Genomic DNA, 53,285 nt, shown 5'->3' with positions numbered 1-53,285 from the left:
GCCAGTTGCGCTCTCTGGGCCAGGGCAGTTTGTCTGGCCACAAGCAGGCGTCAGATGGCACCTATAGCCAGAGCAGCCGTCTGGAGCTGGACTCAACCAAGCTGGGTCTGGGTCGTGGAGGGGAGGTGACCTGTGTGGCCATTCACATGGGTGGCACAAGGAAGGTCAAAGTGACCCTCAACGTGATTGGTAGGTTATGTTAATGCAGTGGTTCCCAACCTTTTCAATATTTTATCAGTTATTTTAGTTTTTTTTTTTTAAAAGGTTTTATGATTGGCTGTGTATCATTCCATTCTTTGGATTTGTTCATGTTCAAGCACTGCCCCACTTAATGTGACCAGTAGTTGGTTGTTTAAGGTTCCCATTCTGTTTTTTCACCCTCAACCTGCGCCCCCCTTCCTTAACCCCCTGCCCCACACTTTGGGAACCACTGTGTTCATGTGTTTTCTGTTCAGTACTGGTAATGAACCACTGTGTTATTGTGTTTGCTGTTCAGTACTGATAATGAACCACTGTGTTAATGTGTTTGCTGTTCAGTACTGGTAATGAAGGAGCTTTTTTTATCTGGTTTTAGAAAAACTTGGACTGAAACCTTTAAGTGAATCCATGTCAATACACAATGAAATCAGAATATATACCTATGTAATGAACAGCCCACATAACATAATTAGTACATGTTGCCTTTGATTTTAAAGCCTAAAGATCCAATTTGTTGGTCAATTTCTATTGTGTTTGTCATTCACTTGTATTCATTATAATCTTTCCATTTGCTATAAGAACTGTCTTTAAGAGAGTTTGGAGATCAAGAAAGGAAATGGCCATAAGTCGAAGCAATACTCAAATTACGTTTTCTTTTCTCCTCTGTTAGGTGTCAGTGCTCCTTCTATTGAGGACTCCATGATGATGGTTGTTGTTGCTTTGGGCCTTTACGGTCTGATAAAGGTGTTTAGTCGGACAGTCAGCCCTACAGGTATTTCAGTTTCCGCATTAACACGTCAGTCATGAGTCAGTTCTAGCACCAAACAATAAAGGAGAATATAATTCTGCCTATCATTTAAACATTTGAATCTGTTTCTTTAGGTACAAGCAATGGAGACACCAAAGATAAGGTGAGCTTTTCTGTACAGGTCATCCCTACCATATACACACAAGAACACTTTATACTGCTAGATTTCTCTCAGTCAGTATGAGTTTCATTATGTCGCTTTGTATATCTGTTCATGTTCTCTATTTCATGTGTGCCCAAAGTTGTCATTTTAGTCAATTTTAGTTTTTGTTTGTGTTATTCTATCTTATCAGCATGTTCAGTATTCACATTGTTGCCTGGCACTGTTTTACCACTCAGTTCTGTTTCTCGATTTCAGAAGGAGAATTGACCTCGAAACCAGCAAGCTGTTATTTTGGGCATAAAATGCCTGTTTTGGCTGATGCGTTCTTCAACAGCTTCTTGTTCAACATTTTAACGATTTTGTTTAGCCTTGTGACACCGAGTTGGGGTTTTCAAAAAATAAACTTATGAATGATTTAATTCTGTGAAGGTATGATAAAGATAAAACTAAAGATACACAGAATGTGCTCTACTATTAGGAAACGCACAGCGCCCTCAAAACTCCACTGTTGGTGTATTTTACATTTGTATTAATTTTGACAACTATTGCACTCTAAAAATTGTGACTTCTTTTATGGTACCAATGGATGTTGGTTTTTTGAATTGATATATGATGGGCATGTGTGTGTGTGAGTGGGAGAAGGGGAGGGCAGATTGTAAATAGATTTTTTTGTGTGCTTGAATCGTAGCCTGTGCACTTGTCAAACACTGTTGGCTTTGATTGAAATAAATACATTTGGAAGGTTCTTTGTCAATCCTGTTATTCCTATTATTTCATAAGCACACAGCAAATCGGATTAACACCCTGATGATGAGAGAGCAGAGTTATAAATCGACGTAAAACGTTAAATCTACAGAAACGACCAAAACACATATTTTTACATAGCATAGTAGGCCAGCGCTCTTTGTGTTCGCAGATTGTTTACCGAGTTTCTACGCTAGGGGGGAGATTCCACAACCGCTTAGAACGGTAGACCGGCATACTACTACAGAAGAAAGAACGGAAAAGGTTGTTACCCAATGACTGACATTGTTACTGACCGGCAACGAACTGGAGACGTACTTGTAGGGTGTGTTAGAAGTGAAAACAGAATCTGATCTGAGCGCGGGTAAGGTTGCTATCCAGCTGTTACTCAAATTAGCTATCGCTACCTTGGTAACGTTGCTTTTCTTTTACATGTATGGCCCATTAGTTGTGTGCAACGACTCATGAACAGTAACCTAATCGGTATTTAAATTATATTAAATGTATGATAACTTATTTGTTATTGCTATCCTCTACTTTACCCCGGAGGCTGGAGTTCATTGTCTTTGTAGCCTTGCTAGCACAATGACTAGCAAGCTAGGGTAATGTTAGCTTGATAAACAAGCCATCGCTAAGTATTATGAAGAGAAATTTAGATTAACTGGTTAAGTGTTGTGCCGATCGTTCTATGAATCTTGGCGGTAGTGCTAGGTATCATGTGCTGCTCAGTACCAACAATGTCATACCAATATAACAACTATCCTAGGATAGCTATCTTAGCCATATAATATTAGCAAGTAACGCAAACATTATCTATGTTATTTCTATGCGATTGAAATATGACAGACAAAAAACAACGGATATAAACATTCTGTCGTCAGCTGCGAAGAGCGGGAAAACCTCAATTTTAACTATTATCTTAGCCATATCATATTAGCAAGTAATGCTAACATTAGCCTATTTCAAAACCCACCAGGACTCACTTCAAGTGGTATTTTCAGTTTACGTCAAATATGTCTTCTTCTCCTGCGGTTCTCTTGGTGCCGTTTATGAGTTTCAAACCAGGCATTAATGGCGACGCAGTGATTGTAAGTTAGGTTAGCATAAAGGTTGACAGCTGTTCAGTGTATATGTTACACCTACCTCAGGATAACCTGTAAAATATTGTGTTCTTGTGCTATAATCGGGGACCATTGTCCAGTGTTTAACCATGTTTTGATATCTCTTCAGTAAACTCCCTCTTTGGCAATGGACAGCATTATAATCCTGGATGACGATGAGGAAGAAGAAAAGTCTGAACCGTCATCCTCCATTTCCCCACGTTCATCGGCCTTCAAACCCAGCAAAAATGTCCAGGCCCCCACACACATCACCCAGTCACCCTTTGCCTCTGCGAAAAAAGACAGTCATGTCCTGCAGAAAGAGAATGAGACGCTATTCGCGGAGGTAAGAGAAAGGGGCTGAGAGAAAATGAGGACTGAGTTGCATACTATGATGAGATAAAAGTGGCTAGATTGTTGGGTATGGCCATCAGTGTGAATTTGGAGGAAAGATTAGTTGTCTTTTCAGTATATAGGAGAGATGATGATCTGTGTAGGAAAAAGATAATTGTGTTGAAGTGATGCAATGCTCCTTTAATTAAGCTACATAGCAATACAACCCACCCGTTCTGTTTGGATGTATTTCTTGTATTTCATACAGTTCTTCTCAGCTAATCCAGCCATAGTTTATAATTGTATGTGCTAATGTTACCGGTTATTGCCTATCCTTTCTCTCAGTTTGTGGAACATTGCAAGCCCCATACCACAGACTGCTCTGAGGTTCTGACCTTCCTGCAATCCAGACACACTAAGGCCTCACCAGATTTCTTGTCTTCTGTTGAGTTCCGGAACACTTTGGGCCGCTGTCTGACCAAGGCCCAGGCCAGCACGGCCAAGACATTTGTCTACATCAACGAGCTGTGCACAGTTCTGAAGCAGCACTCGACCAAGAGGCGGACAACCGCTCACACACTCCCTCCTGCAGAGGAAAAGACACAGAAGAGGACAGATGGAGAGGCGGAGGGTGGGAGTCCCGCAGAGGTCACACCTTCTACCTCTGGGACGCAAGACGAACATGGAAATGAAGGACAGGAAGAAAAGAAGACAAAACGGGCTTCCAGGAGACAGGTCTTTACAAAAATCATCATCTCTGTCTGCTTTTTTTTTTTTTTTTACGTTTTTGGTGCAAAACATTCTTATCGCCTCTCTCTACCTAGTTAGACACCTTGTTTTTTTTTTCATGCCAGGTTCATCGAAAGTGTAAGCTACCTTCTCACACTGATTATGTGGATGGCTTTGAAATGGAAAGACAAAAGTTCTGTGAAGTGTGGTCATTTTCTAATCATGAGACTAATTTTCCTCTTGAATCTCCTCTGTTTAGATTGCATATCTAGAGAACCTTTTGAAGGTGTACAATGATGAGATTAAGCGTCTGCAAGAGAGAGAGCTCAGTGTGGACGACTTGGAGGAGGAGGACTCAAGCTACATCCAAGAGCACAAACTTAAGAGAAAGGTGGGTTCTGCCTAGATGCCCTTTTTCTGTATGCCTAGATGTCTCTCTTTCACTTTTGTCATCCGCCATCATTTGTTACCCTCCTCTATATGTACTTTGTTGAAAACATCTCCCTGTATGTCTCTATTGGCCACCACTCTGCGTCTTCTATGTTTAATATGCTTTCATTTGGTTTGATTCCAGATGATGAAAATCTACGATAAGCTCTGTGAGCTGAAGAGCTGTAACTCTTTGACAGGGAGAGTCATTGAGCAGAGGATATCATACAAAGGGTCTCGCCATCCTGAAATTAACAAAAAGGTTGGAAAACACCAGGGATTACCCAAGGGTGTGTTTTTTGCGGGGGTTTACTGATCAAGGAACTCCCAGATTGGTACAGCCTCACCCTCACAAAAAGAGTCCTATTGTAGGACGAATAACATTTTCTCTCATTTTCTTACACTTTCTGTGTATCATATGCAGACAGAAAACAATCTGTATAATCTATATAATATACCTGTTTGTTGTGGTAAACAGGTAGATTATATAGCTCATGTTTGTAATTATCCACTCTTTTTTTTTTTTTCTCTTTCTCTCTCTCTCTTTTTCTCTGTCTTTTCCCTTCTTTCAATCCTACTTTCTCCCCTCTCTCTGCCTCTGTCCCTCAAGATTGAGCGTTACATCAACAGCCCAGAGGTCCGGTGGAACCCGCCGGACTACCGCGACATCCTTCAGCTGGTGCAGCGCTCCAACCAGCGCCACTGCCTGTCACTGAGCCGCAGCCAGTTGTCTCAGATCGCCCAGGACGCCTTCCAGGAGACCGGCCGCCGCCTGCAAGACCGCCGCCATCTGGACATGGTCTACAACTTTGGCTCGCACCTCACAGATGTCTTCAAGCCCAGTACGAGTGCTAGCCAATTCACTGGCATCACTGGCCACTGTTTTGTATGGATAACGTGTTCCCACATGCGTAGACCCATGATGGCCCAAATTAGTGCATTTACTGCATCTACTGCGGTTTTACGAGCTTTTATAGTGTCATTGCAGGCAATGCTACAACTTTGGTATCACTTCTGTCTTAATATTTGCTACTTAAGGCCCTGACCACAAATAAACAAATTTAACTTTACACAGGTTTCTATGCAACAAGCAGGGATTACATACATATAAAACATAGAAACCAATATAAGTCCAAACCACTCACTGTTAGTACAATGTTTACTTTAGGGCATCAGTTAGGACTGGTTGGCATTGTTATGTCTTGGCCCACTCCAGTCTCTGTGGTAACCCCTTTCCCATTTTCATCCCCGTTAGATACAGACCCTGCCCTCTCTGACTCCGGCCTGGCCCGTAAGCTGCGGACCAATCGGGAGGTGGCCATCTCCAGCCTGGAGGAAGTGATCACCAAGTTCGCCATGAAGCAGGGCGACACAGAGGAGGAGGAGAGGAAGAAGCGCCAGAAAGCTAACCAGAAGAAAGAGGTAAGGAAGAGGAGCCGTGAACTGGCTTGCTGTTTTAAAGTGTTTGGCTAATTGCAAAGCAATTCTCTCTCGTGAGATACTTCCAGTTATTATATTATTTAGTGTAGTGGTACTGAAATTAGAGACGACTCCGATGATCACATCTTTGGATTTTTGACTTTAACAGGACATAACATACTTCATTAGTTTATCTGTTAGAGTGTAATCTGTTTCTGCATGCTACAGTGTTTTGTGCTAAATTAGCCAGTGTTTTGTGAATAACTCAGTTGCCGCTAAAGACAAACGTTGTTGTCTATGTGTCTTACAAGGAGAATACAGGCAAAGTAGAGGAGGAGGAAGAAAAGGAGGAGGAAGAAAAGGAGGAAGAAGAAAAAGAGGATGAGAGTGGTGGTGATGAAGAGGAAGAGGAAGATGAGGACGATGATGTTTCATCAGACCCAGACATTGAAGAAGAGATACAGGCCAGTAATTCTCAAGAGGGTGAGTCACAAGTAGAAATTAGACAGAAGTTGGTCAAATAAAGTATTCAAATATCTTGAGTAGATTTTGACATTTGAGTACAGAGAGATGGGTGACACTTCCAGTGTGTTGAAAAGTGTGTTGGGGTTTCAATAGCTTATTGTTTTGTTTAGGTGACGAGGAAGATGAGGGAAATGATGAGCCTACAAACGCCAGTGATGGCGAAAACCAAGGCAGTGAGGACTTGCCTTCAGTCAAATCTTCTGTTCTGGATGAGGAAGAGGAGGAGGAGGGTGGTGGGGAGGAGGAAGAAGGCACCAGTGAAAATGACCAGCAGTCAGTGAGCAGCAGCCACAGAGGTGCGTCCACAGACACCTCCCCACCAGAACAACCTACAACGGAAAATCCCTCCCCTTCAGACAGCCCGAGCCAATCGGAGCCCGTCAAAACAAATCCCCTTGAGGACAGTCAATGGCGGAGCCCCATTTCCCCCGCTCAGCCTATCACAACAAACACAGACTCTCTGCCCCCATCGCCGGCGGTGGTGTCCACCAACCAGGACTTGTTGTTGACTCCCTGTGACACGAAGGCGACCAATGGCCACCCTTCTCCCCCGAGTCCAGTAAAAACTGACTCTGCCTGGAGTTCCAGGAAGAGAAGGAAAAGTGTTGATCTTATCCCACAGACCACCAGCAGCAAGCGTCACAAAGCCAACAGCATGAGGTGAGGGAGAACAGTCTTCTCATTATACATCTGGGTGCAACTTCAGAGGCGCTGCATTAATTGGATCAGGTGTATTATAATGAGAGGTAACTAAACTCCGTCTGTCAGTCTGTGGTTTCTCCTGATTTTTCACCTCTGCCTCTTTCTTTCTTTTTCCACAACAAAAAGACTAAGTGCAGACAACACCAGTGCCATTTGCAGCTCGTTGTCACACATATTCTTGATTTGAAGTAGCTATATTTCAACACTGTCTGCGGTGAGTGAGAGTAGTGTGAAAATGGTAAGCAAACGCTGCTTTGATTATGGTTTTGCAGTGTTTGCGTGTTCAAGTGCAACTTTTCGGCCTAGACACAGGTGACCTAAGGCGACGCAACGGTCGCCTTTCTCGCTGCTTGTTCTTTGATATCGGTTGGGGTGTCTCTTGCTTTAGACACCAGATCTGCCTAAAGCCTTACATTTGGTAATAAAGAGCCATGAAGATTGCCACCACTGGCTTTCTCTTGTACCCCTCGTGAAAATGTTGAACCCTGCTTGACTTCATGTCCTCCTCACATCTTTATATCCTCAAAGGCATCCAATGGAATGCACATGGATCATTTGGTCGAGTAAAGGCCTTTGTACAATTGCCTTAGCCTCTGTCAGAGTCATATAGTCATATCTGCTGTATGCTCATTTTACGGGTTCGAAGAGCATAATAAAAAAAACAGCTTCAGACGCTCTTTGGTGAAAACAGCCAGAGTATAGATCCTTTCTCTTCTTACCCCAGTGGCAGTGAAAGCGACATCCCTCTGGATATGGGCGTGGCCAGCAGCCCCCTCCAAGCAGACTCCACCCGAGCAGACTCACCCACCCAGGAAACGGTGAGCAGTTCCCAGATGACCCCACCTCCAAAGGCAAATAAGGTTGGAGTGCATGGAAGGCATCTGACTTGCTTCCTATCCACAATTTTTCCCAAACCTCTCCTGTATGGTACCACCCTCTTCTGAGTTGAATTATGCTTATGTGCCCTCTGAGACAACCATAGTAAATAATAATGATGACTGAGATTCAACAAAAGTATGTAATGATGATCATATGAAATGCTTTGTTACTGTGCCTTTATGTCCAGTAATGTTTCTTATGGTAATCTGCTAATGAAGATTAACTCCTTTCCCTTGTCCCTCCATCAGATTGATGCAGCCACCCAGTGTGACCCGGAAGAAGTTATTGTTCTGTCAGACTCTGACTGATGATCACCCGTCTGGTGTTGCAAGATGCAAGCAATGGATCCCTTATCCTTCCCTTCTTGCCCTCTACCCCTAGCACCTGTTGGAAAAGACACTTGAGCATTTTTGCTGGACGATCCTGTAATCACCTGTAGAGCTGATGCACCTGTGCAGGCCTTACCTGAGGTGCCTCTGGTACACACTACCTTTTCGGGTGAAGAATTGTTTACAACTCACCTGCTGCTGGGCTGGGCTCAGAGCAGGATTGAGCCATTGTCATTCAGGGTTTAGTCCATTTTAACTGTATTAGTCCTTTTAGTTATTTTTAAGTTTTGTCATTAAATTAATTAACTTGTCTGAGGGCACTTCTTCAGGAGGTATGGCTTCCTCCAGCAGTCATGGTGCTTTTCCTGCATGCTTCAATAAATTGCAACATATTTTGTTGCACAACTGATGGAGTTGATGTCTGGAAGTGCATGTGTGGTGCTTAGCAATCATCTTACAGGAGGGTGCCACAACTGACCAATATGGAGTATTTGATTTTTTGTTTTCTGCTGTACAAGCACAACTGCATTTGTAGTCACAACACTCAGGGATACATTGTTTTTCCTGGCAAACTACTTGGAAATGTATTTTACATGTTGTACATTGTGAAGTATTTGTCACGGTGGGAAAGTGACAGTATGACTATCCTATCAAGCCATCTCCACTTGAGGATGGGATCTGTCTATTCAGTGTAGTCCATTCCCTAATTTCGAACAGGTTGTCCACCAGTGTGTAGTCTTTAAAAAAACAACAACAACAAAAAGGTGCAAAGGTCACATTGGACCCCACCATGCGTGGTATAGGAAGTATAGTCTTTAAGAGATGGATACGAAAAGTCCGAAAATCGGCACGTTTTTACCAGAAGACGTCTTAAATGGAGAATGCAAATGGCACACAAATGCCTCGGTGCTTGAGAAAAAGGGGATTTTTGAAGATGTCCACGTTTTGCTGTCTCCCATACAATCTCGCCGTTTGAAAATCTAGCCAAGTATGTCTTTTCCTCTTAAAGGCAGCACTGCTTTTTTTAACCCAGCTTTCACTATAGCTTTTTCAATCCAGACCTTCTGATTGCCATCAATGTGAAGATCATTTAATCAAAAGAAGTTTTCAAGCTCTGAAACTTGGAAAAAGGGCAGTGTTGCACACGATAAGCAGTCACACTGGGTGCCTGCTGAGCCAAGGCACAGCAGCTCAAGACAAGGGACCGTATGAGCACTTTGATTTGCATATGCCACTCGAACGGTAAACTTTTATTTAATGTTTGTGTTTTTTAGATGCAAGTTTTTTTTTTTAAATCTGATTTTCAATAAACCATTCTTTTTACAGCTGTGGGTTAGTATCTTGTATGCGATCTGATCATCCATCATAATGACCATGCATTTGGCTTTGGGTTAGAAGTGTCAAACTGCAAATTGAGAAACCTGAAACTGACACGAAATCTATGCAAATTGAAAAGTATGTACACTGACTTTTCTTTATATTTATACACTGGGACCCCTGCCTATAGGAATTTATAAATTCTGAATTAATTGATGTCAAATTCTAACCGGGAAAAAAGAGGGTACTCTCAACCTGTTCTCTCCCTTGTACGTCGCTTTGGACAAAAGCGTCTGCTAAATGTAATGAAATTGTATGACATATTGTCATATTTTAAGGGACAGTAAATTGAAAAAAAATATTTTAATGATTCTTTGATGATAACCCCTTAGTATTGGCATGGTTAACCCATGGACATGAGGGTGCAATTGCTCTTATAGTTCAAATATTGCAATGAGTGGAATTATGTATGGAAATATGTATTTCTTGTTAAATACAGACACACCCTTCATGTCACACCTAAAAATTCCTTTTGAAATGAGGACATCGTTAGAAATTGAGTATATTTGTAGTGACATTCACAATGGGTAGGGTCCATGTTACACGTATCTAGTGTATCTAACATTGCAAAAATGAACCACTGCAGGTAAAACTGAACAGCAGCAGGAAGCTGCTTGTAATGTTAGTATTGTTTATTTATTTAATTATTTTTTTTGTTTGTTTAAAGTAGGTTAAATTGGTTGTTTCTCTGTTGTTTTCCCATCTGTTTCCATTGGTAAACTGGTGAGCTCACTCTGATCTTACCTCATTTCTTCATCACAATATCTGTCTCAGACATAATTATCAACTGCATATATGAATCATTATTTCGCTGTCAGTAGCATGTCGATTGCTCCATCCTGCAAAAAAACCTTCGCCATGGGACTGCTTAGAGTCGTTCTAGGTAACTTGCAACCCCAAAGGAATGGGAGAGTGCTGACAAAATTGAAATTTCAGTTATTGCTGTATTGCATCCCAGGATTGTCACACATGTATAGGAATCCTGTCACTGTGGGATGTCGTGCCTTCACTTTCTTAAAGGTTCACACTGCCTTCGTTGTCATGGCAGAGGCTTTGAAGCACAGCTGCTGCATGTGACTGGGGTTTGAGAAATGGAAACCACATTAGAAACGCATGGCGACTTCCCTACAGCTACCTCAAAATTGGAACACTTGAACATCAGTGTTCAGCTTGCTGCCATAGTTCTCCGCAAAAATTGCACATGCACTTAAAAGCACTTCTGGAAAGTGTTTTTTGAGTTTGCAGTCCATCCATTAATTGTGTGATTATTAGTGTGTGAGTGTGTCAGTTGAAATGATGCTTTGAACAGAGGGACATATTCTCTGTTCACATGGAAGCTGTTTTTTTTCTACATTATAGGCCTGGCAAATTAACCCATTTTGGAGCCAAAAATATTTCAGCATAGATCATTTCTATGAGGTGTCCTGGCATGGCAAAAATACACCTCAAAAATGTAATTTTTTCCTTTACTCCTATCAAAATAAAACTTTACACAATGAAAGTACCCATGAAAAGTAACATTTTTTGTATTACAAGTTTCTTTGAAAATTGTAATATGTAAATGAGCTACAGACTAATCGAATATGCCCAAAATACACCCAACTAGGCTTCATTTTTTCCTTTTCTCCTACCACAATAAAACTTTACATCGTACAAGTATACATGAAAAGTAACTTTTTTTGTATTACAAGTTTCTTTTTAAATGAATTTGAATATGCACATGAGCGTCACACTTATTGAATATGTCCTAATTGCATAGGCAGAAACACCATACCCCTGGCAGGTACTACCAAGCCAGGCAGTTTTCAGGTTAGAGGCCAGTCTAAAAGCAGCATTGCCATCACCCATTGGCAGTAGGATGATTGGATGAAGATTGGGCCGATGTATTTGTCATACATATGAATGGTGTTTCTGCCTATGGACATATGCAATAAGTGTGGATGTGTATAGTGCTCATGTGCATATTCAAATTGATTTCAAAAGAAACTTGTAATACAACATTTTTTACTTTTCATGGGTACTACTTTCATTGTGTAAAGTTTCATTTTGATAGGAGTAAAGGAAAAAATTACATTTTTGAGGTGTATTTTTGCCATGCATTATTAGCACACATCTCAGATTGATGAGAATTCAACATATTTCCTCAACTAGGATTTCTTAGGACTTTTAGTATGTTGTTCTGGACACCTCATAGAAATGATCTATGCTGAAAAAGCTGTCGTCGTAAAACGCTATTTTGCCTGGACTATTAGTCTTTTTTGAATTTTACTATTTTGCCACTTACTTTACAAGCATCTTGCACTTCTTTAGTTTTCTATATGACATTTTTGAGAGGACCAGCTGAATATTTGTTTTTAACCGATTTTTTTCCCTTCAGTTGGGCATTTCTGTCTGAGACTGAAACAACAACAATGGACTTGACAAAGAGACACCCTGGTATCGACAGAAGGGACTGTCTCGTCATTGACCGGTAAATTCTGCACTGAATCTAATTAGTTGAATTAGTATTGGAAAACGACTGACCTATTCTGATTTTCTGGTTTCTTGTGCAATCTTTTTTACACAGCAAGTCTTAGTCTACAACCTTGAAATTAGTATCACTACTTGAACATACAACACATCAGAAGCGTAAGACGTTTTGAACCAGATAGTGTTTATTTTTCATCATGTCACAAGATGTTGATGAAAGGTAAGCTCAGTTTGTTTTAATATCAATAGGCTGCCACAACAGTGTTTACACACACAGGTGTGTGTGGCAGTTATAGCTGTGGAGGTCGGTGTCATATATAATCTTTAAAAGGCAAATATGAGGTCACGCCCAACATGGTCCCCAAAGAAATAATAACTACTTAACTCTCCCAAAACTATTTTAATAAATCATATATTGATATAATCAATTAGTGTTAATTTATCTTCACAAAAGTGTTTCCTGTAGAATCTCTCACTCACTCCCAACTATCCAGGGCTAATATACTGAGGTCTGAGGTATTTGATAGTCATGGATGGACACGATTATGAGATATATCCGAAATATTTAGTAAGGCAGTCAATTCCAACATTAAGTTACTATTTCATATTTTGTAATGCATTTCAATATATTTCTGTAGTGTATAAACATAAATATATCCCTCCTTATCTATTAACTTCTATTACAGTGATGAATATGTACTCTAAATCAAACTCCTATTTGGGGGGGAAAAAACCAGCTTTAAGATCTCCTCAGATTTGCTCACTTCCAGTAAAATGTAATGGAAGTCGTCCATATTCCATCACCCTCACACGGCACCAGCCATCGGAGCGTCTAATGGCTTTCAGTAGCACTCAAGTCGTTTGGCAAATTTGACTTTTATTACAGTCCACCTTCATAGAAGGAAAACCTTTAAATGTACTCAAAATTTCAACTTTGTGAGGAACATAATTAAAAGCAAACAAAGATGTCGGTGCCTAAAAATTCGAAATTGACACCCCAGGTGATCTGGGATAATGCTTTGAAGCGAGACTGAATTCACCAGAGGGTGACAATAATGGCCGGGGTAGTTCCCTGGAGCCCCCCCCCAAACACAACGGTGACACTGATGATGTTCTGGCACTAAAAGCCGAAGACACATTAAACGGCTCTTCTGTGATGTAGAGGAAATGATTGAAAGTGATGTAACAACAGTCTTTAAAACATTCAATCAACAGTCCTCTGATTTTTTTTTTTTAAATCTTCACTGACGATAGTAAGAGTTCACAACAGCAGCCTAGTCTACGTTATACAGCAGCAAAAAGTACCATAGCTTTTAAATGCATTCCCATGCCACTACATGGTTAGATATGCAGGGGAAAGTAAGGAAAGACACTGTTTTTGGCATTTTGAATCTGAAATCACATGAACTTGTGCAACAAAACATCTACACAAAGTCATGTACAGTAAGGTCAGGGAGCTATACACATGGTCCTGTTTAGATTTGTAGCTTATAATTTGGGGGTGATGTGGGAATGTTCACTGAGTGTTTTCGTGCCGCTCTTCCTAAGAGATGTTGCTCTCACCAACATTCACCTCACATACCTCATCCTCACACCCACCTCTGCTTACCCCCAACCCGAAAATGCTTGACCCCAAACTCTGGGAGCCGACCCCCAACAGAGAACCAGAGCCAGCCATGCTCAGACAAGACATGGAATTGCCACTGCCAGAGCTGGAATGATGTGGAGACATGACAACCATCCCACTTCTGCCACCAATGCTGTTTCTGCCCTCAGCCTGCATGGCCTCATGGCTGTGGGAAGGCTGGAGTGGGTGTGTTGGGGAGAGATCCTGTGCATCTTGGGAAGCCCCGGCCTCAAGGGAGCCCCCTCCTCCTCGCCTCTCGCAGTGGGAGCGGTGGCGCATGAAGCTGTCTCGCCACATGAATTTTTTGCCGCAGCCGTGGCAGTCGTAAGGCTTCAGGCCTGTGTGTGTCTTCATGTGCTCCGTCAGGTGGTGCTTCATCTTGAACTTCTTGGCACAGACAGGGCAATGGAATGGCCGCAGGTCCAGGTGCATGTTGATGTGCCGGTCACGCATGCTCTTGTGCGTAAACGTCTTCCCGCAGTGGCACATGAACACCTTCCCTGAACCACCAGATGCGCCACTGTCTAGCCCATCCAACCCCCCACTTAGGCCCCCCTGCCCAGACAAATGAACTGCTCCGTGCTCCAGGGTGGGTCCTTTAAAACTTGGGCCGGATAAACCACTTCCCACTCCTAGAGAGGAAGAGTCCAGTGCAGCTTGACTATACAGTAGGATCTGGTTCCCCTGCATGTCCAGAGGGAAGAGTTGTGCCCTGGCTGCAGCTGACTGTAGCGGTCCTAACAGGGCAGAGATAGCTCTGCTGCTATTGTGGCCAGTGTTGTCAAGGGGACTCTGCTGAGAAGTGTGGTCCAAAAGACCACTGTCATACTTGAGGTAGTCTTCAGAGGACTGACAGTAATCAACCTGCAAGCAACATACACTGAGTCAGAGTAAAGTCGACTAAAGTTTCACATTACACATTACAAGACTGTGCCGAATACTCAGCTCTGATGGGTCATTCAATGTTTTTGAGATCTGCTATTTCTTAAAAGCAGACAGCTGAACAATGCATCATTAGTTTTCCAATCAGCAACTCATTTTTGTTTGCAACCTAGCTGCTAATATGTGTGAACTAGAGTTTCTTACAATTTCAGTTTGTCATACCAATGACAGAACAATTAAAAAAAAATACACAAAGTAATTATTTCTTTGGAAAACCGCTGTGGAGGAAGTAGAAAGGGATTAAACTGACCTGTGTCTCCATTTCAGCATGAGCTCGGCTGCTTAGCTCATCAGAGAGGGTCCTAACATTTGAAATGTTGAAAGTTCTCTCCCTCTCCAAGTCTCTTTCCCTTTCTCTCTCTCTGTCCAGCCCCAACTCCTTCTCCTCCTCCTCGTCGTCTTCACCCCCTTCCTCCCCGGACACAACAATCAGCTCATCGTCTTGACTCCGCTCCGTCTTCACCACCACCCACTGCTTGCGGGGCATGATGCTGGGCTGGCTGTACGTGGGCCTTTTCTGTGGAGGGGGCGAGTCTCCATCCTGGTAAGAGGAGACACCAAAACTGTCACTAACGCCCACTCCTTGGTCACACCCAGAAAGGGCCTTCTTCCTCCGGTTACTTCCCCTTTCCTGTTTCCTAGAATACATGAGATCTTCCTCCTCCACCCCCTCGTCTTCTTCGTCTTCATCTTCCTCAATTAGGAAGGCCTCTTCCCCACCAGATGGAGCACAGTAACTGGAGGTGGAGTTCAGGCCTTGTCCCTCGCCTGTGTTGCCGGTAGAGGCAGAACCCCCAAAGTTAGCTTCTCTGGGGCTGAAGTAGTTGGTGCTGCTGGGGGATTGGCTCTCGCTGAGAGAGGGGCGGCTGTGGGGCTGTGGGTCACCAGATCTAGAATGGAGGACGCCACCTGGGTTCTCACCAGTCCCACCACTCTCGCGGTTTTCCTGAGAGTTCCGTGCCACAAGAGTGGTGCCAGTGCCCCCCTTGGCTTCCCGGAGGAGCTCGGTGCACTTATCAACAATGTGCCACATCTGCAGCACACTACCCACTGTAAGGTAGTTCACAATGTCATCACGGAGCATGCGAAGCTGGCCAGTGTATGCGCACCTGAGGACACTCTCAAACGCCAGAGGATCCATAACTGCTGGGATGGATACTGTGGACATGTTCTTCAGGAGCACCTAGAGATCAAATGGGCAGAGGCATTCAAGTTATTAAAGGTCTTAAGCTGACTGAAATGTGAATCTATCTAGATGTGCTCACCAGTCTGGGTGTGCACACCAAGATAGATTCCCATTTCAGTAAAAAAAAAAAAACTGAGGCTTTTTTTTAATGTACACAGTCTGTACTGTCATATCTGGGTCGACCTACATATACACACCTGGTCATGGAAGTAGGGGGAAGAGGCTGCTAGCACACAGCGGTGTGCCTTGAACACCTGGCCCTGCACATGGATAGACAGGTCACAAAAACGTCCCTCTTCTCGCTGCCGGTTGAGGCCATCCAGCACAGACGCCTGGGCAAGTGGAAAACACACCTGCACTACCGTGTCGGTGGATCCAGAGCTGGCACCTCTATGACACTGCTCCATGTCAGCTCAGCTTACACAGAGAAGTGACAAAAGCTGTAATAAAAAGGTCAAGCATGTAACAGAGCAAAAAGTTCTGCTCACATAGTCTTTGCAAGACAGTAGGCTACTTATATGTGATCATTGAAGTTGATCTGATTCTGTAGTTAAACCATGTTGTTAAAAATCAAGGACTAGCCAAATCTCTTGTGCACATCAGAAGGTTAAGTTTGTGTTTTACTATCGACATTTTAAGATACGGTCCTTCTACTTATATGGGAGTGACAGACGTGGTTATGTGGACACCAGAGAAAGAGATGCGGGAATGCTCTCAAGCTTTGGATGAACTGTTGGGGCCTTGAAATGCATTTTTATTTGACTAGCTAGCTTTGTATATCAAATGACAAAACTGGTAATGACCGTTTCCTCACAAAAACAAATGATTTCGTGCAGAGCGCACATGATGGGTCGAACCACAGCCACTAGTTAAGACTAGTAAAAGGTTGAGGCGCCTAAGATCAGTGCAGACTTGAAGAGTCTTGGTAGATAGTATGAGCGAGAATAGACGTAACTGATATTTTAAGACAACCTCGTTTAAACACCAACAATGTCTACTGGTAGCTCCATGGCGAATGAGTTTGTTTTGCACAATATATGAAGTGTTAGCAAGCCCAGTTCCGTTGGTTAGCATATAACGCTACATGCTATCTAGCTGGTTATAACTGGTTAGCACCGACATCATCTTTAGACGATTTCTTGTAAACTTACACTTTAGTCTTCTCAGTCAACCAAAAGTAAATGAGCAATTAACGTAATTTCCCCAGTGAAACTGTTGGCGACTCCATCGTTGATGGAGATCAGCGTTTATGTATTCCCTTTTCGCGTGCACCGCAAACGAACTGTTGAAAAGCCGACACCCGCTACCTTTAAGAGCCCGACAGACAGCAGACTAGACTTGGCCGATACAAAATAGTGCAAGCTCGTCTCGGCTGTGGCATGGCAACCAATTTCAAATGAGACAAGTTTCAGTCCGCGTCTGTAGTTCAGACTTCAGTTGCAAGGAACATTTTTCAAAAACAAATAAGTATTTAAACGTAGTGCATATGCATGTGATGCAAAATGGATAAAGCGACAATTAGCCAGGTCATGCATTTCTCCTTTTGTAGTTAGATATTCCTTGAGTTGTATGGGTGTTAAACTCCACATTTAAAATCATTCGCTTACGTTATTTACAAAAATGAAACAAAATTGAGGAAATGGTGCATTTGAACAGATCAACAACTCACCTTTAACATAATTTCGGTTTTCCGTGATTATTTGGTCAAATAACGAAAAAGAGTTTTGCAAATACGTTTTATTTTTACATTTTTTCCAAAAGGGTATGATTTCACATATTGTGTAATTTGTTACGATCTGATGCATGTCAGGTCATACATGAAGCATATGGGAAAAAAAGAATTACATCACATGACTCAAAAACTTTAAAAGCATTAAAAACATATCTGTATATAAATATCGGATTCACTTCCGATTCACCGCGGCTGTTCCAATGACGCAGTCATTGACCTGCAAAAGCAAGTAATTCACAGATTACAAGTGTTAATTTAACAGAAACACATGGGAAATGGAAAAACGATCAATAACGGTTAAATCAGTGATGACTTGTCTGGCAAAAGGACTGAAAGAAACTGACCTTGCTGGCAAACCGAAGTGAATTGAGGGACTCGTTAAAACTGTCCAGTTCAGGAGCAATGTTCACAAACATCAAACTAGGAGAAAAAAAAAAGGGGGTGGGGGGTCACTAAAAGCAACACAGCTTTGTAATACATACTTCACAAATGTGGTTTGAATCATTCAAACCCACCCAAAATAAAAATCACTTATTTACTAAACCAGTCACTACATACGTTTTGCTGTTGCCCCCCAAGCAGTTCTGAAGCAGGTATGTCAGCTTGCAGTTGCGATATGGGATGTGATTCTCCTAAAAATTAAAACAAAAGCCATCTTTAGAAGACTGCCATCAGCAAATACAACACTGCATGATTCCACCCCTACTCCACAGCCATACCTTGCTGGCCAGGGCGGAGATGACAATACCCAGGTTAGTGAGGGACGAGTTGATGGCAGTCATCTCTTTGAACCGCTCACCCTGGGACTGACTCTTCTGTACGCGTTCACTGCCAGCAAGGTCCACTAGACACAGGGAAGCTTAACATGGAGAAACCATATTAAAAAAATGGTAGACCAATGTCACAGCAAAAAAAATGAAACCCTTCATAGTTAATGATCATGTCAAATCAATAAAGTTAATCTGATCTGAATGCCTCATCTGGCAGCCAATATGATCAGAACTCCATTTAAAGTGGCTCATTTCACTCCTGGGTACCTTACATTTGCACTTGGTGCCTCTGTTGGGGTTGATACCCTCTATATCCAGCTGGAAGACAGAGTGGGATCTGGATGAATGGTCATTGGCACAGGTCCTGGCAGTGGACCTGTGCTGGTTAGCCAACTCGATCAGGTTGTGGACCTGCAACGATAAAGTTACAAAAACACCCTTTAACCAGACATTTAGGATCATCCTGCACAGTTCACAAATAAAAAAAAAAACCAGACAAAACATCCAAGTCCTTAGCCTGACGGTGTCATACTCATAATTCTAGTCAGAATATGAGTCTGATACGGCTCCATTGGGCTGTGATTATAGGCCGTGTTTCAACCGAACCAGAAAAAAAAAAAAAAAAGCCTTTGCTCAATTTGATATACCTGCAACCAATCAGAGCAACGTAGTATGACCATAACGTAGACCATCGGAGCCAGCTGATAAATTTAACTTTTACTGGATCGACAAATGCCTTGATCGCGTTTCTCTGTTCCTCTTTCAAAATTAATGCGCTGTCGATGTCTCCTAAAACAGACTCGAATCTACAGATTTCAGCCCTCCAGCGGCAGCCATGTTTGTTGAAAACGAATTCAACCCAAACGCTCTTGGTGACGTGGTTGATTACGTTACTGTTGATCATCTGTCCATCATCGTATAAAGCCCGCCCTGACAATTTGATTGGTCTGGTAAAGTTTTTGGTCGGGCATATTTTCTCCCCAACGGAGCAATGCCAGACCGAACTTCCCAACCTAAAATGTTGTGGGCGGGGCTAAGTTCGTCTGGCATCCAGGCTACCGAGTCCTACCACCTTGAACAAAAATCAGTACTTGCGGACAACCATGTCTGTCCATTCTGAGTAATATTGGATTGAGCTCAAATGGTGCTTCCCCTCATTCTGATTGACGCAAAAGGTGTTTTTCTATTGCGCATTTTGAATTGGTACTGCACACAAGCATACATTCAAGTCAAAATGTCTGGTCTCTTAACAAGTGGGCAAGTAGTCAGGTCTGCAGACATTCATATGCATCAGTACCACCTCTTTTTTGCAATGGTCAAAACCAAAGAGTAGCATACCTGGTCCTCGTTAGTGACACTCTGATAGGTCAGGTTGGTGACCGTGATTCCGTTGTTGGGGTTTTTCTTGATGTCATGCTCAGGCCTTTTGTTGGGCTTGCCCGTGTAAAGCAGGTCCCTTAAGGTCTCATTATAAATCTCCACAAAGCTGGCGGTGAAGGAATACTGGAAATGGGATAATATGGACAACACATTACACACCAAACATAAGACACTGCTGCTCATGGAGAAACACACAAATCTGAAGAAACATTTGACCTAAAACAATTCAGGTTTTTCCTAGACTGGACTGCAAAACCAGACATAACTACTAGTGTCTAGAAGGAAACTTAAAACATGCAGAATGTCAACCTTAAAAAGGTTTAAGCCAGCAAGTGCACCAGTATGTGCTTCTCATGAGAATCTAGTCAAAATGCATGTTAAGGGGAGAAGTCCAAATGAGTGAGTAGCCAGAGGAGGACTGAGGTTGTACCTCCCAGCCGTGCTGCTCCAGTGCTTTGGCCGCCTTGAATATCTGCTGCACTGCCCGAGGGATGACGCCGCACTCCTGGTCCAACTTGCCGCCCTCCATGGTGTACGTCTTGCCGCTCCCCGTCTGCCCATAGGCGAAGCAGCAGACGTTGTAGCCATCCAGGGCTGACTGCACCAGCAGCGATATCTCCTCAAACACCTCCTGCTGGGAGGCCTGAGGCCCGAAGACGTGGTCAAAGCTAAAGCTGTAGTTCTTCTGCGTGTCCCCAGAGCGGCCTGTGTGAGACTGACAAGGCAGAGACAGAGGGCCGTTTCAAAGTCTGGATGACTTGGTAGGCCATTGACTTACATCTGCCTCTGGATGGGTTTACATCACACTAAAAACTACATACACACAACAATAAAAGTGGGAGTACTTGTGATGCATGCGCATTGAAAACACATTAAACATACACAGGCTTGGCCGTTTGTGTGTTCATTTACCTCTTCTGATTTAGCAAGGACAACAGCCTTGTTGTCGTGGGTAGGCAGCTGGATGTGAGGGACATCTGCTTGGACATTGGAGAGCATGGGCCTCACTCTGCAGAAAACCCTGATGTTCCCCTATTAAAAATCATGTTAGTAACAGGAACATGATGGATCAAGAGGGTTGACAAATCTATCGATACACTCTGAAACGGAGAATGGATCTCTTCCACCATTCCCAGAAAAGTGATAAATTCAAATGGAAGCGTTATTCTTCTGCTTAATCCAACAGGATAATCCAGGGGCCAATCAGTAGCTTTGGCAGGGCTTACTTTGAGTTCCTGTATGGTGTTGTGGAGTCTTCGCCGTTCCATTTCCCCATTGTGTAGATTCTCCCTCTGCAGAGCCAAATTTTCCTCCAGCCCCCGAACCTTTTCTTGGGTCTCGTGTAGGGTGTCCTGGGTGTGCGTCAGGGTTGATGTCTGCATGGAGAGACGGCTCTGAGGAGGAGGATGGGAGCACATTCAGAATTCATATTTAGGATGGGAATCTAGCCAGTTTATTTCACACATCTGCTTCCCTTGCGTCAGGTTTTGAAGCCAAATGGCAAGATGACAAAGAACTTTCAGATATTTCATAAAAATTATGATATCCCTTTGCGTGGTACCTGAACTGTATGAAGCTCAGAGTTGAGGCCGTCGTTGAGGGTCTCCACAGCCCTAAGCTTGTCGGTCAGGGACCTCAGGTCTTTCTCCAGTGTGTCCCTCTGTTGGGAAACCTCCTCCAGCTGTTCCTTCACCCCAGACAGGGTGTCAAGTTTCTCCTCACACATACTGTAAAGTAGCCGCACACAAAACCATTTACAGACTATATTGTAGAATTCTAGTTACAGGACTAGACACACACACACACACACACAGAGAGAGAAACATACCATAGTATAGCATATTTGGCTGGAGTGTAAGGAAATGTTTTTACTTGAGCTTGCGTTTCAGATTGTCGTTCTCCCTCTCGAGCTTGGCTGCTTGCTCCAGGGCCTGTGTCACAGCTTCCTTCAGGCCATCATTTTCTTGACTGGCCCCCTTCAGGCGGCTCTGGTAGGTGTTAACTTTGACTTCCATGTCACAAACTTTCCCCTTCAAATCCCAAGGTGGTCTCTTGGTTACACCTGTGCTCATTGTGGATAATTAGAACAGCTAAGATCAGAAATGCACAAGTAATCTGTCGCTAAAACATTTTTTTTTAAAGCAGCATTATGGATTTTTGGTCTAAAACTAGTGACCGGACTACCAAAAAAAAGCACCAATAGCCAAGTTGGCACTGATAAAAGCTTGATGGCATGCTAACTGGCATATTCTAGCAATACTTGTGCTAGCAGTGGGGGTTGTAACGCAGACCACGGAACTACATAGTGGATAGCCTGGATGGCTAGCAGGAATGACAGGTGTGCTTGTCTGTTCTTCACATGACCATATGCCATCAAAATTAATTTGAAGATTATACCAAACCTGGTTATTTATAAATCTCAAAAAGTGGCAAATTGTGGTTTTAACGTACTGTGGTATTAGTTTGAGCAGGTGAGGGGCCATTTCATTACCCAACGTTTTATCTACAGAAGGTAAATACAGGTAATAAGTCAGGAATACCTTTGGCTGTAGAGGCCACTGGCCGTTTGTTTACACCTTGAAAACAAGGGAGAGAGAAAAATAATTGTTTAAATTAAAAAGGCTGCACACCAGGTAATGAAACCACCTGTAGTAACAGAACTGTACACGTACAGTTTCCTTCTTTCTCAATTCAATCTGTTCTAAATGAACAAATTACTTTACTACCTGTAGGGCCGACACCAGCTACGGTGGCTGCAGCAGTGGGACGTCTTGCTGGGGGACAAAAAGGGTCTATTAAGGCTATGCGCACTTTCAGAGTATACAAACATCAGAGAACTACAGTGAAGCAAGAAGATTCGCTAAATGAGCAAACAGTTTCCTTCTTTCTCAATTTAATCTGTTCTAAATGAACAAATAACTCTCCTACCTGTAGGGCCGACACCAGCTATGGTGGCTGCAGCAGTGGGACGTCTTGCTGAGGGACAAAAAGGGTCTATTAAGGCTATGTGCACTTTCAGAGTATACAAACATCAGAGAACTGCAGTGAAGCAAGAAGATTCGCTAAATGAGTCCCTCACCAGCAGGTCGAGGAACTGGTACCGCCACGGGTCTCTTGATCCCAACTACTGAGGCCGCCTGTTTGGCCCTCAGAGTATCCTGGTCTACTCTCCGCATTTTCTTCTGGGGATAGCAATGCGTTTTAAAGATCAAACACATTATCCTATGAAATCAAAATGCTGAGAATAGCCCAGACGTAGGATGTCGGGTGGTTAATTAGTTGAAGCACACTGCCCACCTGTGCAGGCTGCGGGTCTTGCCCAGCGCTGTCTGGATGCGCTCTCTTGGTAGTCACAGGTAGACGCGACATTGTATTCTGACAGTGAAATAATTAGGGGGAGGGGGGGGGGGAACACAATAGAATTATAACAACATTACGGTCATATGGGTTATGTTCACACCGGCTAAGTGATTCATAAGAGATGTTGCCCTAGGATTACTATTGGCCTTTGTTGGAAATACAACATTATGCATGAACTCAGGGTAAGGTTATCAATTCATCAACTTAATATCAGCTAACGTCATTCTTTATTTGGAACTAATTTAACATTAGTTGTAGTAATGTTTACCACATGAACGGATGAGTTCAGCGTACGTAGCAGTAACTTGATGCCAAAGCAAAACAACCAACATGCATTTGAAGAACACCTGAATATATTGGATATGACTGTCGCATAGCCAAGAAAATAAAGGTGTGTTAGTAAACATGGCATGATGCAACATTCGCCGCCGGTTAATTTAGTCACTTACCTCCTTGTTAATTTTGCTCATTTTCCCTGCCACCTGTCAATTTCAAAACACAAATGTAACTTAATGCTATTCAGATTCGCTAGGATAACTAGCTATAGCTAACATTAGTGATGGCAAAAATAGCGTACACCTACAAATGAGGTGTTGTTGCCAAGTCGTATTGGAGCTATGGGTTTATTTTTTAAATACAATGTCAGTGTACCCCGTTTAATCATTGTTTTGCATCGTTTGGCTAGCACGACAAACCAAAACGACCCATGATAGAGCGCTGACTTAACGTTACTTAAATATCGTTAAGATATATGGCTATGGTAGCTAACGTTGGTCCCCAGGCTAGCTATCGTTACCTTAGTTAAGCAAAACGGAAATGTTGGAGAAAGTATCAATTCTGATAGCTCAAGAGCAAACTTGCCTATGCCGTTTTAAGTAAATATTAGGACATCACGCAAGATTCAGGTAATTAAAGACAAAATACCGATAATCTTACCTACAACGGTGCGACCTCCTCCAATAACGAAACACAGCCGTTTGATTTCAAATTTTAAATGTTTTGCCGCTTTGAATGGAGATATCCACCACCAATAGCAAACAAGAACAGCAGACTGGGCGTGTTGTACGCAGTGGTTGATCACACCCATGTGGACTGCACAACAACAGCAACAACCAGGCTTCTGTTCCTGAAAAACAGACAGACAGACATTGCTACAATTTCTAATAGACTGGTATAGGCTTATGTATTAGGCTACTTGGCAAATTGCTTTTTTTTAATCTGCTAGATAGGATGTCACCGCGTTAGAGGCAATGTCTTGCCCTAATCTAGAACAAGACCATAACGGAGGTTTTACTTTATTATGATGTTGTAGCCTGTACTTATTTTAATTTCAAAATAATAATGCAAAAAATATCACAAGCTCTGCAACTTGTACAAATAGGCTTTATCACAATAGAATGCCTCTCTAGCATGTAAATATGAGTGATGGATTAATCCTGTGAAATAGCATAAGTGAAGTGAAGCTTTTATACATAATTGACGGTAACATTTCGTTTCCAAAAGCAATAGATACTGAAACTACTTGGATTAATTAATTTGGGCACGAAATGTAGAGTGTTAAACAAAGTCCACACAAAATATAGACTTAGTCTAATATTTATGGTGACATGTTTACCACCCTCCATGTGACCACAAACCAAAAAAATCATTGACGATTCTGAAATATTCTTCATTTCCTATGGGTAGGAGAGGAAAGATGTAACCTGATTTTAATAACAATGCTTCATCCATATGAAGACCTGCCTGGAAATACATTGATTTCTGCAGTAAGGCTGGGACAAAAAATGTAAAAGGCAATATGTATGCTTGTGATATGTAATCAATACACTCTGGAACTAAATATCGATACACTTTTTGAAATATTTACAAGGAAATTAAAATGTTTAAAAGTAATGTATTCATATAACCATTTTCCCGAGCATCCTGCCTTTATGTGGGGGTGCATGATAGAGTGGTGACAGTCATGAACTATGCAACTGTAACTGCCATTGATGGAGAAATTTTAAAAAGCCCTTTATAATTGCTGGCTGGGATTAAAGTGCACTTTGCATTGTTTATGAAACAGATCATTTCTTTGTGACATTTTGAGAATCATCTAGCCTGTTGATGATTGTTGTAGGCAAAGAGTAAAAACAATTTTGATTGAAAATAACTGTTTTCTTTTAATCAGACTAGATCTAATCCATAAAAGACTGTTAAAATAAGAAGCCTATCCCTAACATGGGCAACGCAGACTAAAGTTTAGACCATTAGTCTATTTTACGTTATTTAAATCATACTACCATACTGAAATACAAATTAAATCAACATCATATTCAAATTGTTCAAATTCTTTATCCATCGAGATGGCTCTGTGGTAGGCTGTCCCATAGACATATTTAGATGTCATCTATATATTGTTGTATTTATGTCTATGGGCTGTCCTACCAGAAAGCGAAGACCTCACATGACGGAAGCTAAGTCGGTGGTGAAAAAGAACCATTTTTGTGTTTTGACCTCATTCACCGGAAGTGTCGAGAAACAGAGTCGGGCTGCCCCACAAGAGGGAAAAAAATAGAAAAAAAAAATTTGAGGGAAAAAAACGGCGAATCTGAGGGTTCGGGCGGATTTGGACGAAGTTTCCGAACTGTCCCGGCCCGAGGGAGACCCAGGGTTGAGAGGGAGTCACCATCACCGGTAATTAACATACAGTAACGACTCAATTGTTAATTATTTCTCATAATTTGAGCAACTCACACGAGTGCTTCTCCCCTGTCTCGCCAGCCGGAAGTCTGCATGAAGCTGCGTCTCGCACAGGGGCATTGGCGTCGACGTTTTTTTCTCTGTTCGTTTTTTTATCCGCGAGTTTTTTTTTTTCTCTTTTTTTATTTTCACAGTGAGACTAACGGGAGAGGGATGCAGGCATAGGGACATTATTGTTTTCTAGCGGAAGTTTATATGTGCATGGTTTTCACTCTTCAATGTACAGTAGGCTGTTAGCTAACAAAAGACAAAATTAATGGAGGCAAGCTAGCTAGTCTGTTGCTCAAATATCATTTTGAATGGATTGTTTCTTGTTTTTGCTAGCTAGCTGTTTTGCTAGCTATAAAATAATAAGGCGAAAAACGTTGTTGCAACTAACGATACAAACAATAAAAACAGATGACATTTCGTGTTTAAGTGGTTTGGTATAGATCGAAATGTATAACCAAGAAAGTAAAAATGAGCTGCACCATCCTCACGTGAATTATTCTATAGCTGGCTAGGTAACCTTGGCTAACTTGTTCCAACTTAGAACAATTTTTTTTCACATATCGCTATCCTTGGCAGTGCTGCAGATTTCGCGAGCACCTAATGCATTGCACAATTTCATAAACATTTGTTTGATTTATACATCATAACATCCACGTAGCAGTGTTTGTCGCAGGCTAGCTAGATCGTTAGCTTTTGTTTTGGAGAGCTATTAATAGTAGTAGCCGGCCATCCAGCCATGTAGCGAGCGACTGAAAGCAAAGGGGCGTAGCTGGCGGTGTCTGACATGTGTGATGTGCAAATTCATCTTTCGAATTTCACCGGAGAGTGTCTCACAGTACGCTCTGTTCTCTCTTTACTTAACATAACAAATTCACGCTCAAGAAACTATAGCTACGCAATAATTGGAACATCACAGTGACATTTGTGTTTAGACTGTCCCAAATGCTTTGGCGTTATTTCGGTCGCTTTTACATCCATCCAGTTAGTCAATCACAGCGTTCCATGAATTGTGTTGGCAGTGGAAACACGGGAGGACTGCCGCTCATCTTTTCGCGGTGAAAAGACTTGCGGGATGCATGCCTAAGATGTCTTGCACGTGGGAGTAAGCATGGCATTGACATAAAACAAACAAAGCTACGAGGCAAAAGGTCCGTCTTACATGGCAAGTATAGGGTCACCCACTACGCAAACACTTCAAAACGTGACCAAACCAACAGACAGACCTTGCACAGTGCATGCCAGTACATCGGCACAAATCCCTTTGCAGGACCATTGGTAGAACACGGCTTGCCTGAGCAATTAGTAGCTAGTGCCCAGGCCGAATCCTGGGCACACGTTATCAAATCTGGCAAGGCAAGGTCTGGTTTTCGACTGTCGGAGCGACGCACGGCGGCTGGGTGTTTACTAGTATGTTGCTTTTCAATTGCAGAAATAATGGAAGATTCCCATTTCAACTCATCATACTTTTGGTCTCCCGTTCCCACAGTGCAAGGACAGGTAGACACCTTATTATTGGACTCTCTTGTACTGTACATGGCTGTGCCTCTAAACGAAGACACCATACGTAAAGAAAAAATAAAAAGGCAAAAACAAATAAAAAGTAATGACTAAGTTTGCACCTTATCAGGCTGCGATGGCTGATCCTGAATTTGCTGTGCTAGAGCTTGGTGTTCACAGCCCCACCAAAAATAATCTCCACTGCTCATTCTCCCCTCCTTCTCCTCAATCCATCCATATCACCCATCCATCCTCTCCTTTTCTTCATCATCTCATATCTCTATCATCATTCCTCTCTTCCCTCATCTGCTCTCTACCTCCCGTTCTTTCTTTCTCTCTCTCTCTCTCTCTACCTTTTTGCCCCCCTCCAATTCCCTTGGCTTTTGCCCTTTCTCTTCTACCCCCTGCCATCACTCCTGCCCCTTCTTCCCACCCCATTCCCTTCACAGATTGAGAACGCCATGTTCCTGAACAAGATGAAGGAGCAGCTCGGCCCGGACAAGGCCGGCACGTTCCCGCACTCTTCGTCCTCCCACTACCCTGCCGCTGTGCTCACCGTGCCTGGCTCCGTCTCCATGGACGCAGGTGCCGTAGGGCGGGGCCCCAAGCAAGAAGGGGGTGGTGGCTCCCAGATGGCTGCGGTGGGGGCGCACCTGCACCCGCCCCACACCTCGCAGAACATCACCGTGGTGCCGATGCCCTCCACCGGCATCATGACGGCAGGTTGGTGTCCCCTCTTTCTCTCTCTCGCTCTCTCTCTCTCTCTCTCTATGTCGCTCTGTCTTTCTCCTTTAATCCATCTGTTTTTCTTCTGTCCACCTACTGGTTTGTGTTTGTTTACGTTCCTGTTTATTTCCTGGCCATATGTGCTTCCTCTCTTCATTCACTCACCACTCTGTCATCGTAGCCTCCTTCTGTATTTTATTTAGTGTTTATTTAGTTTACTCATGGGGTTTAGCATCTGTTTGCTTGTTAAAGTGTGTCACTCCAACTTTACAACCAGCCAAAATATGCTGCCTGTTTCTATTGACTGAATTCAGCCAGCCTTAAATGAGCATACTTTCTCCGACCACATCAAGTATGTGGTCTGGTGGGCGTGTTCGAACCCTTTGGCATGTGGCGATTGGTTGTGGAGCTGGTGATGTCACACAGTGCCATGCTGCGTGCTCTTCAGGTCACGGTCTGTCTCTCTCTCTCAGCGGGGCTAGTGATCACCACTCCCCAGGGCACGCTGGTCTCCCCTTCTGCCTCGTCCCAATCTTTTGTTTCTGGACCCCCCGCCACTACCATGATAGTGTCCACACTGCACCCCTCAAATGCAGGTAAACACTCCCCCCATATCCCCACCCACCCAAACCCCAAAAAAGAACCTCTTTCCTCCCAGCTTTCCTTCACTCACCTCCGCAGCGATACCCCTCCCTCCCCCCTCCTCTCCCAACCTCCAGCCGCTAGCTCTGCACCTCAGCCTCAGTACAGACAGACCAAATGTGTGTACATACACACACACACACGCAGTAGGTCGTGACCACAGACACTCATATACTCATTCAAATTATTTTCATTGGATAGCATATCCAGCCAGTGTGGTGCAGTACAATTATGATACCTTATTTTTATGGAAAGGACCCAAGGATAGAGAGTGAGAGCGAAAAAGGAGGAAAAGAAAGCAAGCTAAACAGAGCAGACAGAGTGTTATACCCATTAAAGGAGACGTCAGAGGTTCTAGTTTAGCAGTTGTTTTCCAAGACCAAAAATAACTGACATGGAATGCTGGTTTTCTCTTTCCCTGGGTTGGGTAGATGGATCTCCTTCCTTAGATGTCCCACACTGCTTCTAGGAAAGGACACTTGCTCTAGTCCATATCCTCATGTACCCACATTAATCTCCCAGTGTCTTTTTCAGCTCATTTAGGAACAGAATCCCTGTGACCCATTTTACTCAGACTCTCACATACACACACACACAGATTAACTTACCATTTAGACTCATACACATACACACAGGCATGCTGATGCTTCTGCTAACCCCCTGCGCGACTTGCTCAAGGCCATAGCTAACACCCTGGGTGCTCACTGGGGCGCCTCATGTTGGCAGACGACGAAGGAAGGAAGGAAGGAAGGAAGGAATGAATTGATGGAGGGAGGGAGGGAGAGCTCTGTGTGTTGAGTGTGTTCTCCTCTTTTCTCGGTTTCCATTAGAGACCGGCCGGCCCTCCTCCCTCTACTTCCACAGCCAGTGTGAGTAGACTGACCCCTTACCCTCTGACCCCTCGTCAGCACCAGTACAGCTGCACCACAGCCCATTCCACCTGTAACGTGCACACAGCTGATCTGGAAATAGTTGGTCATTGGCTCCGACAGTCCAATACACATGCTGCACACACGCAAACAAATTGTAATGATAAAAGCCAATACGACGTCACCCATTACGTTTACCCGATTTATCTGGAAAGTTACATCTTGAAAACATGAAAACAAGCAGGCAAAACAGTGTAGAAGAACACATATTTTCTTGTATCTGGGAATTCATTATATTATAAAAGGGAAGGGGAAAAAATTGAATTGATACAATAGGTCATATGCAGTCATTATATAAATGTATGATAATAATAAATACTGTATAATTCATTTAATATAAAATATTTGTACATTAAATCACTTGATTGATCACAGTTATCTATTTTGAGTAATATGTAAAAGTACAATTACACAGAAGAAATGTAATGAGTTCCTCATGTACAAAGATGATCGGTTCCTGTAGAAAATGGATAAGCACCTCTGGACATGATTTAATTGGAAGATTATGATCAAATCATATGAAAAAGGGTTGCATTTTAGAATGGTTTTATATTTAACATTTTTAATTCAGTTTCTATATGTTTGCATTCTATGAGACATTCAGCAGCATGGGAAGATTATGCACACGTTGAACAAAGGAAGCATCTTCACTGAACATGGAGGGATTCAGAATGTCAATTATGTTGTATTTGTTAAAAGAGATATTTATCTACTCTTACATACTTGCTGCAGAGTTAGCTACGGGTCCCACTAAGCCAGATCAGAATTTATTTTAATAGTGACAGAGTGATGCTGTATAATCTCCATCGTTTCTGTGTTAAATCATCTTAAGGTGTCGTTATGGGTTACAAAACAATTTGTGATTAGCAGATAAAAAATAGCAGAGATTAAAAATAGCCTGGATCGCTTTACTGTCTCTACCTGGGGGTTTATTAAAGAAGCGTCATCTCCTCTGAGCCACTGCAGACAATTCTTTGTGTTGTGAAGCAGCAAAATGATGAGAAGGAGCCGGGCTGCATAATTGATGCGACGTGATGCATTATTAAAGGAGCTGCAGCGTGGCATCTGATGATGCTTCGCACTCTGACTGCGCATTATAAATATTTCTCAGCAGATTTGCCATTTAATTCAAAGCACAGTTGTTTGATTACATTTTCACAGAGTAAGTTTTTTGTATGAAATATAACGGTTGTCTTTAATTACTGGTGTAAAGTGTGGTGGTTGGCAAAATGGAATGTATGGTTTCTTCCCATTTATTAAAACTGATGAGCTTCATTTTGTACGCTCATAATTTTGGTTTTCATCTCATATCTGTGTATCCGAGGGAAGTATTCTGCGGACACTCGGGAAATGCAGTCCTTCGTTGTGGTCCCTGTCCCTTTCCAATTTCCTGTGTCTTTTCTCCCTCCCTCTTTTATTACTTTATTTCCCAGATAAGAAAGAGAATGGCAGCATCCCCCCAGCTGTCGTTATGCCAACCCCCTCAAAACGAGGAAGGAAGAAGAAATCCATGCTATCCCGAGAGGGTCCTGTCCACACGCTGCCAACAGGAAGTGATGCATTGATCCTCGCCCACCTTGCAGCTGGGGGTCAGGTGAGTCTTGTAGTAGAAGGTTGGTGGAATTGCATCTTTAAAACAAACTTAAATGACAAAATAGTAGAGGGTTGGTAACTTTATGTTACAAAAAGTAAGGGAATGTCCACTCGTTCTGGAATTAGAGCAAGTTTAGTTGTAGATGGGAGACATTTGTGCTGTTTATGTGACGCTGCAACAGCCTCTTGTAAAGCTTTGAAACTCTATTGCAGTACCTCCAAGAGTCTCTCTTCTTATTCATACAGCACCACGGAGCTGACCCCTATGACCTCTCCAATGACGAAGATGATCATGCTAACAAAGATGGGAACAAATCTTACAGGTTTGCCTATTTGTTTACTTGAAATGCCAATTGTAGCCATTGATTATTTGTTAACAAATCTGATTGTGTCTTAGCTGTAGATTGGCTTGAGTTGGTCATTGGCTTGGTGCTTGGACAAGAATATCACTGAATATCTTCATTTTGTGAAATACCTCTATCAGTGTCAAGTCAAAACCATTGTTCTCACTTCCTTGTACGTAGCTTCATTCCATCTCTCTCTCCGCCTTACACACACAGGTGTAGGATGTGTGCTGTGACCTTCTTCAACAAGTCGGACATGCAGATCCACGCCAAGTCTCACACGGAGGCCAAGCCACACAAGTGCCCCCACTGCTCCAAATCCTTCGCCAACTCCAGCTACCTGGCCCAGCACATCCGCATCCACACCGGGGCCAAGCCCTACACCTGCTCCTACTGCCAGAAAACTTTCAGGCAGCTCAGTCACTTACAGCAGCACACACGGTACTGAGACACACTCACCACACCCAGTACTCACCAGGAGTGTGTGTGTGTGTGTGTTTGTTTGTCAGGAAACATGTGTACCTGTGTGTGCACTTTAAAATGTATGTTTGTTGAAATGTGTGCCTGGAAATGTGTAATGTGTAAATGTGCTCGTCATGGTTACCACATATTCTTAACAAATTAGAGGATGGGAACTGGACACTGACAGCACTACTTTTTCATTTGGGGTTAAAGGACATAAAATTGTGATCATTTTCTTCAATTAAGTTTTGAATGTAATTTTGCAGTCATTTAGAATAGTCACAACCACGACTATGTCTCTCAAAATATGTGGTAAGTGCATGACTGTCAATCTGTTGCTGACAAGAAATGTCAGTTTTGCTCTACTTGTCCAGCTTTTCTGTTCTGATTTCCCACAGGTTTTTTTTTGCAGTTTTTTTTTCTCTCTCTCTCTTTCTCTCTCCTCCCTCTTTCTCTCTCTCTCTCTCTCTCTCTCTCTCTTTCTCTCTCTCTCTTTGCCCCTTCCCCTCCCCATCCCTGCTCTGATACACTCACACTCTCACGTGTAGCCAGGTTGAGTCATGACTCAAGAGCTGGTCGAACGTTGTGGGTGAGCCACCTCAGAGAAGCACTCAGTGTCTCTGATCTCCATTCTCCATCTACTGTCTACCTGTAGGCCACGTAACCTGCAGTTCCTTGCTTCAAACTCTTCTGTCTCACTTGTGTCTCACTTGTTTTTCCTTGTGTCATACGGCATTTGGTTGTTGTTTATTCCCCGCACATCTCCTTTTCTCTATCTATCTCTGCCTTTTCGCCTACCCTCATTCACGATGCTAGCCACTCCTGTAGGAACAGCACTTTGATTTTTCAACAGCTCCGTTGACCAGCTGGACTCTGGTTTGGAACATGTTGAAAATAAATTTTGGACCTAGCCAGGCCACTCCGAAATTCACTGAAATGATATGAGTCCACATAAATGGGCTCTCCCCAGTTGGTTCAGTTTTTTTTACATGAAGACGATGTCAAACTAATTGTTCTAAAAGCAAGATTCAATGTGTGAATAGGCTGTGGTCCACTTGCCTGACGTTTGGGGGGGTGTTGATAAACCAGTCACTCCGAAATTAATATCTGACCGCTGTTTACTTCGCTAACAAGCTGTCTACTTTGTGGGTAGTTAGCTTGCTAATGGTAGATAAGGTTAGTGGCTCAAATCACCTCTGACTTTTTTCTGGTTATAATAATGAAGTACAATGTACAATGCCTTTCTCTAACTTAAAAAATAAACTAAAAGGCGGGGGGGGGGGGGGGGTGTAAACGAATTCGGTTTGTGTACGAACATGGCCATCTACTGAGTTTTTGTACGCAGACACAGTAGCGCACCAGTATAAATGCTCACATCGGCGTACAACCATAAATCAGCCTTAAAACTCCACACTCTTATCCCTAATGCAATCCAATTTAGTGTCATGCACATGTCCTCTGTCTTTTCCATTCTGTTTCTCACAGATCTCTTCTACCTCACGCATGCCTGTCATCCGTCTGAATTCCTCATCTTTGTGTCGCACACCACACACATCTGTCTGCTCTCATCTTCTCTCAAGTTCAAGATGTCCTGGAAGTGATGGCTGTCCCTCATCTTTGTTTCTGCTCATGATCTTGAATCCTCTTGAACCTTTCTCTCTCTTTCTGATGATCCTGCTGCTTGTGCAGGCCTCAGTTTCAGTTCCATTCATGCCCACCCCATGTCTGAAGATACCGTGTGCACATGCTTTCTTTAGTTTGACATCTTGTAAACAACTTGTGTAGATTTGAGGTATCGCCCTTGTGCACAACACAAGAAAGTATGAAGCAATATGTTCGATATGGCGTTTATCATTACTTGCCTTAACCCTTAAATCTTTTTCCTCCTTTCAGTCTCTTCTCTTTCTTTTCGTTCTCTCTGATTTGTAGTGAATGGTCCTTTTGTTTGTTCTTTCTTCACTTCCTCCCTCCATCCTGTATCTTTTTCTTTTTCCTGTCATTTCCACTAGGAGAGTGAGAGGTGGCTCATCTTAAATCCCCGTCAGTAACACAGACACAGTAAGAAGCACATTACTATGGGAGAGCGTAGGAAGTAAAAGAGCTGGAGAATGAAAGAGAGAGAGAGAGAGAGAGAGAGAGAAAACAAGAGAGAGACAAAGAGAGAGATAAAAACACACTGATTGCACCTGGTGTTTGTTAATGTGCTGCGTTTCGCAACTCAGACACAGACAAGAAACCACAGCTTCCCCTTTTCTTTTTTCCCCCCCTCCCCTTGTGATTATTTTCTTCTTATACCCAGGTCATCGTTGATCTTATAAAAATATCTCTCTCTCTGTGTTTTGTTCTCTCTCTCTCTCTCTCTCTCCCTCTTCCCATCTCCCTCCCCTCCCTTTGGTAGAAACCACACAGAGGCCAAGCCACACAAGTGCCCCCACTGCTCCAAATCCTTCGCCAACTCCAGCTACCTGGCCCAGCACATCCGCATCCACACCGGGGCCAAGCCCTACACCTGCTCCTACTGCCAGAAAGCGTTCAGGCAGCTCAGTCACTTACAGCAGCACCACAGGTAATGGGCAGGGACAGCTAGCGCCGCCCCGTCTGAAGCCACTCCGCCCCCCCTCCAGTCCCCTCTGCCACCCGCTCCCCCTCTTCTGCTCTCTCTCTCGCCCACTCTCGCTTCCAACTCTCTTTTATTGCTCTGTCGCCTTTCTCTGTGAGTTTGTTATCGATTGTGTAGGGGGAATGATTGGTGAAGTAGGTGAAAGGGATGCTGGGAATTGTAGTTGAAATCTCTCTCCCCCCCTCCCTCCCAGGATCCACACGGGTGATAGGCCGTACAAGTGCGTCCACCCAGGCTGTGAGAAGTCCTTCACTCAGCTCTCCAACCTGCAGGCAAGGCCACCACACATTACAGCTACAAAAAAAACTGTACTCAGGCTAGGCTGACAGTCTGCAACCCATTCCACACGGAGTTCCTTAAACTACAGTTTACAACACTGTTAGCACAGCTATATTCCAGGTAAAACTACTGTCATCCCTGATACTGCTGATGAAGAGAAAACTCCACATTGTGATAATGAAGTGTGTAGTAAGTAATCTTGCAATATCAAATGTGGTGAATCAGCTGATGCCAGGCAAGGTAGAATAAGCAGGGGCCTGAAATGTAGAACTTCCCTGATGTCATCTTCATCAGGCATAACCCCTTGGTTTTGAAAGGTGCGTTAGAAAAGAAAAATGTTTTCTCACATTACTTCTCTCTCTGCGACTCTGCCACAGTCCCACCGCCGGCAGCACAACAAGGATAAGCCGTACAAATGCCACAACTGTAATCGTGGTTACACGGATGCGGCCAGCCTGGAGGTGCACCTGTCGACGCACACGGTCAAGCACGCCAAGCTCTACTCCTGCGGCCTGTGTAATCGCGCCTACACCTCGGTATGCCAGCCAATCAGCCTTCTCCCTCACACAAAACCACACCTCCTTGTCTGCCTTGTTCAGACTTCAGTGAGGCCTAGATGTTATTTCCAGTAGTTTCTTTTCAGAAGAATGAGAGATTTTCGGGTGCAGACGTTAATTAATGTTTCTGTGTCCCTCTTCCAGTAGCCTTGCTAGCAATATGCTACAGGACAACACACCAATTTGAGTCAGTAAGTTTTGAGGTGCTAAAAAAAGTTAGTGAAGAGAGACCGTAGTTTATCCCTCCGGTAGCAGAACAAATTATTTCAGTCTCTAGCCTCATACCAATAGGTATAGTTCCTTGTCATAAGTTCCTATGTGTGAAGTATGTTGTTCTGTATTTTACCCTGGTCAGTACTCTCTAGTAATCCCTGTGCTGATGTGCTGCCCTCTCCATCCAAAGTACTTTAGTTAGTTTACAAAGTTTGCTGCCAAGGAATTATTATTGTCTACTTTTGCGGTTTTGTGAGGTAGATTTCATGTTGATTAGGCATGTCATGTTTTGCATGTGTTTGCAAGTCACTGGGTCCTAAATTGAAAAAAAAAAAAACATTTTAAGTAGTCTCACAATGCACTTTGAATATGATGAAATCTTCAACCTAACCATAAATGTATCTTCTAAAAATGTGTATGTGTATGATGTAGTGTGTCTACACAAATAATTGATAACCTGGTAACTTAATGTAAATTGAAATATGAGACCCAATAATGTTAAATTTGAATGCTTTAAAATGCCTATCAGATGTTAAATAACAGGGTTGGGTGTGGGTGCTTCCAGGTTACTCTAGAATATTCGGTGGCTGCACAAGTTGAGTCGAGCAAATTTACCACCGTTTTGCCCCCACCCCCCTCTAAAAGAAAAGAGGTTCCATACAGTATAAGGCTGCTGGGAGATATGATGAGCTCCTTCAGTTGCTTTTATTAAAGCATAGAACCTTTTTGCAGAACTAAGATAATGGGAGATATGATGAGCTCCTTCAGTTGCTTTTATTAAAGCATAGAACCCTTTGCAGAACTAAGACATTGGCAGTTTGTCAGAAGAAATTGCAGTCTTTGCTTTTTAGAAATTCAGGCTCTGGTTTTGTGACTCCTAACCCTCGTCTCCCCCTTCCTCTCCACTCCTCAACAGGAGACGTACCTGATGAAGCACATGCGCAAACACAATCCCGACCCCCTGACCGTGGCGGCGGCCGTGGCTGCCCAGCAGGCTCAGGGCCAGACCCCAGGCACGGGCCGGGGCAGGGGGCGCGGGAGAGGGGGCGCAGCAGCGGCTGCGGCGGCTGCAGCTGCTAGGGCGGCCGCAGCTGCGGCTGCGGCAGGTGGGCCCGGAGGCGGCCAGGCGCCCAACGCACCCAACTCCAACCCGCCGAGCAGCTACGCATCGGGCGAGGGCGTGCCCTGCCCCTTCGACCTGCACCAGTACAAGACCGTGTCGGCTGGGGAGATCCAGTACAAGCCGGTGAGCGTGGCCGACCTGTCGGCCCACAAAGACCTCTGCCTCACCGTCTCCACCTCTGCCATCCAGGTGGAGCACATGAACTCATAGACTAAACTGAGGGATGGAGGGAGGGAGGGAAGGGTTGCTGGTGGAGGAGGTGGATGGAAGGACTAAAACTACACTGCCTTGGGCTGAATGAAGAGGTGACGGACTGGAGCCTAAAATATAAGGAGTTGGGAGAGCGATGGACAGATGAAGCTGGGGAGGAAGTGAAGGAGTGGAGAGGAGGGGAGAGGAGTGGGCACAGAGCAATTGCAAGCTGTATGGGTCAGGGGGGGTGGGGTGGGGTGGGAGACGGAGTGGTGGCACTTAGAAAACTTTTTATTACCCGTTTTCTGTTTTGTCGTTGTCTTCATTTTTACGTCCTTTATCATATGTGTGTATTTTTCTAATGTCTGTGTGTGAACGAATGAGCAAAAGAGTATATGTGTGTATGTGCGTGTCTTTGGAAGGCCGAGAGGAAAGTGGAGCAATGAGTATGGTGATGGAGGAAGAAATTGGTGTGGTGGAATGTATGGCAACATCGGAGTTGTTGTTGTTTTTTTTTTTTTTTTTTTTTTAAAGGAAAAGCAAAGTGGTTGAATATTTCATTGTTCTTCCCCTTATGATGCAAGGGGTTGATGTGAGAGAGGACATAATGGTGATAAATGCTAACAGTGGCATGGCTGCAAGGTACTATTTACTATTTTATTTTTTACTTTTAATACCAACTTATAACATACATTATTGTTATGCAAGTAACATCATTTATCCTTGTTATCAATTGCCCATTGCTGTAATCTTGTACATATACTGCATAGAAAAGATGTTTTTTCATTCAAAAAGGGAAGGACTGTCTTTCTGCCTCTGTAAAACAAACTGATGAAAAAGGAGAAAAAAAAAACATTAACAAAACATGAAAATGACATAGTAATAACCAAATACAGAATCATCTGTTTCTATCCCAGCCAATCAGAAACCTCCTCACTTCCCGGTTTCGAGCAGTCAGTCAGCTAACTGGTTGGTTTTGTTCATGTATAATCCTTGTTGTAATTTCATTATGTGTCTTTTGGAATAACACAGTTCTCAATATTCTTATTAATGTTATTACTGTTGCTCTCTGACTATTATTAACGACTCCTCTGCTGAATTTGCTGTATAGACCACACACATCATTAAAAGGACAAGAAAAAACAAAAGAGTGCGCCTTTGGCTTACTTATTAAGAGCTGGGGTCTCAAGGTGATCTCCGATTGATGCTAATCTGTGACAGTTTGGTAGTATTTTGGGGCTGTGTATACGACTTCAAGATCTGACCTAATGGGACTAATTCTTGTTCAATCCCTGTTTAGGAAATGTTTTGACAGAAACCGTGTAGCTTGACATGACTGGCATGTGGCAGTGGCATGATGACTCACTGACTAAGAGGAGGAGCTGCAGTGAGCCTAGTGATGGTTTTATGGGCCAGGGGTACCTTTACCCACAATGCAGCCCACCTCTAGAACTGTCTCCGGAGCTGCAACATATCAGGGCCAAGTCCCAAATGAGTTGCCATCAAGGTATGACCACATTTGATAAACATTTTTTTAGATTAAAAGAGTGGACTTTTATACAGTCTTTTAAAAGCCAGTCTGACATTAACAATTTCAGTGTTCCCATATTTCTGTTCCCCTCATGATTACCATAGCTCTTATTCACAATAAACAAGGCCCTGAACCCTAACCCCAACTTCAACCAGACACACTAAAGGTCTACAGTATGGGAAATGACAGAATAATGCAACAGGACGCAGAACTGCAGTGGTTCAATAATCATTTTATGCAGTTGAAGAGAATATGTTCTTTTCTACAAAATACAAAGTACTCATTGATATCTCAGTGCACTAACAACAGATTGGAAACCTACATGATAAGCTGAACTCCTACTTTCAAAACCTCTAACAGATGAACAGTGTCAGATAGATAGTTAAGTAATACAACACACGTGGTCAAGACAGAGAAGACACTCCCATTTAATATGATTGGTCATTAAGTGCAAGACCGACACTCCCTGGATTTCTACCAACAGATTTTCCTCTTAGTAGGTAATTCAATCGTGGCCATTTTTTAAATAAAAGTGATTAATATGTTCAGAGAAGCTTAATGCATTAGAGCACAATATCTGTAATGTATATGTAATATTTAAACGATTTACAGTAATTATGATAAACATAAAAGAATAATCATTCACACTAAACTCTGCATCTGACGTTTCATGTCGTGAGGTACTTTAAAGCCCACAAATAAACTGTAGTGTTGATTGGAGCGATGAGGTCAACAGTATCTGCATACCTTAATACATTATCACATATTACAAATAAAACGTGGTTCTAATAGATATACAGTTTCAATCGTGACTTTCCAGCTTCAGTGATTCTGTCCCCTGAAGGAGGCGTTAAAGATCGTCAACATTTAAAATGACTAACATAGAAGAGGATAAAAGGATGAATGTTTCAATAGCTGCGCCCATGAAGTATGCACACAAGACTTTCAGAATCTGGTTTCACTCATGATCCGTTCAATAAGTCCAGTCCGGAACGTAAGTAGTCGGCATGGAAACAGGATGACCACACAGCACTGGTTTCCGAGAGCAGATGGTATGGCAAAGGTTTGGTATGAAGAGCCTGACTTTTGGACCAGCTAAAGAGTGAAGCCAGCTAGTTCAGCGCACAGGATGGTACCCTTTCTGTTTTCTTAACACTAAACTTCAATGCCGATGGTAAAAAGTTGTGACAATAATGACACAGTACATGTGTAAATAAAAATATGAATACATGGTTACATTTGCTTTGCTTCCTCAATATTCAACAGTTTGAAAGAGAAACATTTTCCCCCTATTATATATTAATTATCTTGCCCTCTTTTCCAACTTGTATTCAAAAATGTATCATCCTTTAGTATTTAAAGATTTTTTGGCAAAGTCATTTCAGATCATGTGAAACAACTGGCCAATGGGTAACTGAACATTAGCCTAATGCTAGTCTGGTGAAAAATAACATTTAGTTGTCTGCTACCTTTATGGCCTGACAATGATGACTCGCTGAATGATAATTAGAATGCATAAAATATAATCATGTCATCAAAAATAATAAATACTGGCCTATTGAAAGTAATACATCTACACTGACCCAACAATGGTAGACTGGTTGAAAATGTCACTTTTTAAATATCTGGACTCCCTGAAATTGAATTTCTACCTGCTTCAAGTTTACCTAAACGGTTGGAAATGATCAATCGCATACAACCTCAGCTTTGGATTTGGTCAAGTGACAGTAAATGTGAACTGTGTCCATTAGCTATTATTCTCCCGTAAAACAGAGTAGAGTACCACATGGAAGATTGGACTGCAAGATTACACAACACTGTCTTATAAGATGCACTTCTGGTTTGGCAGCAAGGCAATGGACATAGAGGCAGTTATGGGAGGGGGAGGGGGGCAGGGCTACAGGTCCTTGAGGCTGCTGGCACGTGGTGTTACTTTCAGTCAGGAAAGCTACAGTTATACTCCCTGACACCACGTAACCCTCATAGAGTCAGTAACTGAACAAAAGTAACAGCATTTTGAATTTGACATAGTGTTGTGAAGCCAGATGTGACTGTCACACTTGTTGTGAGTAAACATTTGGGAACAACAAAACATTTTGGTATGAAACCAGACTGATTTAAAATGCATCCACATTTAATGGTAGCATCATTCGTTCAACTAATCCTGAAATGTCAAACGTAGCACACACACTCACTAATTATATCAGCCCACATTGAGGCTTAGCTCCCAAACGGTTGTTTCCAGACATATATTATAATATATCATGTATAATATTATAATATATATTTGGTCACAAGGTACACATTTCACCGCAGTGCCAGCGTCTCAGAAGGACTGGACACACATATTTGACACCACTACGACACAAGGAATGGTCAAAGGTCAAGCAACTGAGCAAGGAGACTGTTTCTGGGGATAAGAACCACTCGATTAAAACCGTCATCCATACTACATCCATACGGGTTGGTGAAAGAACTATTCAACAGATGACCGCAAATATAACTGAATAAACATTAATGGCAAACTGATTCATAAAGTGTTAGTGTATAGTGCGTGACTCTTTTTAATCTAACTTTCTGCAGCTTCATTAATGTATTATACTTCTGTTATCTGTATGTACAGAGTGACATTGCATTATACTTATTATCAATTTCATTTATGACCATTGCATGTACCATGCCGTTACCATGGTTACAAAAATGAGCATGTCACCACAACACGTGTGCTTGCTCAAAACTCATGGCTAAATGCACGTGTCAACTGCACTGAAAATGCTCAGTAATACCATTGTGACAGAAGAGAACTCAAATAATCTGGTCAAGTTCCAGGCATACAGTTAAAAATCTACTACAGGTGCAGACAATCACCTCAGTTAGTTGATCAATAGTAGCAAAGCTTATCAAATGTCCCCAGAAACAGCCTTACTGTGCAAAGTCAAAGACAAAAGAAATGTAGGAATGTGCAGGCAAAGGGAAGAGAATAGATTGAAATTCACAGATAAGGAATAAAAGAGACATAGAAGTAAATGAGACAAGAAAGATGAGAGACAGGACAGGGAAAAACGGAGAACTGTAAGGCCGTGACTTCAATACATGCAGAGGCAGCAGACTGGTGGAGCCTGTTGGGTCGGCCTCTTCAACCGGTGCGAGCCACCTGTAGGGGAAGAATTAGAGAGGACAACTCAGTCGTACACCTGCTCATTAGTCCCACTGTGTATGGATTCCTATAATAACTGCAAGACTGAGCATGAAAGTGGCACTCGAACTGAAAGACTGTTACAGCAGCAGTAAAGAGTTTTGTATGATACCAGCTAAAACCAACAGACTTGCCTGGCAAACACCCAACAGCAGCACAGTTGGCACTGATAATACATTAGTTAGCAAGCTAACTAACTACCTTTAATGATTTATGTTTTAAAGTAAAAATCCTTAACAGTGAGTATCTATACCACAAAGCATGTGTATTTGTTAATGTAAATACTGTGGCTTGCTTACACACATTGCTTACTTACACACATTGTCCCAATAAGTGTTTTTATTACAAACATTTATGGCCTAGTATATTTCCAAATATATTTTATTTGTCTGCTAACAATTCAATGAATTCATTAATTAATGTATTCAATAATTTAAAACTTAAATATACTACTTGCAGAAGTATTCAGAACTCTGTGCTTTCCATATGTGTGAGTTCCAGACTAAGGCATATGACAAATTATTCACAAATGATCCAGATGCCACTAATTTGGCCATAACTGATTATAATAAGGTGCTACCTATGCGTGGTTAAAATGGAGATCTCCTTCTGGATATAATAATCACTCTGTCCAAGGGTAATCAGCAGTTGTGAGAGAACGGAGGAAATTAAGACTAAAGGGACAATGTGATTCAAATGCTGGAGGAAAAAGGAAAAATGCTCACAGCACACAGCACCCAGATTCTTTGAAGAAAAGGCTGTCCCCCAAACCAAGCATCCAGGGAAGACATTAACTGGTGAGGGAGGCCACCACAGCCCAGCTATCACCCTGAAAAATCTACAAATTCAGTGGCTGGAATTTGGGCGGAGGTGAAGGAGTCCACAATCTTAAAAGCTATCCATAAAACTGGACTTTATTGGAGGGTTGCAAAAGAAAGGCATTGCAGAAGATCAATATGTCTGGAGGATGTGGGAGAGAGTTGTATTGTCATGAGACCAAAATAGAGTTTTCTGGCCAATCCTAAAAGCACTACATGTGGCGTAAGTCTAACACGGCCAATGCCTGAACAAACACCATCCCAATTGTGAAATATGGTGGCGGTATCATGATGTGGGAATATTTATTTTCTGCAGGAACTGGGAAACTTTTTACAATTAAAGTGGGAAGGCTTGGGAGAGGGATTGCCTTCCAGTAGGACAGCAGAAATGTTCCTAATGAAAATACTGATTGGAAAAATATCTTTTCTAAACCAGAAAATGGTGATGATTTTTAGAGGGCGGGTGAATCCTTTTGCAAGCCACTGTATGTTCTGCATGTAGTGGGTCTGGTTATGTTTACCTCTTTATGATTCAAAAGGCACGTGTGTGTGTGGCTCACCTGGGAGATGCTGACTCCAGTGAGTTTCTCGATGGTCTCGGGCAGCCTGGTCATGATATCCAGCACTTCACCAGTCAGCTTGGCCGCGCCGATCTCCGCGCCACCGCTGGACACCATGGTAATCTTCTGAGCCTCTGCCAGGGGCCTGCTGATCTCCTCGGCCATCTAGGAGATCACACACACACACACACACACACACACACACACACACACACACACACGACCACTTAAGACATCTGACACTCAAGACCTAGGGCACAATATCACCAAATCTGACAAAAACTAAATATTCTTAAAATAGTCTCTGCCACTTAATACAGTCCATCTACATTTGCTAATTAGCAAAAGAGTAAAAACACAAAGCGATATTTATTCTGTATCTGAACTTTTCCTCTGCAAATGAATGGGCATGAATATTCCAACCCAGAAAACGGTTTGTTTGTCTCTAACCCTGCACTCCTAGTGGGAGCATGATGTTTGATCACATGCTCTAACCCTGCTCTCCTAGTGGGAGCATGATGTTTGATCCCTGGACTCAAGGACTGAAGAGTCCTCTTTTATGAAGCACTGAGTCCTGTGTATTCCTCATTCCGCTTTTAGCAGGACACACAAAGTAAAATGCTGGTCTGTGTTTGTGAAATATATGGCCTGTGATGCACAGTTACATTTGTCTTTGAGCATCTACTTTCGGTGTTCCAAAATGATGGTGATGGTACATGGGTTCCTTAACTTATACACTAGTTCTTTTGAAGGCAGTCACTCTGCTCTAACTGCTTTGGGTGTGGACTGATCTGGTGCACCTGGTGTATTTCTCCTGCTCTCGCCATCACTGTTTTTCTCTTTCTTGACACTTGCCCATTCTCCCTCTCTTATTCTCACTCCCATTCAATCACTTTCATGGCTGGTCACTCTCACACACACAAACACTTGCCCATTCTCCCTCTCTTATTCTCACTCCCATTCAATCACTCTCATGGCTGGTCACTCTCACTCGTTCACGCACACACACGCACATTCTCCCTCTCTTATTCTCACTCCCAATGAATCACTCTAATGACTGGTCACTCTCAGACACACAAACACTTTCCCATTCTCCCTCCCTCTTAGCCTCACTCCCATGTTTGGTTACTCTCTCTCTCTCTCACTCACACACACACACACACACACACACACACACACACACACACACACACACACACACAATCTTTGTGTCCCCCTACTCTCTCACTCACACAATCTTTGTGTCCCCCTATCCCCATGAGACCCACCAGTGGTATCTTCTCAAGCAGCATGTCCACCATGGCTCCCTCCTTGTACTCATTGAAGGCCTCTGCCTTCTTGGCCATCTGTTGAGCCTCGGCGCGACCCTTAGCCTCCACGGCAAAGGCCTCGGCTTCCCCCCTCACCTGAGAGAGAAAGAGGGAGAGGTTTGACAGACGTCACGGTGGCAAGAGAGTAGTTCGGTTGTACTGTCCTCACTTTGTTAGATTATATTGTTCCGACAGTACATTAAGGATATGTCCTCATTAAGTACTGGAAAAACGTCACTCCACCACACAATTTGTATGCTTTTAACTTAATAATTTATGTAACTCAAGAGAACCATCAGCACAGCTGTGCATAAAAAAAGGAAATGATTCTACTCAATTGTTTTTTTTGTATAGTAACATTAACCATAGAATCTATTTCATCTGCGATCACATGATGCTGGTTGCCTGCATGATGACATCAGCTTGTCTTACTCACCTTGATGGCTTCAGCGTCAGCTTCTGCCTCCATGATGAGCTGCAGACTGGGATCGAGACAGGAGGGGGAGACAGAGAGAGAATTCAGAGGAAGAAAAACAGCTCATGTGAACAATACTGGAGTAGCAGGTAATAGGTTGAGTATGAAGTATGAGCGGCACGACTTTTCTCAACTGTTTCTGGCTAATTTGACCCTGAGGAACAAAACTAGGGTGCTGTTGTTTACTGTCACCCGAGCCAACATTGAGATTTTGCCACGCCCTTTTAGCACGCGTGCTCGTCCGTATCTCAGCTTCTGAAAGTCGTAGACACTTGAATTTGGTCTCAAAATGACCGGAATACGCATGTTTATATGTGCACTATGAAGGTTTCTAGGCTCTAAAACCTTTACCTTTCGAGATATTCAAGATTTTTTGGGGGGGATATTCGCGTGGGGTGCAAAAAGCTTCAAATCTTGAATGTCTTGAATATCTCAAAGTAAAGGTTTTACAGCTTAGAAACCTACATAGTGCATATATAAACATGCCTATTAGGTCATTTTGAGATCAAATTCAAGTCTGAGATACAGATGCGCTGGAGGTGCGCTAAAAGGGTGTGGCAAAATCTCAATGTTCGCTCGGGTTACAGTAAACAACAGCACCCTAGTTTTGTTCCTCAGGGTCAAATTAGCCAGAAACCGTTGAGAAAAGTCATGCCGCTTATACTTCATACTCAACCTATAGGCTGCTACTGGACAAGGCAAAGAGCAAAAGAAAAAGAAAACCTCTGCAGCTGCCATTAGGCACATTTTCTATCTTCCGAATCTCTTTTCATTCATCTGTTTCCTTTTTTTCAATGTTTAGGATTATTTTATTTGTTTAATACCCTACATTTATTATTATTCATAATAAGTATTGTAATTGTTGTAGTAGCAATGCTGGAAACAGTATTATGTAAAAGTACACTTATTTAACAGCTAAGGATGTTTTTTCTTTGACAGGAAGATTTGATTGACTGTCTACTAAAGAAACAAGCTGAACAAGGTTTACTCTCTCTCACTCACACACACACACACACACACACACACACACACACACACACACACACACACACACACACACACACACACAATGTCTGTCTACCACTCCCTCCTCCAGGGACTCACCGGTTTGCCTCTGCCAGCCTCTCCAGCCGGTAGCGCTCGGCATCAGCGGGCCTCTTCACCTTGGCCTCCAGCTCCATCTCGCGCCGCAGGATCTCCTGCTCCTGCAGCACGATCTGCTGCGTGCGCTCCACCACCTGCACCTGCATCTTCTCCTCCTCGATGCACTGCTTGGTCTTGGCCACCTGGGAGGGGGGCACAACAACTGACATGCTTACACATGCTCTCCACAGTAAGTGGAGCTGACCCAGGTGTAAGCTATGCACCCATATCTTGTAGGGTGTTTCTGATAACTAGGGTCATGCACCCCCTCTTTTAAACCTGGGAAGAGTTTGGAAACCTTTGGAATTAGATTACAAAAACTGTTTTACACAGCTGTAATGACGAGACATTCATCTAGTTTGTCCTTAAAAGGCCCCTTAGCCAGCGCAGGGGAAAATGTCAACCACATTTGACATGTGGAATATGTTGTTATCCGTCATGTTTAATGCAGAGTAGATGATCAGCTGTATTTAACTTGAATTTGAATTGTGTGCATAATAACTAATAATGTAGTAGAACTGTATGTTAGATGAGAATGACTGTACCTGCAGCTGGTAGGCCATCTCAGACTCCGCCTTCTTGGTGTTGACCTCAATATCATAGGCAGCCTTCTTCAGCTCGTAGTCCCTCTGGGCTTTGGCCATCTGGATTTCATTCACATACTGTGCAGAGACTTTTTCCTGCATGGCATGGGCTTCCTACACAGGAGGAAGGGAGGAGGAGGCGGGGAGGAGAGAAATGAATGGCAGATGGAGACTGAGAGGACCCTTACTCTTATTAAACTTTTAGGCACGCTGAGCCTCTAAACCAGAAAAAAAGAGGCACGCTAAAAATATGTCTGAGGAGTTAAAAAAGTGTAAATGCAGAGATTTAAATGCAACAGGCAAAGATGCAACCCATAATAAGGGAAGCCCAGAGAAAATACTTACTCTGATTACAGCATCCCGTTTGTACAGGGCCTCACCAATACGAGCATCTTTCTGGACCTGCGCAGTACGAGCTTTGCCAAGAGAGTGCAGGTATTCCTGAGGAGAGGAGAACGTATATTTTACTATTAGTTTTCAGCTAAAAAGGCACAAAAAAAGTGCCAACTAAAATGATTTCTGCACTCAATGTAAAATGAATATCAGCTGTGTGACATTACAAATGTAAATGGTAACCTGGTCATCGTGCACATCTTTGAGTGTGTAGCTGACCACACTGATGCCCATGTTGACCAGGTCAGAGGAGGCCACCTTGAACACCTCCTCCGAGAACTTCTTACGGTCCTTGTAGATTTCCTGTTTGGAGAGTTTGTTTGAATAGATGCTCACAAGATAGTGCACACACAAGATAGCCAACACAAACGTTTGCGTAAACTTTCCGTCAACAAGCCAGTTGCTGAAATACTGGGTATGGTAATGGTGTGTGTAAATCTATTGCAGCAACCTATTTTGTGTTTGGATCTACAGCAAATGTTGTGCTTTCCATGCCACATCACTGCAGGTAAATGTAATGCTCATGCTAATCCTTATGATTAACATAACTTGACAAAGACATTGTAATCAATTCCAGATTCGCAGTTCATCAAAGAATTATGATTTAATCATATTATGACCAAAGAATTGTGATGAAATCAGATACCTGGTAATTCCCACCCGACTTGGCTGTTCAGCTCTGTTCGTTCCCGTTCATTGAAGACTTGGTTACATGCCTTCTACTAACCTCTACAATAGACTGTAGTCATGACACATTAGGATTGGGATTATAAATTTGGATGCCGGGAACAGCTAGGATCGCCATTTTATTGTTCCTTGGTTTCAGTTCTCCAAGAGTGATGTGGCAACTGCCTGGTCCCAGGTTTTGGTGTGTTGGCCACTGCCTACCTCCACTGTCAGATGAGCAATGATGGCGCGCTGGTGTCCCTCCAGTGTCTCCAGGGCGATATTGGAGATCTCCCCCTCTGACTTCCCCAGGAACATCTGACAGGCTGCAGCCAGCATCTGCTTATTCTGGCCCTGAATCTTGACCTACAAGGTCAAATAAGGTAACATGGACCAGGATGATTCCGATTATCATGGCCTCCTAAAGGATCTAGTTGTTGTCAGAGGATGAATCAAGGACTGACAGCCAATCCATAGCATACTATTATAGAAACATACAAGGATCATGTTGCAAATACTCTTGAGAGCATCTTTGTGGGCCTTAACCGTCTACTATGATCACAACAAAATGCAGTGTAAATCAATATTAACAGTGGAAAACAGGAAGTGCAAGAGATATTGACTGGCAGACAGACGTATAGATTAAGTGATTGAAATAAGATACCTGTGCAATGCCTGTAACAGAGATGGGCACTCCATGGCGTGTGTACACTTTGTCACTTTTCACATTCAAAGTCAGAGTGTTCAGGGAGATCCTAGAAGAGAAGGAGGCAAAACATGCATTTCAAACTGATGTTTCCTATCGCCCCACATACGCCCAAGGAAATGTTAAGACTGATACAGTACCTCTGTATCTGCTGTACACAGGGGATCACAAACACTCGCCCACCAGAGATCATGTCAGGCGGAGAGCGGCAGAACCCTGAGGAGGAATGGAGTGTGAGTGAGCGAGAGAGAGAGAACAGCCAGGCATAATATCATTATATTTGATTCCAAAGACATGGGGACAACGTACAAACAAGGCATGATTAGTGCATTTAACTCCGCTGAATTCAATGTTATGGGACTGAAACGCAGTGATTTACCTGACACCACCATAGCCTCATTGGGACCACATGTAAAGAACATCCTGATGCTAGAAGTAACAAGCTGTATCAAAAGAAAACACGTAAATGTTTATTTTTTAGATTTAAATAAAAGTATTTCACACATATTATATCAAAGATAAGATTAAAAGAGCTGAAGTGAAAAACAAACAAAATCCTAATAGCCCACAATGCGTGATCATACACTATATGGAAATATGAGGAATAGCTTTATTGAAGGTATATTGTAGCCTATGCCAGAATAACATCCAGTAAAAAACATTTTCTGAGTTTGATGCCACAATGAATAGGCTACATGTTTCTGACCGCACCTAAGGATCATATCAAGGGATGCCATTGGCATAGGTCCATCTGATGCAGTGTTTTGGTAAATGAGTCCAAGAACTTGCCACCGGACAATGCACTGTGGTCTAGAAATTTCTGTCACTAGTGTTGAACTTTGAACTTCATCCTTTCCCTTTCTTGCCTAGGCTACTTTTAACTCGTAGCGTCCACACTCAAGAAATCCTGTCAAATCGATAGCTTATTAGAGGGATGCCATTTTACTCCAGGGTAGACGATGAGGGAGACGTCCCGAGTGTCACAGTTGCGCTATTGCTGGTGATGTTAGAACTCGATTGCATTTTGAATTGCAGCAAGTCAGTCGCACACACACTCGGAAAGCCAGGGCCACCTAATACAATAATTGAATCTAAATGCTGCGCAATAGCGCATTTCTGCCTGTTGACACTGACAACAAACTACCGCTGATCAATGCAGGCTATGCACATACTCATCATAAGCATATGCATGAGATGACAAATCCACACCCGTCCATCCATGACGTGTAAACAAAAAAGGCTGAAAGTCACGACAAAATCCAACCTTTCATATTATGCAGATTATTATACCGAGCCGTCGTCGACAGGGATAAGTAACAAGGTGTTTGTATGCGCCATTGTCGTGGTCTACGTTAAGATAGCGTTACATTTCTGTTGTCTGGAACTAAGATTGATTACGTACCAGTCGATGGCTTTATAGGTAGTCTGCAGAACTGAGTGGTGGCAATGTTCGTCAGATTATTCCAACAGCGCTCCGGTCAGAAAAGACAGCTGTAGGATCAGATCCCAAACCCAATGATGGTAAAATAGAGACAGCCTGCTTGGAAAAACATTTACTCTCCGCCCATGTAAGAAACGTGCGCTCGCCATCTAGCGGCATGGTGATGAAGCAACAGTTTCATCTTTATTGAAGAGGATTGGGGTTTAATCATAGGCGTGATAGATAGATAGATAGATACGTAGATAGATGGATACTTTATTAATCCCGAGGGAAATTTAGGTCATCCAGTAGCTTATACACTTAACTCACAAACATACATACATAAATCACAGTAAAAAACAAAAATCATAGGGAGAACATGTTCACAGGGAGTGGGGTGTATACAGATACAGGATAGATCTGTCCCTATATTACAGTGTGCATTGATTGTGACGGTGTTGATGTCCACGAGGAAAGTAGTGCAAAGAGTGCAGAGAGATAGTGTTCATGCGCTTGTGTGGATAGTGCAAAGATAGAGTACTTGTGCTTGTGTGTGTGAGGATAGTGATAGAGAAAGTACCAAGTCTCATGGCACAAGCAAGACAGATTACTTTATGTATGTATATATATATATATGTGTATGATAATGGCTGTGGAAAAATACATATTATATACAACTCAACCTCAAGCATAAGCATTTATTGTAGACCCCTCAGGGCCAGTCTTAGAGGCATATCTGATCTGCCAGAGCATTTCATCTTGAAAAGATGAAAACGTATTCAATCAAAATTACACTCCAAATTAAAGTTATACTTCTAATACCCAAACGGTATTCTATTTTAAATATATTTCAAATAGTGTTTCTTTCACTAAACTGCTGGAGCAAGGTGTTATGAGACAATAGTGGCCTACCGCTTACCTTTGTGTAAAGTTGTCTAATAAATGCTTAAAGTGTCTTAAATACAGTGCCTATGTCATGAAGAAGGCTTATATTTGCTACCTCATTGTTTGTAATAACACAGTTCCTCGTGACTGTAATATCGTGTTCAAGTTAGTGTGGTAACTCTCCAGTCTCGAGCCTCTCTACTGAAGGCCTACTGTAACAGCCATAGACCTGTGTATGTCTATGGTAACAGCACCGTTCCAGCTGGCACTCCCTCCTGACTTCCGGCCCCTTTCAGTTTCGTAGAGAAACCCCTTCTCTTATCGCCTGAACCAATCAATGCCGGAGATCCGCTGGGCTACGGCGTTCTGAGCCTATCGCAGGATTCAGCCTCGCTCTGGCAAGTATCCAGAGATATAAAGCCTTTGTCCCGCCTCATACGTCTGCCATCTGTACATCTCATAGTGGTCAGTGGGTCAACAGCGTGGACGCAGTGGTATCAGTCACATTACATCTTCTTAGTGAACTAAAACTTTAACACAGTCGTACAAAATGAGGGAGATTGTGCACCTTCAAGCTGGCCAGTGCGGTAATCAAATTGGAGCGAAGGTAAGCACCCGAGGCAATTTAAACTGTTATGGGATTTTCTATAAAAAGTAGGCCTAATTATTGTGTATTTTATCCGCTGACAGTATGTGTTGACCTGGAAAGTCTGTTGGACACAATTGTTGCGGACAATGGACTTAAACTTTTTCAAGTAGCCTACAAAAAAATCCTTATAGCCAAGCCAAAAAGATTGAATTGAATTGAATTGTATTGTGTCGAGGCGGAACGTTTTCCTATATAAATGTCATCACTTGTAGGCTATTGTCACTGTCAGGACTTCGGAGTGGACTTTTTACTTTCACAGCCTACTTTCTGTAAATTGTTAAAAAGGGAAAAACATTTGTGGAGACACCGTTTCTGAAGAGTTGTGGCAAGTTGGTGACTGGACTGAATTAACGGTAATGTTAGTTTTCGGCGTTATCTTCGGGTGTGATTTGGTCTGCCAATAAGCCTGCTAGGCTACTTAGCACAGATCATATGCATTAAATTAACGGGCTGAATTTACGATACATTTTAGTTAGTTCTTCTATGTCTCCCGAGTAAAAGTTGTCAATTGAAATACAACTTTGCTATAGGCCTAAATTAGGCTAGTTCAATAACCATTAAACTATGAAAATGAGAAAATCGAATTCTGTGCCAAAAATAAGCACTGAAACAGGGTTTTAATAAAAAAAATACAGCTGAAACGTTCTGGTCTATAGCCTATTTAGTAAAAAAAATCACTGGGTCGAAACTTAGAAAAGTCTTATGGTAAAATATCTAACCCCACTGTTTTATCTGATCCACTGGTACATAGGCTACATGGTAGAGTTTTACTTCACTGAATCACGGACTTCGGTCAGAGAGGGTGACATTTCCTCTAGACAGACACTTTATTAACTGCGGCTCTGACACGGCAAAATCATGCCATGAAATAGTAAATCAGCAGCACTTTGAAAAGCGCAAGATATGCCCCATATTCTGGCCCGGTTGCGCGCATTGGCTGCAGGACCGGGCGTATTCGCGTCTAAGAAAGAACTGACTGCTTCTCAGTTCTGTTTTCACGACATTTTTCACTTCGTTTGACAATAGCCGTTTAAATGGATGCCAGTGGGTCGTCTCGCTCTCGCTCAACATAGCGAATCAGTGTCTGTCAAGACAAAAAAAATCAGTTGTCCAGCGAGGGGGAGGGAAATGTGCTGATGCAAGAGGGGAGGACGCCAGCGAATGGCGCTGGGGCACAAAAGAAAGAGGGAGGGTAGAGAAGGGGAGGATGGGGGGAGGGGAGCAGATAAATGCGGAGAGGATGAAGTCATCTGAAAGATGATAGAATGTGTCGGGCCAATTGTTGGATCGAAATTTTTTGAAGTAGCTGTCATTGTGTCTGCGGCGTGTCCATGTTTTCCACCGGTGGCTGGGAACGCATCACGTGACCCAAACTGTATCCTTAGGAATTTGATTTATGTCGCCACAGTGGCAGGGTTTGTTCCGTTAGAGTGTCATAATCTTACCATCAGATACAGACATAGTTTGAGCAAAACCTTGCCTGCTGAGATTATTAAACACACCAATATAATCAGTACTGCTTCAGTATTACTAAAAAGTCTAATTTGTTGGCCTCCACCTTGGTCATTGGGCATAACACTAGGACCGAGTAGACAAAGGGGAGCTCGAGTCACGGACCCTTGGTCTAAGAGCTGATGTGAGGGACACAGGTCACCTGTCATATTAGGTCTTGAGCTGCCTGCCGTTATTGCCATGGTCCCTTCACACTGCATCCATATAGGTTCCCCCCCCCCCTCTTTGTGTGTCTCTCTCAGATTAAGGTCACTTGATTTGGTATGTGGAACTGTCTGAGCCAGTTTCTTAATTAAGTTTCATCTTAATGTCTTGCCCTATAAGTTCTCTTCAGTCCTGCCTCAGATTTTGTTGTGCTCCTCCCACTACAGGGATTCTCTCTCTCT

General features: G+C 42.8%; 5 protein-coding genes across 16 annotated transcripts; 2 read left to right on the top strand and 3 right to left on the bottom strand.

The window, feature by feature from the left end:
- The first annotated feature begins 2,013 nt into the window (after positions 1-2,013).
- On the top strand, positions 2,014-9,623 carry daxx (death-domain associated protein). 4 transcript variants are annotated; one of them, XM_042705410.1, is made up of 11 exons: positions 2,014-2,217; positions 3,084-3,299; positions 3,632-4,021; positions 4,275-4,406; positions 4,590-4,706; positions 5,055-5,286; positions 5,700-5,866; positions 6,175-6,346; positions 6,499-7,048; positions 7,815-7,908; positions 8,218-9,623. In XM_042705410.1, exons 2-11 carry the CDS (start codon positions 3,102-3,104, stop codon positions 8,275-8,277), a joined length of 2,112 nt encoding a protein of 703 aa, XP_042561344.1. In that variant the 5' UTR covers positions 2,014-2,217; positions 3,084-3,101; the 3' UTR covers positions 8,278-9,623. The 4 variants fall into 4 exon arrangements, with proteins under 4 accessions (XP_042561344.1, XP_042561341.1, XP_042561343.1 ...); XM_042705407.1 differs by having other exon boundaries at positions 7,815-7,950; XM_042705409.1 differs by lacking the exon at positions 2,014-2,217 and adding an exon at positions 2,287-2,941 and having other exon boundaries at positions 7,815-7,950.
- Positions 9,624-12,308: 2,685 nt separating this feature from the next.
- Positions 12,309-17,525, bottom strand: zbtb22b (zinc finger and BTB domain containing 22b). The gene is made up of 4 exons (XM_042705395.1): positions 17,051-17,525; positions 16,097-16,339; positions 14,964-15,896; positions 12,309-14,635 (listed from the first exon to the last, which is right to left on the bottom strand). Exons 2-4 carry the CDS (start codon positions 16,304-16,306, stop codon positions 13,688-13,690), a joined length of 2,091 nt encoding a protein of 696 aa, XP_042561329.1. The 5' UTR covers positions 16,307-16,339; positions 17,051-17,525; the 3' UTR covers positions 12,309-13,687.
- Positions 17,526-17,621: 96 nt separating this feature from the next.
- kifc1 (kinesin family member C1) lies at positions 17,622-24,202 on the bottom strand. Of its 4 annotated transcripts, none has more exons than XM_042705396.1 (18): positions 24,078-24,202; positions 23,591-23,623; positions 23,079-23,156; positions 22,861-22,963; positions 22,710-22,757; positions 22,508-22,555; positions 22,322-22,357; positions 21,654-21,843; positions 21,343-21,508; positions 21,008-21,175; positions 20,694-20,813; positions 20,212-20,496; positions 19,740-19,904; positions 18,674-18,812; positions 18,351-18,490; positions 18,190-18,263; positions 17,976-18,051; positions 17,622-17,848 (listed from the first exon to the last, which is right to left on the bottom strand). In XM_042705396.1, exons 2-18 carry the CDS (start codon positions 23,609-23,611, stop codon positions 17,804-17,806), a joined length of 1,902 nt encoding a protein of 633 aa, XP_042561330.1. In that variant the 5' UTR covers positions 23,612-23,623; positions 24,078-24,202; the 3' UTR covers positions 17,622-17,803. The 4 variants fall into 4 exon arrangements, with proteins under 4 accessions (XP_042561330.1, XP_042561331.1, XP_042561333.1 ...); XM_042705397.1 differs by having other exon boundaries at positions 22,861-22,960; XM_042705399.1 differs by lacking the exon at positions 22,508-22,555.
- Positions 24,203-25,532: 1,330 nt separating this feature from the next.
- znf384a (zinc finger protein 384 a) lies at positions 25,533-38,199 on the top strand. 6 transcript variants are annotated; one of them, XM_042705405.1, is made up of 12 exons: positions 25,534-25,817; positions 27,304-27,371; positions 27,821-28,094; positions 28,571-28,693; positions 29,570-29,608; positions 31,102-31,262; positions 31,508-31,584; positions 31,822-31,891; positions 34,479-34,633; positions 34,881-34,959; positions 35,344-35,502; positions 36,653-38,199. In XM_042705405.1, exons 2-12 carry the CDS (start codon positions 27,309-27,311, stop codon positions 37,067-37,069), a joined length of 1,617 nt encoding a protein of 538 aa, XP_042561339.1. In that variant the 5' UTR covers positions 25,534-25,817; positions 27,304-27,308; the 3' UTR covers positions 37,070-38,199. The 6 variants fall into 6 exon arrangements, with proteins under 6 accessions (XP_042561335.1, XP_042561337.1, XP_042561339.1 ...); XM_042705400.1 differs by having other exon boundaries at positions 31,822-32,046; positions 34,466-34,633; XM_042705401.1 differs by lacking the exon at positions 29,570-29,608 and having other exon boundaries at positions 25,533-25,817; positions 31,822-32,046; positions 34,466-34,633.
- A 595-nt stretch (positions 38,200-38,794) lies between these two features.
- On the bottom strand, positions 38,795-49,991 carry flot1a (flotillin 1a). Its single transcript, XM_042705406.1, has 13 exons — positions 49,836-49,991; positions 48,813-48,876; positions 48,574-48,649; positions 48,392-48,482; positions 47,950-48,093; positions 47,245-47,364; positions 47,014-47,109; positions 46,630-46,782; positions 46,046-46,227; positions 44,903-44,948; positions 44,425-44,562; positions 43,157-43,321; positions 38,795-41,736 (listed from the first exon to the last, which is right to left on the bottom strand). Exons 2-13 carry the CDS (start codon positions 48,853-48,855, stop codon positions 41,719-41,721), a joined length of 1,272 nt encoding a protein of 423 aa, XP_042561340.1. The 5' UTR covers positions 48,856-48,876; positions 49,836-49,991; the 3' UTR covers positions 38,795-41,718.
- Positions 49,992-53,285: the final 3,294 nt, after the last annotated feature.

Source organism: Clupea harengus, unplaced genomic scaffold (assembly GCF_900700415.2).
Source record: "Clupea harengus unplaced genomic scaffold, Ch_v2.0.2, whole genome shotgun sequence".
Taxonomy (NCBI): Eukaryota; Metazoa; Chordata; class Actinopteri; order Clupeiformes; family Clupeidae; genus Clupea; species Clupea harengus.
Note: the sequence above shows the minus strand (reverse complement) of the source record. Positions and strands in the feature narration are given on the sequence as shown.

Coding starts and splice junctions, on each gene's coding strand:
- znf384a (XM_042705400.1), top strand. CDS start 27,309: ATGGAAGATTCCCATTTCAACTCATCATACTTTTGGTCTCCCGTTCCC. Junction 29,609..31,101: donor CCTCTACTTCCACAGCCAGT/GTGAGTAGACTG, acceptor TTTATTTCCCAG/ATAAGAAAGAGAATGGCAGC. Junction 31,585..31,821: donor GATGGGAACAAATCTTACAG/GTTTGCCTATTT, acceptor TTACACACACAG/GTGTAGGATGTGTGCTGTGA.
- kifc1 (XM_042705396.1), bottom strand. CDS start 23,611: ATGAGCAAAATTAACAAGGAG. Junction 23,157..23,590: donor TGAGCAAAATTAACAAGGAG/GTAAGTGACTAA, acceptor TTTCACTGTCAG/AATACAATGTCGCGTCTACC. Junction 18,491..18,673: donor CAGAGGCACCAAGTGCAAAT/GTAAGGTACCCA, acceptor CTCCATGTTAAG/CTTCCCTGTGTCTAGTGGAC.
- zbtb22b (XM_042705395.1), bottom strand. CDS start 16,306: ATGGAGCAGTGTCATAGAGGTGCCAGCTCTGGATCCACCGACACGGTA. Junction 15,897..16,096: donor CCCCCTACTTCCATGACCAG/GTGTGTATATGT, acceptor TTTGATCTCTAG/GTGCTCCTGAAGAACATGTC. Junction 14,636..14,963: donor ATGCTGAAATGGAGACACAG/GTCAGTTTAATC, acceptor TGTTGCTTGCAG/GTTGATTACTGTCAGTCCTC.
- daxx (XM_042705407.1), top strand. CDS start 3,102: ATGGACAGCATTATAATCCTGGATGACGATGAGGAAGAAGAAAAGTCT. Junction 3,300..3,631: donor ATGAGACGCTATTCGCGGAG/GTAAGAGAAAGG, acceptor CCTTTCTCTCAG/TTTGTGGAACATTGCAAGCC. Junction 4,407..4,589: donor AGCACAAACTTAAGAGAAAG/GTGGGTTCTGCC, acceptor GTTTGATTCCAG/ATGATGAAAATCTACGATAA.
- flot1a (XM_042705406.1), bottom strand. CDS start 48,855: ATGTTCTTTACATGTGGTCCCAATGAGGCTATGGTGGTGTCAG. Junction 48,094..48,391: donor CTGTTACAGGCATTGCACAG/GTATCTTATTTC, acceptor TTGACCTTGTAG/GTCAAGATTCAGGGCCAGAA. Junction 44,949..46,045: donor AGGCTGGCAGAGGCAAACCG/GTGAGTCCCTGG, acceptor TCTCGATCCCAG/TCTGCAGCTCATCATGGAGG.